Raw genomic sequence first — 72089 nt, 5'->3', positions numbered from 1 at the left:
TAGATCACAGCCCTGTTGGAAACGGTGCTAATATTTCCTCAAAGGACTCGACCTCCAATAAATAACGCTATTGCATTTAATAAGCTATCTCGGTTAAAAATCACAGGCTCCTTAGCTTCTATCCTTTCACCTAATTAATCAGGGGCAGCAGGCGCACAGTTGCTTGTGCACTCTGTCCTGTATTTTGTACCGCAGAAAAAGAAAAAAAAATCCCTGTCTCTAATTAGCTGAGATGATCTATTTTTCCTAATGAGAATTGATGGCTTTTCTTCTGCTCCGCAAAGCACTTTCTCTCTTCCTGCCTCTTTTTCTCCTCTATCCCCGCCCGCTCCTACCAGCCCCCGCCGTGCCACAAGTGCAAATCAGCGTCCGTATATAGAAAAAAGGAACACCAAATGAGGCGGCGTGCATGATTAATGGACTTAATTTCCAGAGGATTTGACTTGACGACGATAGCCCACTTCACCGCCAATGCTTTCTCATGATTACATTTAGACTGTGTCAAAAAGTCATGCAGCTCACCAGCAAGTGGCCCCTGCCTTTTCACTACCCCCACCCCCCACCTGCATTCCATCTCTCCTTATGGCAACCTACCAACTTCACTTATATAAAAAAAATTCTAAGTAACCCCGCACATTAAATACAAAAAGGAACAAGGCGCTTGAACAAAATAGAAATGTTCTCTAAGGGAGGATTACTAGCATGACACTTGGACTTCATTCAATTCAATTCTTTCCATATATCGATGCCAATACACACCAAATCACATAAAAGGTAACACACTTTTACAAATATTTCACTAGGTAGAGGCACTTTGCGTGAACCACTGCACTAAAACGGAGCAGCCTACTACTGCGCCCGCAGAGGATCGCTCACCCTGTACTCTGTCAACACAAAGATGGCTGCTCTCTCTGTGTGGCTTGGCAAGCCCTGGCTAATGCTGTGTAAACACACTGATTCTGCTACTCCCTGCTGCAGATTTAACATGTGTTAATATTACATGAGGCACGGGAGCCCCTTTGATGATGTAAGCACATGCTCAAACCAGGACTTTCCCTTGAGGCACCCTTTGAAAAGCCTACAATGCTGATGGCAAATGACCACTGTTGGTTTCAAATTAATCCGCTGCGACAACTTATTTTGCCCAAAAAATCCTGATATGATGAATATAAAACGACGAGAAATGATTGAGATGATCAAGATGCAGGACAGCTGGTTCATAGCCACGGAGGGCACTGAGTGAAAATCAAAGCCCATCATTAGCCAGTTTCCAATCTAATTGCTATTCAGGTCTTCCTCTCTGGACCACGGAAGGGCGTCTGTGTTTAATAGAAAACCCCTGACCCGCTCATCATCTGGCATTGAGCGAACATGTTAATTTAAAAATAAATAAAATGGTTTGTTTCTGAATAGAGACCATAACGCTTTCATTGATAGTTTTCCTTCCCTGTTCTCTTTCTTTCTGTCTATTCCAGTCTTCCTCCAAGACTGACTACAATATCTGACTACATATGACTATAATTATGGAATCTAATGTTCAAAATTGAGAAGAGTAGTTATCTGGTAAAAAGGAATGTGTTGTCAATATGAGGCTTGCCTGCAGGATAGTGCAGCTACATGCCATCAGGTTAGCTCTCAGCGTTTTCTAAGAATACCTTTTCAGAAAGCCTTCAGGAATGCCTGAAACATCCTGCCACAGCACTTTGTAAAACGAGAAGAATGAGGATGAGGTGGGACTAAAAGACAGGAAAATATACGGGCCAGAAAGAAAGAAAGGTAGAAATTCTGAATTAGAACCCTGAACCCTGCCTACGGGCTGGATAGATGGAGAGATGAGAGAAGGAGGAACGGCAGCCATGTGGAGGGATCTCTACGCTCCTTCTCTCACCTGTGCACTCAAGGCCAATTTTCCCAGCGTCCATCTGGAACCTACCTCCTGTGAGTGTCCGTGGAGAAAGGCCCTTCATTAGTGCCTTCACCAACACATGATAACATCTCAGCTCAGAGCACCACCACAGGGGAGACCTGGGTGATGGAGCGGGAAACTGGCTGCAATCACAAACACACAGTGTACACACACACACACACAAAGATATATATATATGAACTCACACACACACACTTAAATCCGTTTCTAGCTCTAACCTCTTTATTAGGAGGATGTCTCTCCCCCAGCGCCCAGTCAGAAACTAAAAGGTCTCTGTCAGCCTGCTGGACTTCTCAGCTGACTTTGCTATACTGTAGCTGCAGGCTCTCACTGAAGGCTGTTGCTGTGTTTTTAGTGTGTGTGTGTATGTGTGTATGTGTGTGTGCACGCGTGCTTAACGTCAGCTCTGAGGGATGAAGGGTTCAGGTGTGTGCAGGTAAGCATGTACGTGTGCAGGGCAGAGCCCCCGCTCTTGACGGCCGTGTGACAAAAGGCCAGGATGCAGTTTCTTTTACCCCCTAGAAAAGTCATGGATGAACTCTTTATTTCAGTTTATACATTTTTTTCTTTCAAAATACAAATACAAAATTCTATTAAGCTCCAACAATGAACCCATTTCATTTTGATATCACCACTGAAGAGGAAGGTATGCTAATGCCTGGCCTCCAGCATCCATCTTGCCAGCTACAAAGATGGTCAATTATTTTTCACATCTAAAGAACCCTGCTATGCTGCATCTTCATATTATTGTTGTATAGGAGACAATGTCAGCTCTGACCAAGTATTAAGGGATGTCCAGATGGGGCTTCCACCATTGTGGCCTTCTTAGACACTATTTTATTTTAGTCAGTATATTTTAGTCTTCTTCTGTCAGTGCTGTGCTTTTCGAGAGAGAGAGAGAGAGAGAGAGAGAGAGAGAGAGAGAGAGAGAGAGAGAGAGAGAGAGAGAGAGAGAGAGAGAGAGAGAGAGAGAGAGAGAGAGAAAGAGAGAGACAGAGAGAGAGAGAGATATGTCACAATGTGCTGGATCCCTTACTACGAAGGCCTGTATAAGCTTGATGTGTAAAGTGTATGTGTGTCTTTCACCTGTATGCATTTGTGACTGTGTACTGTACAGTATGTGCAGACTGCCACCATGCATGTGCCTACACCCCTGCTGTTTACAGGCCTATGAGCATGCACGTATTTCTGAACGTTTATGGGAATCAATTCCTGTCTGTGTGTCTTTTTGCGTGTGTGTGTGTATGCATGTGTGTGCGATGGACAGAGACTATGCGCTTGTGATAAGACAGAGGGTCCTGATTCCCTTCCATCCTTCAGCGACGCATGATGAAATGGAGATAGACTTTAATTTGAGTTTTATGGCGCGCAGGAGCAGAAGGCGAGGGGGAACAGGCACTTGAGGGCCGCTTGGCCTGATGGGTAATAACTCCAGACGCATTAGAGCCGTGTCTCATATTTACTCCCCTTTCTAGACAAGAAGCTACTACCCACCACCTTCTAATCCTTTGAGTGTGTGTGTCACTTCCGCACTGGGCACCACACAGACAGATAAGGCTTGTAACATGTCATCATCAGATACCGTATGTAGAGGTGCCTCTGCCTCACTACACAAAACAATTTCCTGTGCTAGCAAGACATATTTGTGCAACATTTATCTAATAGCAGGCTGGGTGACATAGACGATGTCCTGACTCGACACTGTCAAGGTGTCTCCGTGCTCGTGTCAAATACAGTATGCTGTGCATTTTGAGGACCGTTTCCACATTTCTGTTACAAGTGTCTGAGAAGGGGGTATGGGCGAACGAACTGTCATGAGCCTTCCTTCAGTCTGAAATCAAGACCTACATCTTTTTTAATAATTCGGGGAGATGAAAAAAAAACATCCTGTTCAAGAAAAGAAAAAAGAATATCAACTCCAAACAGGGTCATTTGTCTCACGACTGACAAGATAAAGGCCAGTGTGTACTCCGAGCACCACCATTACAGGCATAGGAACATATTTAAACATGGCAAATTCAACCATATCCATCCCAGGGACACAGCAAAGACACGTAAATCAGCCCCAGAGAGATGCATGAGACGCACGGCCGTCCGTCTCAGCGCCACATGGGATGAGCCGTCATTCCAAGTACTGTAAGTGGTCGCTGTATTACGTTAGGAGTGAGAGGGTACGGGTTCGAGCCAGACACGTCAAGTCTTATCTCTCCTCCCTCCACTCTTTTGTCATATTTAATCTGGTGTAATCCACTTAGTGTCACATTGGAGGCAGGCACGGGGAAGGGGGGGTGTGTGGAAGGGGGGGGGGTTCTGCAACCCGTTCACCACGCAGCGCAGTCACTCTCCCCGGTGAGGGTGTTTTTGCCTCGACGCTTGGCGTGGTCCTCCTATTGAGCAAGCCATTCATGCTGGTGACTCTCAGCTGTGCGTGTTGCGCCGCAGTCATCTCGTATCATCAACGAGTGGCCGATGCAATCGCCCCCTAGAGGTGCCGTGATGACGATGACTCCAGGACTCACCACTTTGTTTCTGGAGTGGTACATTTGTCAGCTTACTTTGCATCACTCTCTCTGTGTCTTTCTTTCTCTGTCTCTCTCCCTGTCTCTCTCTCTCTCTCTCTCTCTCTCTCTGTGTGTGTACCTCTCTCTCTCTTCCCTCCCTCTCTGCCAGTCTTTTTCTCAAAGATCAGAGGTGTGACTGAAGGAGCCCTCAGAACAGAGCTGTCAGATTGAGGTGATGTGCTGTGCTGATTGTGTCCCTCGGGGCTGTGAATGTGCAGACAGATAGGACCGGTACTAGACAGCCAGCCAGACTGGTGCTAGACAGACAGACTAGTGCTACACAGACTGGTGCTGCACGGACTGCTCTGCAGACGTCCTGACCCACACTCCACTGGCAGAGCTCCTTCACTGCCCCACCTTCCCCTGGCCAGGACAACGACACAACGCCACCATTTCTTTTCTGAGAAGGTCCGTTCAACCAGACCAAATCCTCCAGATCTCGCAAAGCAGACCTGTTTGTCCCGCAGGAGAAGAAGAGGCCAGCTGGGACCTTGTACATAGTCTGTTTTCCAAACAGTGGTGAACACGGATGAAGACAGTTATGTTCCTGATAATGAAGAGTCTCTAATTCAGGGTGGGTGAGCGCCCAAGGCTAAACAAATGCGTGGAAATGCTTTGCACAGTAGCTGCTGAGCTGACATGCGCTGTGTTTCCAGAGAGCTCATAGCCACTGAATAAATCATCAAAGTAAATTGAAACACATCAACCTGAGAAACTGCTGAAGAACTGAAACTAACAATGCAGATGGGACTTCCTCCCAACATGGCCGTCCCCCTTTATACAAGGACAACATTCCCCATGAAAACACCTCCAATACTATCAAAACCTTGACTTAAAACACTGAGCTTCCATTTACCCTTAAAGCACCAGCTATGAGAGACAGATACTGTCCTCCGACAGCCAAATTTGAGTTTAACATCACTATGTTTTTCCTGGTGCAGTAGCAACCAGCTACCCAGCAGTGAGATCCCTTATTGGCGATCACCCGTGGCGGTATTGATCAAATTACTTGGCGTCCCTCTTTTGTCACCTTAAAGCGTCCGTTAATCCTCTGGTGTCACCTGTGACTGCTGAGCTGGGAGGTTTACTGACACTGAGCCCAGAGGAGGGGCTCTACTTTGTCCTTATATCTCATAGTCTCATCCACTCCCTCCACTCCCCCCTCCCTCCTCCCTCCACTCCCCCCTCGGCTCCCTGTGGTCTCCCCTCCCTCCGTCAGATAAACCCAGCAAAGATGGTGAGTCTCTTTGATACATACCCCCTGTCACATGACTTATATCTCTTGGCCAGGAGATCTGACGATAAGTAGGATAGGGGTGACGATATATCTCCTCCGTAACTGCCCTCTACCCCCCTCCTAGCCCTACCTTGCTCCATGTGCTTCTACCATACAGATTTCCTCAGAGGCCCATAACTGTGAGGGTGGGGAGGGTTACGTTGAAAGGAAATTAGGGAAGGTCTGGGTCATCACAAATAGACTCCCAACAGCTCTAACAGCCATCCATCTCCCCTCCTCCCCTTTCCTCTGTCTCTTCCTCCTCATCCCTTCCTTCCTTCCCCTCCCTCCCTTCCTCCCTCCCCTCTCCCTGCCTTCACCCCTCCCTCCGTGGTGTGTCCTGCACAGATCCTGATACGCTGCACCTCCACAGGAATAATATTTACTGCGGCAGTCCGTCTCACAGCGTCAGGCACTGAAGGCCAATTCGGCATTGATTACATTCAACCCCGTATCGATCGTGCATAATCATTGGATTTTTCCCTGACTCCCCTCACTCCCAGACTAAGGTCACAGCAGTAAATCCCACCGACGGGGTTCTAATGAACTGATGCTGCAGAAATTAGCAGGGGGGGTGTTGTACTGAGAAGGGCAGGGACCGTTACCTCTGTTATAGATTATTATTAATAGTTATAGATAAAAGCTAGACCGAGACCGCATGCTCACGAAAAATGTATTAATTCAATTGTATTTCACCCCCCCCCCCCTTAATGAAAATGGTTTTGATATTTGGATAATGCTTGATCAAAGTTTAAAATGTCTTCAGAACTCTCAGGGTACATGATTTAACAAGATAACAGTAAGGATAAATGATGACATATTGGACCACATCACTGCTCACTCCTCCAGCCATCCAAGGGCACTCCCCCTACTGTACATGGGCTCATGTTCATGGTTCATGTTGTTCAATTGTAACTTGTTTAACTACATGCTCTTATGGTTCTTCCCTTTGGGACTTATTTGGTTTTCACAATGTATGCTTCATATTTTGGCTGCTCGCAATGTTCGGGGCTATCTCGGTGTTATGATCAGTGACCTATGCACTTTTGTAAAGCTCTCTCTTGGAAGTCGCTTTGGATAAAAGCGTCTGCTAAATGCATAAATGTAAATGTACCATTTATCATCAATACAACATTGATGTTTACATACAAGTAAATTATGCCAAAGTGGGAGATAACAAAGAACAGTGAAGGACAATTCTGGAATATTCAGATCAACAGAAAGAGAAAAGGACCACAAAAAAGATGAAATGACATCAAGGGATGACATGCAAATACAATGCAGCAAGGCCATTAAGGATTATAACAAACAGACAAGGCAAGGACACTAAGGACACTGTGTAAAAGGTATGTTGGAGAAGGGAGATTCTGGCCCTGAGAGGATAGGGTTGAAAGGTTGTTAGGATGGTGCCACCCATAGGAAATCAAGGGAATCAGTAAGGCCGTGTCCGAGACCTCACTACCATAAATAATTGGAGTGGACATCCGCCATGCTGTAGTTCATTTATAGACATGAGACAACCCTGATAAACAAAGAATAAACTGAAAAGTTGCATGAAAAATACAATAATAACTATAACATGCGCCAGGTCCATGAAGGTGACATTGACGTACAATGGAGAAGAAAGAAAATACAAAAAATCAACAGCCTGACTGGCAAAGGACTGGAGCAGCTGATTGGACGTGAGGAAACCTGGGTTGAGGAGGCCAGGGGCCTCCATCAGCACAAACCGAGGAGAGAGCAGTATCCCTTTCAAACGGGCCGCAACGGAAAAAGGCCCCAAGGATGGTCCATAATGAGCCCTACACTGAAGGTCGTTCAGACGGCGTTGAGCCAAGGTCAGGGACGAGCCGCTGCTCCACATTAGAATGGAGGCGGTGTGTGAAGTCTCTGCCATGTACAATGGTAGCGAATGTAATTTGTTTGGGTGTAAGAAAAAAAACTTTTATTTTTTTTGTTTAAGGTAATTTGATAGCCAGGACTAAATAATGTCCTTCCTCGGTTTCAATTAATGAGAACATGGGTTTTGGCCATCGCTAATAGAATGGGCACTTAATGGGGGGTGGAGGGGGTTGAGAGAGTATCAATTATGATTGAAGATGAATGTGACTGAGCTAGAGAAATGTGTGTTTGAGTGTGTGTGTGACTTTTACTGTTGAATTATTGTTGATGCTTCGATATGTGTGCCCCTTTGTGTGTGTGTGTTTATGTGTGTGTGTGTGTGTGTGTGTGTGTGTGTGAGTGGGTGTTAGGGAGCAGTAAAGCCTGGACCTTTGAAGATCAGCAGGTGCCCGTTCAGAGGCTGCAGGGATGGCGGGTCAGGCTGAGGTCACTTTCATTAGGACCAGCCCTGGGATTTAATGAGACCTGTATAGCCCTGGCCATCAGACCATGAACACAGGGATACCCTCTCACTATCCTACAGCAAGCTCTCTCTCTCCCCCTTCCATCCTCTCTTGCCTCTCATCCTCTCTCACCTGTCCCATCCTCTCTTCCTCTCTCTCTTCCTCTCATCCCCTCATCCTTTCTCTACTGTAACCTTTTCCCCTTTCCTCTCTCTTCCTCTCTATGACTAAGTGCTTCAGATAGTTGAAGTTGGGCCAGAGTGGGGTGAGGTACAATATCATCATTATGAGGAGTGTAAAGCTTGTCAGAAGTCATATATATCACTCCCTTGCATGCCTGGGCACACTGATGGAGCCTGGGACTGGCCTGCCAAAAAATGGTCTCAGCCCCCCACCTAAGGACCTAGAGAGACTGTGTGTGTGTGTGTGTGTGTGTGTGTGTGTGTGTGTGTGTGTCAGTGCACGGTATGTGCATGAAACTTTTTTTGGACTGTGAAGAGGGTGTCCACCTCGAAAGCCCCAATCCCATTTTGGTTAATTAAGGTCAGACCAAACTGGATAATAAACATTTCTCTTTCCGACTCCGGCACAAGGTCTACTGCATTACTCCATCATGCAGCATGCATCAGGCCCCTCCCACTCTTCTCCCAGCCAATCAAATTATCTCGTAGGTAATTAGTGGCTTCCTGGCCCCTGTCAGGGCAGGTGATAATGAGAGTGATGTGATTAGGATGAGGGTTCAGGGTGAACCTGTGTACTCAACAAGGTGAGCAGAGAGAGAGGGAAGGGGAGAGAGAGGGGATGGAGAAAAAAGGAACAATTATACAAAAGAGTGAAGGATAATGTCTGATTAGCGAGACAAAGTGATGTTTATATAATATTGAAATAACATTGAAAATTACAATAAGTGATGGCAATGTGGATGGCGACTATGCCAGCTTTGATGATGAAGCATCACGAGGTTTGGCCTGGATCAAACTGGTGCCCGTCCTAAGAAGTCAAGCTCATTGCCCCCATCCTGACACGCAACCGGTCCCAAGAGGATGATAGAGGATTAGAGTTGTGTGTGTGTGTGCTCGTTCACACGTGTATAATCAAACGTGCATAACCTTCAAAATAACCAGACAGAGATAAAGCTTTGTGTGGTTACAAAACTGCTCCAGCCCTGTGCATGTGCATCCAACAACAAGCCATTCAGGGCTATCAAACCCATCTATATTCATACCTGTATATCCATTAGCAGGGATACTGCAAAGCTGTCCATGCTTTCAACAGGGAGCAGAACACAATATGCATCTGTACACACATGCTGAAGGCAGACTATGTATGGAGACGGGAAAAGATCATTTGCCTTGCTTCCCTGCCATGCATACCATATCGGCAGGCATAGGTACTTTCTGATGCTCTCTGATGCTATAGGACTGTAGCTCTGAATAAAAATGGCCCTAAATCAAAAATGTATGCATGTTGTGAGCTTCCCTATGACTGAACATGACCTCACGTGGGACATGTTGTAAAATGAATGCCTGATTATAAGTTTGCATATAGTATGCATATACAGACAGGCTCAATTGTATTATTACCCTTACAGCTCATTGAAATAATTATTCCTTCCTTCTGAAAAGTGATGTCATTATTAAACGCTATTTGCATCGTGTATACTTGCATGCCTTTGGTATGTCATAGATTGAAGCAAAAGTGTGAAAAGAGATGAATTATTCCTCATTCTACCAATATATTGTAAAATTTCCAGGACAGATTAGTTAGTAGCCCTTAGAAATTATGAATAATTGGATTATCGTGATTTTCCCAAACAAGTAGTTTATCTAATTAGTATCGCACGTCTCCAATCTTGTAATCCGTCATTCAGCCTATTTAAATGTAGGAAAGTGGTTACTTTGTCATTTTGTATCCTTGGTGCACCACACCAACATGGAGCAGAGGGAGCAAAAGAGAGAGTTGTCTGAGGAGATGAGAAAGAAAATAAAAGACCAGCATGGTAAAGTTACAAGACTGTCTCAAAGAAGCTTGATGTTTCTGTGATAAGATGTTGCAAATATTATTAAGAACTGTAGCCAACCTCCCTCGGCACGGACTCAAAAGAAAAATCGACCCCAGACTGAACAGAAGGATAGTGTGAATGGTAAGAAAGTAACCAAGGATAACTGCCAAAAAGATTCAAGCTGAACTCCAAGGTGAAGGTAGACCAGTTGCTGAATGCAACTGAATCACTTTTTGAGTGACAAGGAACAATACTTATGTTCTTTGGACAGATGAGTCAAAACTGGAGCTTTTTGGCAAAGTCACATCAGTTCTATGTTCGCAGATGAAACATTTAAAAAAAAGAACACTTTAAACACAGTGAAACATGGAGGAGGCCCAGTTATGTTTTCAGGCTGCTTTGCTGTGCCTGGCACAGGGTACCTTAAATCTGTGCAGGGCACAATTAAATCTTAAGACTATCAAGGCATTCTGGAGCAAAACATACTGCCCAATGTCAGAAAGCTGTCTCAGTCACAGGCCATAGATCCTCCAGCAGGACAATGCACACAGCTAAGAGCACCCAAGCATGGATAAAAACACAGTTCTGAAGTGGCCTTCTGAGTCCTGATCTGAATCCTATCAAACATCTATGGAAAGAGCTGGAACTTGCAGTCTGGAGAAGACACCCATCAAACCTGAGCCAGCTGGAGCAGGCTGCTCAGTAACACGAGCACAAGTCAGTGAGAACTCCAGAACATGTTGGATTGCAGTGATTGCCACTAAAGGTTGTGCAACTAAATACTAGGTTGAGGGTCCCATAATGTTAGTTTTTGTAATGATTGTTTTACTATTTACAATGTTATGATAGAACAGCAAAGTCTGATATGTTAAATATTGAATAAACAATAGTGGATGCCAATAACTTTTGTCACTTTTCAGTTATTTCAGAAGAAATTCTGCATTCTTAGTTTTTTGGTGGAGGGGTGCCAACACAAATTTGAACAGGTCTGTATATTTCCACTTATACATACAACTTCTGTGTTTGTATGCGTATGTCTGTGCTAAGCTACACTGTCAGCCCTGGCATCTTGCATGAATGTGAAAGGCTAAATGCTTTTATTTTAATACAGCTACCATACTGCAAATCATTTTGTAACCTTTTGCCTGTTTCAGGTTGGACTGAAATAGGCCAATGAATGCAAAGGCTGGGAGTTAATGAGGCTAGAGTATAAACTGTGTGTGTATAGGGGCATGTGTGTCTGCCACTCTGTCTGTTTGACCATCACATGGTTACTCTGGGGTCACTGATACCAGAAACACTTGTATCACTCAAGAAACACATACATGAATCACTGAAACAAGTTACTCAAAGACAATGTCATAACCACATTGTGAAACGGGATGGCGTCCAAATGTCCCTTTCTCCATCAACAGACAGGAGTTGCGGCCACGAGCACTGTGGCGACCCCAGTGCACACTAAACAAAGCTGTTGTCAGGTAGAGAGCAGTCTGAAGGCCTGAGAGATATGAGTGTTGTCACTACGACCCCGGCACTGTCTAGCTCTTTACCCTGCCAGGAAACAACCCACTCCACATCGATCCGGCGCCCAATTACACGTCTGGAGAATGGACATATGTCATTTAGGCTGTTTGCTTTTTATGCCACGTGGTGTTACTTCTAGTGGAGTGGCAGAGCGGGTTTGATCCTTTAATTTCACAGAGAGTGAGTGTGTATGTGTGTGTGTGTGTGTGTAAACAAAAGGTTCAACAGGCCTTTATGTGAATACAATATATGCATTGTTGACGTGCTGGACTACATCAAAGCTAGTGGCCTGTTCTGTATATTGACAATGGAGTAAAGCATTATGGGCTTTTCCAGCAATTACTTTGAGAGCTTTGTCTTTGGACACTGTGAGTATCCACATTCAAGTGCACTAGAAACACATTATGTTGGTGGCGCCCCAAGAATGAAGACACTTTTGTGATGAAAGCTTTGAGCACTCCCTGTAAACCACTAGCGTTCAATGTCAACAGCAAACCTGTGATGGGCGCAAGGCGACTTCCTGTTTATTTGTGCTTTGGCGTGTCATGACGTACCTCCACCAGCTTGTTGGCGTGCTCGCGGAACACCTGGGCGTACTCCTTCACCTCCTTCTCGTTGCCGCTCTTGGCCGCCTCGATGAGCACCAGCAGTGGAACGTTGGTCTCCAGGAAGGAGTCTGAGATGTGGTCCATCACCGCCTTCCTCAGCTGGGGAGGAGGAGAGGGGGGTTAGTGGGACCAAGGTTCATTCAACTTTTTCGCTGTTGTGTCCTTATCCTGACCGTGAGGTGCGTTTGAATGCACCTCACGGTGCGATGTATGAGTGCGTTTGACTTTGTACGTTTTCGACATGGCCGTGGACATATTCTTCCATAATATGGACTCAAACATTGTAAAAGCTAAACTTTTGACTGTGTATGGATGCATACAACCAATAACACCATAACAATTCTAAGAGACTGTTACCACCCATCCTTCAGTTTTTTTACCCCGTTGCCTTTTGGCAGGCGATACCAAAGCATTCGGTCTCGCACACGCAGACTGGAGAATAGTTTCTTTCCAAGGGCCACCAGGCATCTGAATGGACATTGATACATACTCGACACTTTCTAACTAGCCACTTTACACACTGTCACTTTCAGCTACTGGTTGCACAATCAGCAATATTGCACTAATTTGTTACCCCACTTGTCTTTAGGTTAGTATAGGTATATAAGGTTAGTATATATTAGTATGTGTATTAGAGGTTTAGTATACTGTATTGTATATTATTTTGTTTTTAGGAGGTTTATTTTATTATATTTGAGCTTATCATAGGTGTAATCCAGGTTGTGAGTACTTATATGTTATGCCAGGTTGCTTTGCGTTGTGTTGTCCTAAGAATTTTAGTGAACCAGTCTGACCCTGTGTTGTTCTGTGCATCTGACAATTAAAGACTTGAACTTGAACACTGTGTTCATGTGTATGGTCCCCTTTTTGTGTTGAGAGAGAGAAAGAGAAAGGGACAGAGAGGGACAGAAAGGGAGAGAGAGATAAATAGCTACATAGAAAGGAAACATGCATTGAGTCCATGAGGAAAAATTCACAAGCGGCAGTAGGGCCAGAATGGACAGCCGGAGTCATAAAAATGGCCGCCCGAAAGTAGTCATGTTCCCCATGAGGCCTTTATGAGGCCATGGCTACTATATTTGTTTATAGAATCATTTTGTGCTAAACTGGCAGAGGGCAGGCTCTTTTCTCTGCTCAGTGCTAAATGGACACTGATGGTATTCACAGTTTCAGGATACTCAACAGTGAAACAGACTGGAGGGAATTGTGGTAAAAATGACAATAGACAGGTGCTTCATCTTAGAAAGAAAGCCAGTTAGTCTCACAGGGCTCTGGAGAGATCTGCTACTGAGGCAGACAAACACACACGCACCCATGCAGACACAGCCAAACACACACATACACACATACACACACACACACATGCACATGTGTTGTAATCTTTTTAGACTGTACTGTACCTAAACTGTACTGTAAATGTGTCTTCTTGCACAAGTACAAAGAACAACTGCATGGGACTAATTAACAATTTTAAATGAAGCCTTCGGCAGTGGGAATTTAAAGGACTTGAGAGGACATCATTCATAATTAGCTGTAAAGAAAACATTATTGCTGCGTGTTCCTATATAAAACATTTAGAGGGCGGTGGTGGACAGGGAAGGGGTTGGAGCACCAGTGATTGACAAGGGCAGAATACTGCTACCCAGCAATAATTATCAGCGCGTCAAGCAATTAAAAACTTAACTATCAGTGTCCACAGACTTTAATGATAAATTATGGCTTCATGACGTGTCAGTATGGACTACACAACCTGCTTCTTGGAGAACAGCTAGAGGAACATCTGGCCAACACCCAGGACATAATCCAAATACCCCAAACTACCTTTCTCATATTCTTTTTCTGGCAATGACGGGAAAGGGGCAAGAAAATAATGCCCATCTCCAGTATTGAAACTGGACATACCTAGAAGTTAAAAGTTGGCAGTTGAAAGAAAATGATGGCGTGAGAAAGAGAGAGAGATGGAAAGAGAGAGAGATTAGGTACTGTATTTCAATCTTAGGGCTGTGTTCAATAGGCAAGGCACCTGGGCATGAAATTCAGAAAAAGAGGAGGGGATGGAGGGGTGGGGGGCAGTGAGGAGAGTTGATGCAAGGTAGTGATCCCTCTCCCACTGTGCCAATCATCTCATCTATCCCTCTTAATGAACCCTGGCTGCTTTGCTTAATAACCTTTAATAAAGACTTGTCTACTAAATAAGACTATTCTCTCTGCGTTTCTCTGTGCTCCAAGCCAGAGGAAGTGGCGTCTCAACAGAAGGGTTGTCAACTGAGAACGTAACATGGTGCTACAATGCCTTAATCTCTCCAGATCAAATACTGTACAATCAATGGAAATGACCTGGAGTGAACTTGTTGACCGTTCTTGACACAGTTGGTAGATTAATCGGTTGTAAATGCCTCCATGCTTTAGGCACTGTCTGCCTGAAGAGGGGGTAGGAACTGACGATGAGACACCAGACTGGGAGAGGATGACCCTGTTCCTCCATCTCTGCCTGCACCTTCAGCATCCTGGCGCCCACACCACACCCACACATCCAACTTCAGTCTTTCAGACCTCTGTCTCCCTCCCTCTTTCTCTCTTTGGGCCAGCTCTCCCTCATACATCATGTGGACCTCTTGTGTGACGACAGAGACAGACTTCAGGAGTTCAGGAGTACTTTTGACGAGGGGAAGAAGTAGCTTGAAGGGACAGACTCAATTGTAATCCATGCAGACAGTTTGAGTCCACAAGCTCAGAGCGGGTTGCGTGCTGAAGACAAAGCCTTTTTCACAGACCATAAAGTCCTCCAAAGGTTTTTATTTCCTTCCTTCCTCAAGCCCTTCTAGTAACCTTTGAACTGAGCTGATGTCTTTTCGAAACGGTACGACCCAATTACAGGCAATCCCAGAACTCCACTACAGTTGAAAACTCTTAATGTCTCCATTGTCGTCAATGGAATCGCAGTTTCCGTCAAGTAATCTCACTGCTAAATTGGAAAGAAAAAGGGGTCCAACTTGACAAAGAGCATGTCACAGATTTCTTCCTGTCTGCAAAAACAGGGAGAGGAAAATTGGAAATGGTAAGGACAGGGGGAACGAGTGCTTGAACGTAAATTGCTTTCAGCGACTTCCCCCCCAAAAGTTTGATGGCTTGTGAACTACCTGTACTTCACACTACCCTCATTCCTTATCCTCATCCCTCTTTTTCATGTCTTCTCATCTGTGCCATGACTTTGTGGAGGAATACAGAGGTGATGCCGTGATGTCTGCGCAGATAAAATGGTAACAGTTGAAAACAATAAAGATGCAAGATCCATATACTTAACAGCTGCTGGGAGATGGATATCGCCACAGTTCACTGATAAGATGGAGTGTTTGTGATCTTCAAAAATGAGATTAGCAGCTTATTTAGCAAATTTGCTTTTTTTAATGAGAAACTGTGAGGTTCTTATTCTTTGGCGAAGAGAAGGAAAGGGCGGGGGAATTAGGGACCTGTTCATACACAAACACAGATGTCAGAGGGAATTGATCTAAGGGATACTTCATGACAGTCTCTCTCTCTCTCTCTCTGTTTCATAACATGCCACCAAATATTGTACCAGCCGGTGCTAGGCATGGTGCATGTAGACTTCACATCTGAGATGATGGCATTTACACAAACAACACAGATGTTTGTGTAAATGCACACACACAAACACGCACAAACACAGGCCGTTTCAAATGCACACACAAAATGGAAATATATGATAAATAAAAGAGGTACCTATCAGAGAGGTAACAAGGATAATCCAATTATGAAAAGGGACAACAAAAATCATTGCAGGGCTTTTAAAAGTAGCATTAAGGCTGGTATTCCCCACGGCACTCTACTGCGCTGCTCTTGTGATTTAGCCCAGATAGCCTGCGGTGCCTAGGGGTCAGTGTCGGAAAGTTTCTTATTAAAATGTCAAGAGCAATCGCAGGATAAATGGGCGGGTGGGCCGTGGCTGGGAAAACAGCCTGTGCAAATCAAAATTAAGTAATAGCGTTCATATTTGATATTGGCTGTCTGTGTGAGGATGATAGGTGAGGGACCAAGGGAGAAGGGGAGGAGTGGAGGAGAGAGAGAGAGAGAGAGAGAGAGAGAGAGAGAGAGAGAGAGAGAGAGAGAGAGAGAGAGAGAGAGAGAGAGAGAGAGAGAGAGAGAGAGAGAGAGAGAGAGAGAGTGGGATGAGAGATATTGGAGACGTACTGTAAGAGGACTTTGTGTTTGAGATATCAAACACAAACCGTGTGTAGGCACAACCTTGTTGAACCCAGTTGAGAAACCAGTGATGCTACAGCTACAGGACCACATACAGCTACTGAGCCGTGGCTGGGGAAATAGCCTAGCCTAGCCTAGCCTTGGTGTTGGGTAGATACTGTGTGGAAGCGGATAAAATGAGAAGGAAGAAAGATGGATATGCCTCAGCTCTATAATGAGTACCAATGTTATGGATGACTCGATCACCTCTCCCTCTGTCGTCCCTCCATCTCTCCATCTTGTCTATCCCTCATGGCAGTCCCCAGACTGTTATCGAAGAGCTCACAGGATGTGTGTTCATTTCATGTATGTTTGACTGTGAAAGAGATGGCCCGAGAGTGGGCATGTTTGTGTGTCAATGTCTTTGTGTTTATGTAGGCTATGGGTGCACCATTACACGTGTGTGTGTGTCGGTGTGTGTGTGTGTGTGTGTGTGGGGGGGGGGGGGGCTCACTGGAGGGCAAATCCTGCTGACAGCACTGCCATCTGTTTGGTTGACATGCCGTGTCATTTTACAGTGCTGCTTCTTTCTTGTTCAACTTCCTGTTCTGACTGTAAATAAAGATGAAAACACTTATCTTCTTCCTGTTTTCTCTTCCTTATCTTGGTAAATGACACTGCAATATCGCCAACAATTACTTCAAGTACAGTACAGTACTTTTGATGAACATCTTTAATGTATTGTATAGGAGTCAGGTGGCTGAGCGGTGAGGGAATCGGGCTAGTAATCAGAAGGTTGCTGGTTCGATTCCCGGCCGTGCGAAATAAAGTTGTGTCCTTGGGCAAGGCACTTGCCTCGGGGGAATGTCTCTGTACTTACTGTAAGTCGCTCTGGATAAGAGCGTCTGCTAAATGACTAAATGTAAATGTAGCCTATCTAGGCTGATGGCTGTGATTTCTAATTGTTTGTGGAAACAAAGCACAACATTCAGCTCAGCACAGCTGTCCCCAGCCCCTCCCTCTCTCTCCCACACCCCTCGGCACACTACTCCAAACCAATCATCCAACATCTGTAATAATTAACACATCAAGAACAAAATTATAGCAATGGCTTATTGTGTTCCACTTTTTCCTTCTTTTCTCGCTTGATTTTTGTTCATTAAAACTGGTTGTTCATGGTGGGAGGCCCCTGAGAGACCTGACATGACGCAGGTGTTTGTTACAGAGAGCAGGGGCCAGGCTCAGGTCTGTCCTTAGTGATGTTGGGAAGTGGAGTCTGGTTTCTCAGGACGTCCTCCACTTCTTTCTTAACCCCAATTAGTTATTTTCATCACAAGCGAAGAACAGCTGGAATGCTAAATGTACCTCCTGTACACCCCCTGCCTCTTCTTCTCCCGCTCTCTGTTCTTTCTGTCTCCCTCCACTTCCCACTCTCTCCATCACTTTCTTTTCTTTTCTTAGGTCCCCCTCCCCTTCCCCCCTACCTCATACAGTCATTATTTCACTCACATTTTACCCCTCCGGTCTTAAAGGCACTCAGAGCCATCAGAGCAGGGCAGTATGGGGAATCATGATCGCGGGTCTGTCAGAGGGGTCCACTGAACTTCACCTCCTGAGTCTTCGGCTAAAGAGGCCTGACTAATTCGCTGTTGAGCTGTAGATATCAGGATGTGTGTGTGTGTGTGTGTAATGTACGTGTGTGTGCCATGTGCCATTGTCTCTCTTGACTATGAGTTGGATTAACGAGCCACCTCAAATTCTTTAGCTGTCTAAACAAAGAATATGGACTGGCATCCAGAGGCCTCTTGTTAGGTGATGTAATCGTTGGTGTACCTGCTTGACTGTCTGAGTAGAAGTTGGAGTACATGTTCTTTGTCATTTTCTAATTGTTTCACAAGGTTCTACATATTTTTTTGTGTTATATTTTTGTGATATATAGATAGATATGTGAAAAGTACCCTGCAAAAACAGGATCTTAGAAATGGTATTTGCTTACAAAGACCAGCGTAGCCGCTTCTCTCCACCTTGGTCTTCTACTCCCTAACAAAGCTCTGTAGAGTGGCTCACATTCCCCGTCAAACAGCGAGGCCACTGGGCTCTAAATAAGATCCAGACCCCCCCCCCCCCTCTCTTTCTCTCTTCCTTTCTTCATCCCCCGCTACCCCTCGCTCTTCCTCTGTCTCTCTGGAATCAATGGTTCCCTGCTTCCTCATTCCCTGGGCCTGTTAGTCTGTGTGCAGAACACTGTGTCAGACTGCATGGCTGACCTAACCAGTATCCAGGATAAGCTAGCGCAGGCTTGGAGGCCTGCGGGCTGGAGGAGACTCAAAGCTCTGTGTGGCTGGAGACTCACACACCAGTTCCTCAGCCACATGACAGGAGAAGGCACGGAGCAGAACCCATATAGATAACAATAAGGAGGGGAGGGGGATTTCATGGTCTTGTTGTAGGTTTCTTGCTCGTAATGTGAATCCCTGTGATACACCCTTGGTCTGAAAGTCAAGGACGTGTCAGCGGTCGTCCAGCTGGCGAACACGGGCGCTCCGCACTCGGGACAGATCATTGCTGTGAAGTCCGTCCGGGGACTGCAGGTGTCTGCTTTACGCCACATCACCGCTACTCTCTGTATCAGCTGGAAGCATCAGAAGGATTTATTCCCGCACTGGTAACTAAATTCGATGGGCCTGGTTTTCTCATTTCATCAATACTGTGGCGGATCAAAGCTGGCTCCTATTAGTTTTCCCTGTGGCTATAATTTGCAGATGTGGGGCACATATGTCTGGTGACGAGATGGGCGGATCTCATTCAGCTCACATGACAGCTGCTGCTGGTGAGATGAGATGGTAACGTTACCGTGCACCTCCTATCCCTGTAGGGTGTGTGAAAATATCACTAAACATACACTTCCCATATGCTGTATTGTTGCTATATATGCACTTGCACTATCCTTTGTGTACTCTCACACACACGAGAAATGAGTCACTTCTTTCCCCTGAACAGTTAAGAACCTGTAGCTATACACCATTTATGAGTTACACGACATGCATACAAGTTCAGCCAAGTGGGATTACTATTAGAAATCTGTTTGACTATATAACATAAAAACATAATAATTAATTTTTGAACAGCTCTTTTTGGGAGTCACTCATCTCTGTCGAGGCCTCAAGGGGAGGATGAGTCTGGATCCAATGTACTACTGCTCTGCCCTGAGAGCAACATTGTTCCATACACATGCCACCAGACAGAGAGTGGGGTTTATGCAAGAATTAGAAGTGATGGGGGAAATTACAAGGGGGGGGGGGGTAAAATGACTAGGAGGGGGGGGGATGAGGGGGGCAAGTTAAGCGAGTAAATCAGGACTATTAAACACTTTTCATTTCCTTTAAACCACTTTACTGTGCCATAAAAAGCCGCAAAGTCATGCAATAAACATCTCTACCGCTTTAATACAGCGATAGATAATGAAATAAATGTCTTAAGAGGATTAAAAATGGCTGGCCTTGCAAATCTGTAAACAGTTATCCTCCCTCCTTTTGGTGTATTTGTCTGGGAGGTCATGTGTTGGATGTCTACCTGACAACCAGCCTGACTGCAGTCAGGTACACCTGTGCAGTTGGTCCACAGACCTTTGCAATTGCGAAGGTTACCAGCAAACGGAGTAGAGAGGAAATTAAAGAGATTGAAAAAGGAAAGGTGGGACTTTGAATAAAAGTGTCTGCTAAATTTACATTTATGCATTTAGCAGACGCTTTTATCCAAAGCGACTTCCAAGAGAGAGCTTTACAAAAGAGCATAGGTCACTGATCATAACAACGAGATAGCCCCAAACATTGCGAGCAGCCAAAACATGAAGCAACTAACATCAGATCCAGCCAAGCATTCCTAAGTACCGTTGTACTCCTGGAACAAGTGCGTCTCGAGACTTTTCTTGAAGGTGGGGAGACAGTCAGTGTCCCTGATGGAGGTGGGGAGTTGATTCCACCATTGGGGGGCCAGACAGGAGAAGAGCTTGTGTTGGGACCGGGTGCTCTTGAGCGGTGGGACCACCAGACGGTTGTCAGAAGAAGACCGTAGGTGGCGGGGGGGGGGGGGGGGAGGGGGGGGGTGTAAGGCTGGAGGAGAGACTTGATGTAGTCGGGTACAGTCCTGTTCACCGCTCGGAAGGTCAGTACCAGAGTCTTGAATCTGATACGGGTTGTGATGGGAAGCCAAATTAATTAAATGTAAAAATGTGGATGTAATGGAAGGGGGGGCGGAGCAGAGCAGCATCACGTGGGGATTGGTTCGCCGCAAGGCGCACCTTGGCGGCGGAGGCGGTTTTCTCGCGGTGCGGAGGGATCTAAGGGTAATTTATGCCTGAGGCAAACCTCCACCGCACACCCCCCCTCCCTCCCCCCCCTCCCCTCCGCCACTGAGAAAACAAGCGAGCGTTGAGGTAGTAATTCTTGACCTGTCTGGCTCACTTTTTTTTCAAGATTTACTCTGAGGGCCTTTCACTCAAACTTGCAATCTAAACCCCCTGTATATCTTGCCGTGTGAATATGCCGTGTTTTCAGTACTGCTCGGTCAAGCGTTGTAGCTTTGCCATATTGTGTTTTCATGCTCAGCAGTGAGAACGCAATGGTGTGTGTATTTGTGTGAGACAGAGTGTAGCACACATGGTTCATATAAAGCTTAGCTACTGAGACCAAGTTCCATGATGCTTCTGCACAAGTACATTTATAATCTGTGTGTGTGCTTGTGTCTGCGTGTATATGTGTGTACGTGTGTGAATGTGTTAGTGTGAGGGGGGAAGGTGGGGGCTGTTCACAGTGACAGCAGACAGTAGGGTTTGAAAGTCACATGATCAACTCTAAAAGGCCATTCGGTGATCCAGACAGCTAGGCGCTGCAGTGCTTCTCTCTGTACAGTCCTCTCTCTTGACAAGGACGATAGAGGTGTCAATCTGTATGTCTCTCCACTTGCACTGAGGGAAAGTGAACACACACCTACCGCACACACACACACAGCCAAACACAAACTCGGCAGGGAGTCTCTACCACTGTGGAGCAATGTTGTTTATCTGGGTTAAACACCTATTTGGAAGTCCTGGGTAATGGGATTTGAAATTACGTTGTCTTATAGTTCAAGCTGAATGTAGATGCAAATAGTGAGGCTCGGCACAAAATATTTATATGCAGAGATACATGTTGCTCTGATAAGGTCTTCGAAAAGTAGTTCTCATTTTTTAGAGAAACAAATCTATTTTGTACATGCTTTATATAGGCCCACTTCCTTCATTTGTTCATGTTGTTTTTCCATTCTAAGATTTGTAAAAAGTAAACCACCATAGGTAGATAAAGAATACAGAATTTTCTTGAACATTTTGGAAGTGAAAAAGTATAAATTGAACTTTTTATCTCTGTCACTAAACAGAAGTGGGTTAGGGGCCTCCTAGTTTAGCCACAACTGCACAGAAACATTGTAGTTTGGGAGGTAATAGCCCAGCAGCTGATTATGGTGTTAGAAACCAGAGCTCCAGATGGCTGTGATCCATAATACTGAAAGGCAGGAACATTTGGGTTATTTCGGCCGAGAGAGGAGGGAGCTGTGCTGCACAGACTTCTAACTACCGTAGGGAGCTCGGCTGTGGGAGCAGTGTGCTAAAAATACAAACAATTATTTTTTTTAAATTATACAATAAGTGCAAAGCCACTTTTGGAGCCTTCGTGGATGATGGAAGTTTGTGCTCGGAGAGGAGTTTACTCTGTGAGTCTACCTTGAGTAGTCAACAGAATCTCAAATGGAGATGTGACCTTTTGGTATGTTTCTTAAGTCTCAGCATTGGTTGAATCTTACTGAGGGACTTGTTGCACTTGTTGGTTAGTTGTAACTTGTTGGTTAGTTGTAACTGAGTTAACTAGATTATATTATTGTTGCTTGCTTTCCTAGAGGTACACTCTTGCACTTTTGAGGTTCATGTTGTTTATTTTGTAACTTGTAAGTACTTGCATTTATGTTTCTTCCCATTGGCACTTGGTTGCTTATCACAATTTATGCTCATGTTTTGGCTTCCTGCAATGTTTTTTGGGCTATCTCGTTGTTTATGATCATTCACCTATGCACTTTTTGTAAAGCTCTCTCTTGGAAGTCGCTTTGGATAAAAGCGGCAGCTAATGAATACATGTAAATGTAATGAAATAATTATTTAGTCCCAATTTACAATTGATTTGTGCTTGGAGAGTACAAAACGGAATTGATAGGCTCAGACCTAACATGGGGCTTAGGTCCGAGCCAATGGCAGGGCTCTCTGACTCAGTGCTGCTATAGGTTTTTCAGCATTGCACCTACCTGTCTGCGAAGGTCGCGGGTCTTCTTGGTCATCTTGTCGATGGCGGAGTTCAAAGGGTCACCTTTCTCTTTTCTGCCAGTCTGTGTGATAGGAGAAGAGAAGATAGGGTGTTAGTTTAGCTGACTTACTCAGGTAGCACAAACAGATGGAACACATCAACACACACACACTTTACATTGGGAGAACAAAAATAAATGGAACTATTTGTTTTTTCCCTTCAAATGAAAGTGCCATAATGATGAAAGGCATTTCAAATATTTTAGGCTTTACATCCTCTTTACTAAGAGCAGCCCCGAGCAGCACATCTATGGGGCCTTACCACAATAGCAAATTGCTACAGTAACAACCACACTAATAACCAAGCTATGCCAGACTTCTCAGGAATGAAGGGAAATAAACCAGCTGAAACAAAGTTCCTCAAGAACAAAAACATGGCCTTCCAGAGCACTGTGCTAATTGAAAAATGAAGGAACTGGTTTCAACAAACTGCACAGCACGCACTGCAGCGTGCTAAGTAGCTCATGTCAATCTAGCCCCTCTTGTGGAATGTAAGCCCCCCCCTTCATCTAGTCCCCCCATGTCATTCCTGCCTCTGTTCTTATTGCATATCCCTTCAAGTCGTTCTCTGTTTCTGTCAGAATGCTGAAAGAAAGGAAGCTAATGTGGTAACATACTGTTAGCCCCCTAACTTGGAGGAGAACTTGGAGTCTATGTCTTGATTGTGGTTGTTGTCTGGTGTAAATAGTCTGTGTCTTGCTTTGTGTTCTTGTGCTTTTACATTTTTTATCGTCTCTGATTCCCTATGTACAAATGTCCTGCTTGTTTTTCTTCTGTATGTTGTACTGCTGTGGTTGTGTGCCGTTATGCTTTTAACCAGATTTTTATTCCATAGCCCCCTTCCCCTCTCCCTCAAAAAGCTTTTGCTTTTAGCCAGGCCATCTTTGTAAATAAGAATGTGTTCTTAAATGATTCTGCCTGGTTAAATAAAGGTTAAATAAAAAATTAAATTAAACTGAAAGGCGTGAGGGACAGGTCGATGTGTCGCTGGGTTAGCTTAGCTGCCTCACCCGCTCCTACTCCCCTGGGCCTCTTAGCCAGACAGCCCATAGCTGGCTGAGTCAGTGCTCCCTAAATGACAGTTTCACCCCCGCCCCCCCCCCACACACACACACACACACAAACTTGAACGCACACACTTCTGTCCATCTTACTCTCTCACTCTCTCTTTTCAGTGTTCCTGCCGTGGAGTGATGTAAGAGATGGAAGGGTCGGAGTGATGGTGATAGGGAGGCTGAGGTACATGTTGTAGGGAGGCTGAGGTACATGTTGTAGGGAGGCTGAGGTACATGTTGTAGGGAGGCTGAGGTACATGTTGTAGGGAGGTCGAGGTACATGTTGTAGGGAGGTCGAGGTACATGTTGTAGGGAGGTCGAGGTACATGTTGTAGGGAGGTCGAAGTACATGTTGTAGGGAGGTCGAGGTACATGTTGTAGGGAGGTCGAAGTACATGTTGTAGGGAGGCTGAGGTACATGTTGTAGGGAGGCTGAGGTACATGTTGTAGGGAGGTCGAGGTACATGTTGTAGGGAGACTGAGGTACATGTTATAGGGAGGCTGAGGTACATGTTGTAGGGAGGTCGAGGTACATGTTGTAGAGTAGTTGGACACTAGATGAACAGAGAGGAAAAAAGACAGTCTGTTCAGGTGGTCTGGAGCCACAAACTACAGGTTGTGGATCAGAGCTGTGCGTAATTCACCATGGAATGCCTGTAGGGTAAAAACTGTACAGTCTACCGAGAAGGCATCAGAACTGAATTGAATTCCAGTCCATGGTGTTGAGATTTCAAAGCGGTCTCTTAATTGCCCGATAGCTTGCTGTCGTTTCGGTAGCTGACCCCTTGGAGCGAACAGGGTCCCATATGATGAAACAAATTACCTTTTCATCTCATGCAATTTAGAGGAGCTGCTTAGAATGTAGAATGCATGCCTGTGCGTTTGTCCAGAAGTGTGCATATTGTATGAGTGTGTGTGTGGATGTGTGCGTGTGTTTGCGTGGGTGGGCCCTCTGACCAGCCTTGATGAGGGTGATTGAATCGTGTGATCAAATGGATGGCGTCTGCCAAGCCAGGGTAAGTGGTCAAGGGACAGGGGGCACCACCTGTGCTGTCTAACGCCCTTGTGACCCACAATCAGCAATGAGGACAGAAGGAGGGCGAGACGGCGAGGACGGGGAAAAGCAAAGGAGTGATGAAGACAAGAGAACGTTGTCTCCCTCTTGATACATGATACAAGCACAATTGTAAACCGTGGATAATCATATCAACAGACTGCAGTGCAGAGTGCCAGCTGCTTTGGTATGGCGGTGTTCTGTCGAACTCAATTTATCGATGCACAGAATGAAACATGTGGTTGCTTGGCAACCCCCGACCCCCCCCCCCCCCCCACTTACAATCAACCTACCATGTTAACATCATTATCTTATCAAGGGCAGACTTGGTGCTCACCACTACTCTGTTGGCGGGGGTCTAATCGTCTGGTATGTGAGGTCATCTACACATGGGCTGTGAACAGAAGGCATTGTCACAGTGTAAAACTACGGTAGCTCATCCTTATCTGATGAAGAATGAAAAACCTGGTCTGGTCTCCTGCACACACGGACACACACACACCTGAACACACACTCATGCATGTCCTCGTAAGACAGACTGTCGATTATGAAAAGGCACCCTTCCTGTGGTTCCTGCGAGTGTGTGTCATGAGCCAACCACAAACTTTATTTTTTCCCATTAGCCTCGGAACGACCTCCAACCACATGGAGGGGCAAGTTCTGTGTCTTAAGAGTGTTAACACTCATCTTCAACGCCCCCGGCTGTCAAGAGACATCAAATATAACGTCTTGAGGGACTTCTTTGTCCGCAGGGTGCAATCCGCCGGGCCTAGGTGTTGAACTCTGGGTAATGTAGTTGAACTCGCCCAGTTTGTGAAAAAGGAAAAATGTACATTCCTGTACCAGAAGAATGGGGCACACCAAAAAATACAATCCCCAAATAAAATCTCTAAATACCACAAACATTTGGTAACCAAATTCAATAATTAAATAAAGACACACAGTGGCACTTGTTAGGTAGTACAGTGAAAGGCTGGTCGCATATCTAGCCAGTGTGTCACGGTGGCAGCTGTCTACAGCACATAGTACTGCCATTTCCCCAGTCTCACACATGCAGTCAGTACACGAGTGTGCAAGATGTCTACATCCGGTCTTTGGAGTGACAGCTAACCCGCCCTGCTGTCCCTCCGCCTCACACAGAGGCCCTCTGGGCTCCGGGGTGTCGATAAGGGGCCGGACATATGTCTCAATAGAACCTCTCTCCCGTGGGGCCGCGGGTGCGTACACACGTGATGGGGATCGGTGGAGCCGAAGTGACGCTGTACCGGGGGCTGTCGTTACGACGGATCTCAATCCCTGTTCCGGATGAAGCATGGTGGCCGTGCCCTTGGCCAAGGCACCCGACTGCATGGGTTTCCATATAGACGTTATGACATTAGAAATGAATTGTTAGTCTTCCGCCCCCGCGGTCTGGCTGTGTGCGTGTGTGTGTGTGTCGTAACAGTAATAAAGCACTGCATATGTTGGCGCGCAGGGCGATGCACCAAACCGAGCGGAGAGGCGCACAAACGGGACAGATACGCCTGGGCAAGAGGCCCACATTCATCTAGGCAAGCCCAGCCATCACACCAGGCCGGCAGGTGTGTGAGGCTGGTGGGGTGTGTCTGTGTGTGTGCGTGTGTGTGAGACGGAGGTGACAGTAGATTAATCAGTGTTTGCGCTGTACTCCATGCTCGGTCTGAGAGAGAGCGGATCCTCTTGCACCGGGGGGACGAGGGGAGAAGGTGTCCACCGAGGGCTGACACTCACACACACACACACTCACACACTCACACACACACTCACACACACACACACACACACTCACACACTCACACACACACACTCACACACACACACTCACACACTCACACACTCACACACTCACACACACACACACACTCACACACACACCGCAGAGTCTTAACGCCGGACCAGACTACATTAGTCATGGGGCTGCCTGGAGAGCAACATGCTAATGTGTCATTTAAGAGCCAGAGGGAGGGTGCAGGATTAAAGAGGCATCGCCAAAATGAAAAAGCAGACCGAAGGGCTCCTCAGATTCACTACTCTTCTTAAACCGAGAACCACTTCTCAAAATACACAGCCTGACATAGAAAAAGGCCCAGGGTCAAAAAAACACTTTGCCCTTCACTTTTTACACAATGCCGACTAGTATGAGGTCATCCTAATTCCACTGTGTATAAACAGCAAACATCCCATTTGAACATTATTTTATTTAACCAATAATCACATTGGCCTGTATCCCCAAGCTCCCAAATATGTGTTAAGCAGATTGAATTAAGTCTGATTGAGCGGCCTGGATTCTTCAAGGACACAAAAACCCATCTCACCCCCACACCTGGACAATTATTGAAAATTAATAGGATAAAATAAGTACCAGAAAATGAATGAGGTGCATTTCCTTTGTGGCTCAGAGTTAACACTTCTCACCTGCAGACCACCACCCAACGGGTTCAATATTTCTAATTAAATAAAATCTGTACCATCATACTATTTGTATATGTATACAAATGATATAGTGTAGCTACATTGTTTATCGTCATATCTACATTATAAATAGTATTAAATCATAGAAGGCCATTTATTGTGTAGTTATGTCCTTTGCCCCCTCCCCCACATACACGCGCAGGCCTGCAGGAATTAATGTCAGGCTGCTGGTGTTTAAAAGGATAAAAAAAATTATAAATTAAAACTTATGCACGCATGAATGTCCACCCACTCTGTCAACAGTGGGCCCTGACAATGAATCATAGGTTAAAGCCTGTTAGAGTGAGGCCCACATGACAGCCGTGTGTGTGTGTGTCTGTTTACTATATGTCTATGTGTGTGTGTGTGTGTGTGTGTGTGTGTGTGTGAACCTGTAGGCCAATAATAAATGAGTGATTTTTGTTCAACTTTAAAACTTTACTTTGTAAAGTCCAAACTACTGATTTGTGTGGGCCCTCATGAATCCCCTGTCCACACAGCTATTACATAACTCAACAGCACAGTGGGGACACCACATGTCATGATGTGATGATTTGTGGCACAGCATATGGCATAATGGAATACACATGTTGGGCTTTGGGGACACATCCCATTTATCAAATATTACTGTCCATTTCTATTTATTTGTATTTCTTGTGCTGGTTGTAATTCTCTTAAGTCCTAGGGTGTGTGTGTGTGTGTGTGTGTGTGTGTGTGTGTGTGTGTGTGTGTGTGTGTGTGTGTGTGTGTGTGTGAGAGAGAGTTAGAGAGAAAGAGGGAGGTAGGGAGGGAGGGGGGGAGTGAAAGACAAAGACAAAGCAGAGGAGAGCATCAACGCATACCACCCCTCCTCTAAAACTATTCCTTAATAAGGCTTTTGGTTCACTGTCTAAGACTAGATTGCCTAAGTGCATTGTAGGATGTCTGGTCTAATAAGGAGATGAAGGGGGACACGTGGGACAGAGGGAAAAAGGAAGAGAGGGAGAAAGATAGAGGAAGAAAATACATTTTTCCTCACAAAAGTTATTTTTGTATCCCTCTATTGCTCCGTGGCTCACTGTGTTAAATTATATCAATTTAGGCACTTGATTAAGAGGTAACGAGATGCAGAATTACTGTCCTGTTTGGTTAACCTGACTGTCTTAGAGCTGAGGTGGGGAGGGAGAGAGACAAAGAGAGAAAGAGAGAGATAGAGTGAAAGAGATAAACAGAGAAGAGAGAGCAGCCATGTTGGAGACCAGTAGATAATGGATAGCCAATTGTCAGATGCTCATTAAGATAAGTTCAGCTCCCCAAGTAGGAGCAGGAAATGAGACAATCTGACTTGTTCTCATTAAGTGGAAGCTACTAGCTGGTGGAGTCACGGCGACGGCTATCTGCCAGCTTGATTACAGGATAGAGACACAGAAAACACACTGAAAGGAGAGAATGTGACAGAGAGAGAGGTTACGTCGAATGTGCTGATAATGAAAGAGACAATGGTTCCTCGGTGCCGTTGTGTGCGTGTGTGTGTGTGCTCAGCCTTGATGAGGGTGATTAAATAAGGGTCATGGGTCAGGGACCCACTGGACTGCTGCTACTTAGCCTCCTTCACACACATCCTCAGCACTGTAAGCTAACCAAGCAGCCTGTTTAGAAGGGGGGGGGGGGAGGGAGAAGAGGGAGGGGGCAAAGAGAGGAAAAAGGGAAGGTTGAGGAGAAAAGGAAACCATCCTGCAGCAGTAGCTCAGTCTAGCTGGAGCAACGCAGCCTGTAGACTACCTGCACTGAATGGCAAGCAGGGAGGGATAGAGGGAGGCAGGGACAGAGGGAGGGAGGGAGGCAGGGAGAGGTGGGTAGAGAGAGAACAACGTGAGAGGGGTGAGAACATGTACGGGGAGGGATGGATAGAGAAAAATGAAAGAGGGATGGAAGGTTCCTGACACGACTGACACACTCTGTTTTAACTGAAGAGCCAAGAGATATCTATTTATCAAACACAGCAACCGGCTATTTTGAACACTGATACATGCTCTAGTGTGTGTGTGTGTGTGTGTGTGTGTATCCTGGAGAAAGAAAGTGTTACACACACTACTCATGGACACAAAGTGCAGACAAAACAAAAACAAATGGAGGGAAGAATTATATGAAGCACTTAAGAAACAAAATGTGTTCAGTTTTGTTTTGCCTGTGCTTGAAGAACACACACTGGACCTACAAGAGTGTACTAGTGCATGTGGGTATCCATACATGTGTCAGACGCACACACACACACACACACACTGACCAGTCAATAGTAAAAAAAAAAAAAAAAAAAAAAAAAACGTTCTGAACTGGCGGGACGTAATCATATTTCATCATCTCATTCTCTTGCATGTGTTCTTTCATTGCATCCCGTGTGATGGATCAGCAGGAGTATGTGCTGTCTGGAGGCAGTGAGGGATCTCAGCCCGCCATCCCAGGGGCACATGGGAAATATCAGTCCCTGCCGTGCGTCAGACAAATGGTATTCGACTCCTGCCATCAGTCTGTCACCAACACCTGACCCTGCTATAGGCAGGGGGTTAGAAGTCATGACACACACACACACATCTACAGTGTGTGGAAATGTACTGTACTGTATTTAAGTATGGTTTCATTTAGTACAAACTCACACTCTGAACAGAAAGCTTGGTGGTATACATCCATGTCAGCCCTTCTCTGAACCACCATCAGTACAAGGGGTGAGGAGGAACGAGGAGGGGTGTAGGAAAGGAGACAGGGAGACAGCACTGTTATCCTCCAGCTCCAAACCACAGGTCCCCTCTCCCTGCCCCCCCCCCCTTCCACCCCCCTCCTCACCTACCCCCGTCTCCAGGTGTGGCTCTCCCACACCCCAGCCCCCCCACCCCACCCTTGGAGCACACTCCAGTTAACCCCGCTCCCCCCAGCAGAGCTACACGACACTAGTGCTCCTGCAAGATGAAACCTTGACCAGCTGGCAGCCAAGCCCCAGAAGAGAATATAAAAAAATTTCAGCCCCCATCCCAAATTGTCACATATCGTGTGTGTTTGTGTGTGTATAATGTGTACATCGATCTCTCCCATCAACAGAGAGGTTTACGGAAACCCTCTCTCTGCTTGTGAAGTGAGGTGTTTTGCAGAAAACCGCAATTATGCTGCTGAGAAAAATGGCTTTGCACCATCTTCTGGGGGCACACACACACAAGCACACACATTCTTCCTGACAAACAAATTAAACGTTTTGCAACACCCCCACTGGGTGAAGCAAACAGCAGCATAGCATATGACACACTCAAAAGCCCAACCTTGGATTTCCATACAAGTCACTGGGGATTGGCATGACAACCTCAGGCCTCTATTACCAGATTTAAGAAAAATGTAGGGAATGGTGTTTGTGTGTGTGTTTGGGTGAGTGAAGGGGCATCGGGGGGGCATGGAACACGATAAGCGTGTCTTTTTGAAATCCGAGGTACGACTCAACCTGTTGTTTGGGGAGGGTTGATAGCATGTTGGCAGTAGGGGATTAGGATGGCGAACGAGGGAGGGGAGAGGGAGAAGAGAGCGCTGTACTGAGCCTCGGAACACTGTCCAACCAGGGCCAAGCGGACGGCAGGGTATGCTAACCAGAGAGAGACAGACAGAGAGAGGAACAGGAAAACAGAGGAACAGAGAGATAGAGAGACAGAGAGAGGAACAGGAAAACAGAGGAACAGAGAGATAGAGAGACAGACAGACAGGGAGAGGAACAGGAAAACAGAGGAACAGAGAGATAGAGAGACAGACAGACAGGGAGAGGAACAGGAAAACAGAGGAACAGAGAGATAGAGAGACAGAGAGAGGAACAGGAAAACAGAGGAACAGAGAGATAGAGAGACAGAGAGAGGAACAGGAAAACAGAGGAACAGAGAGATAGAGAGACAGACAGACAGGGAGAGGAACAGGAAAACAGAGGAACAGAGAGATAGAGAGACAGACAGACAGGGAGAGGAACAGGAAAACGGAGGAACAGAGAGATAGAGAGACAGAGAGAGGAACAGGAAAACAGAGGAACAGAGAGATAGAGAGACAGAGAGAGGAACAGGGAAACAGAGGAACAGAGAGATAGAGAGACAGAGAGAGGAACAGGAAAACAGAGGAACAGAGAGATAGAGATACAGAGAGAGGAACAGGAAAACAGAGGAACAGAGAGATAGAGAGACAGAGAGAGGAACAGGAAAACAGAGGAACAGAGAGATAGAGAGACAGAGAGAGGAACAGGAAAACAGAGGAACAGAGAGATAGAGAGACAGGGAAAGAAAGGCAGAGATAAAGCAGAGGCACGCTCGTGTCACAACGCTAGCGTGCCGTGGCTTCCGGGCAACAACACAACCTAAACGAACACATACAGTATCTACAGTGGACCAGCCAGCCTACTTCCTGTGCCATCAGTCAGAACCGGTGGGGATTGGGGAGGGGGTGAGGGGGATGCTTAGCCAGACACAGCTGGAACCAGTCCGCTTCCCTTTCATCCTGCTAGGTCCTGCTAGCAGGGGCTGAAACTGCTCCCCCGCCATGGAGATAAATGTGTAATGTTGAGCAGCACGATCCCAGGCACTGCACATTATCTGTACACAATTTCACAATATAGGTTTTCTTCAGCACACTTTATCTAAAGCGACATAAAAATGCATGTGGAAAGTACAGAGGAAGATAGAAGATCAGAACAAATATAAAATTCTGTCTTGGCCCCTGGCATGTCGAATCCCCTTAGCCTGGTGCATTTCAACTAGATCGGAAAAACAACATCTCAAGCAATGCCACATTAGCGAAGGGTGATGAATGGAACAAGGTGTGCTACGTACTCATATGATGTATAAAATGACACGTAAAATGTTCGGTACTCCTGAGTAAGGTCCTAACCATGATCCCTCAACCAGATGTCTGTGTATGCGCACAAAGGAAATAGGAAACAGTTTAGTGATGGATGCTATTAGTACTGCAGCACATACAAATAGGCTTATTTGCCTAGGTTCATCAGGGCGCCATATTAGCTGCCTAACACGTCCGGCTGCCTCTGTCAGCCAAACAGCTGCTCTGCCACTCTCTAACCAGCAGGTAAGGGTCCTCTGGAGAACCCAAGGTGGGGGAGGGGGGTCAGGGGTGGCCCCCCAGCCCGCCAAAGAGCCTGCTTCACTTACTGGGCCTCTGACAGGGTCGTGGCTCCTCTCCGGGAGACACCCGTCTTAATTACCTCGCGAGTCCTCAGGGATGTGCGGAGGCAGGAGAGTCTGAGGCTGGGGCTGATAGAGCTGAACCGTGCGCCTGGAAATGCCCGTAGACATGAGTGATGCCACAGGGTTAATCAAGTCTGCTAATTAGTCGTCTGCTGATGGTGATGCTACTGATAGCGTGAGACCTAAGCCTTGCTCACGTTAAGTCGAAGCAGTGATCAAAACTTAACTAGCTGAATCCGTTACTGTTCAAGAGGTTGATTATTTTGCCAATGTTTATGACTGTAGCCTAGAGGAGGGCCAGCGAAGACCCCAGCAACGATTTGGGGGATATCTGAGGTGTCTAGCACCTGGTCAATAATGCTAATTCCGACAGTTTACTGTCTGAGGAAAAAGCAGAGCGCTAAAGTAGAGAGCAGCTGCAGCCTACTTCAGTCAATGAGAGCAGTCATAATTGACTTTGATTGGCCTCTGAACAAGAGCGAGAAATGGAGTGCATAGTTAATCATTCAAGGAAAGTGTAAGGTGGATCATTGTTTAGCACAGGGAGGGAAGGAGGGATCAGGGGCTGGAGATGGAGACAGAGAGAGAAGATGAAGGAGGGAAAAAGAATGTCTTTTTCTCCCCTCTCTGCAGCTCGTTGGGGAGTGAGCAGGGCTGGGGACTTCTCTGTGCTGTCACAGGATTTAGCTGCTGTCGTCTGCTGCCCAAACAGACAGCCAAGCAGACAAGAGATACACTTCACTTCAACTGTGAAACCACTGGCCTTGGAACCATGGAATACAACAACATAATTCTTCTTTTTTTTGTGTGTGGATGTTCTCAGTTTCACTTTATGGAGTAGAACTTACGTTCTTTTTAAGTCAAAGGAAAGGCGTACAATTTGGTTTTTGGGGGGGGAGCAGCTTTTTTAAGGTGCTGCTTTATTTTGGTTTGTCAGCTGCAATGTTTTGCTGCTTTCATCTCGGAAAATCAATTGGGAGTGATCAAAGTGGCTTTGTTGGATTTTGATTAATTTCTAATTAGGGTTTAGGAAATGCAGAGCTGGGGTGTTTGATAACAGCACCCTCAGTTGTGTCAAAGGGATGCTGTCACTCTCGATAGGCTTGATCGTGCTGGTGGCCAGCGCTCTGCTCTGGCTTTCATTCTGCTTTGGATGAAAGACCTGCCTGGAGGTAACACATGTGGATAGGTGGTCATGAGCACGCACACACACACACACACACATGCACGCACACACACACACACACACACACACGCGCATAACGGGCAGACTAGTTCTGTCCTCACAAGCTTACGTGAACATCCCCGTTATTTATTTTTGACATTTGTACTTGAACACGCACACACACACACTCACGCGAGCACGCACAGGTATCAAGAAACAAACATTTCTGGTGGCAGATGTCTCCTTTTCAAATATCATCTGTTGTCGACGTGTCATTTTAGCAAGTGACTCGCTGAGTTATTAGATCTCTCCTTCCTCAAATGGCAGCCTAGGAGCTGGTGATGCCGTGCAACAGCAGCTGCCACCAACCACTTCCTGCCCCCTCGCTGGGTGTCTGGATTTCTCTGTGACACTACGACACTCGCAAATCAATCAACGGACGCATGCTAGATGCTTCACAAGGAGCGCGTGAGAGCGAAAGCGACGACGGCAAACAAACATGGGATGACTTTCAAAGTCAAACTCAATTCCTGCCGACGACCCTAATTGGCTCTCCTGTTTAGCCGCTTTCGGCTGGCCACTACCTGATGAGCGGCTGGGAAGGTATTAACATTCTGTGCTGCCAACTCCTCAGGCACTGGTCCTCGGTCCTTCCTGATGTTCAGGCTGGAGCGGCTTTCCCCCCAATATTATGATTCCCTCCCTCCCTCCCTCCCTCTTATTCATTTACATTTAGTCATTTAGCAGACGCTCTTATCCAGAGCGACTTACAGTAAGTACAGGGACATCTCCCCGAGGCAAGTAGGGTGAAGTGCCTTGCCCAAGGACACAACGTCAGTTGGCATGACCGGGAATCGAACTGGCAACCTTCGGATTACTAGCCCGATTCCCTCACCACTCAGCCACCTGACTCCCGTGACTCACTTTCTGACTCTGTCTCTCTGTCTCTCTGTCTCTCTGTCTCTCTGTCTCTCTGTCTCTCTCTGTCTCTCTCTGTCTCTCTCTGTCTCTCTCTGTCTCTCTCTGTCTCTCTCTCTCTCTCTCTCTCTCTCTCTCTCTCTCTCTCTCTCTCTCTCTCTCTCTCTCTCTCTCTCTCTCTCTCTCTCTCTCTCTCTCATGTGTCAGGGAGGGCTTCTGTCCAGAGGACACTGTTAGATGGGGTGGTGGTGGTGGTGGTGGGGGGGTTTGGCTGATCTCTGTGGGACGCCTGACTCATGTGACAGCGGAACAAAGTCACCGTAGCCGTGCAACACGCGGCACAAGGACACTGTCGTCCTCTCTGATGTGGCCCCTCTCTGATGTGGCCCCTCTCTGATGTGGCCCCTCTCTGATGTGGCCCCTCTCTGGTGTGGCCCCTCTCTGGTGTGGCCCCTCCCTCTGCCAGGCAGGACGGGAGCAGCAGGGACACACAGCACGCAGACGGGGAACTCACACAATACACACCAAACACAAGCAGAGACAAGAACACGCTTATATAAAAGGCACAACCACACATACAAGTGGGGAGAGCACACCACATGACAGATAAAAGGACAGGACTCCATTGAAGGCCTGCAGAAGAGTCCATTAAGCAGGAATGACATTCATTAGTATCTGCATGCCTCCCTAAGTCAGCTGTGGAAGCACTCAAACCTCAGCTCAGGCTCTTTGATCCCAGCAAGGAATCCTCTCCTGTGAGCACCATGGGTCCTCAAACTTCCCCCAACCAGCCAATCACTGGCTTTTAACTTCTGCAGGCTCCTGAGTGGCCCACCCACACCCCTACATTACCGCCTCTTGCGTCACCGGCGCCTGGGTCTTCTTCTTCGATCCTATTGGTTGACTTGACCAGACTTGACTTGACCAGAGTTAAACAGAGAGGGAATGAAAGTCTTGTTTCACGGCTCTGTTACACCGCCGCTCCTGACTGTGTCATCGCCACAGCTCTTGTCATTTGATATTTTTCATGCCATCTCAGCGGTGTTTTGCGCGTGACTTTCTGCAAAGTTGCTGGGGCAGCTCATGTCGACGTTCAGGGGTACACTGTCAGACTTTTGTTCATGTTGAGTCATCACCGATAATTTGCACTTTGTCAATAAGCTTTAGGCCCCACAGCGCTGATGGCACACACACTTCCAAACCATAACCACACACACACGCACACACAGTTCCAATCCACAACCACAAACACATTTTAAGGTACACCTTCTACTGTAGGTGAAAGAGGGGTATTGATTCGTACATCTTAGCTCGGGCCACTTCTTACTGATCCAGACTCGACCTGCACGCTAAGAACCAGCCGCAGGGAGCTGTTACCGACGGTGACAGGCATGTTCTTGCTGTGACACGCTCCGGTGGATGCTGAGACTGCTGTGTTGTTGTTTTGTTTACCTGGCTTCCTGTCGATACAGAATCACCGGGAGAGTCCGGGAGAGAGAATGAAAGCGAAAGACAGAAAGAGGGACCTGGTTTTAGCCTATGAAGAAGACAATTGCTTATTGGATCTTTAAACTTAGCATTGTGATTCAGACACACATCCTGATAGATTTAGTCCCATTCTGACTTAGAATACTTCGAAAATACTTGGAAATATGGTACGCGTCGATACAAAAACAGGCGCACATTGAACATTTTTTTACATGGACAAAATGACTCCCCTGCCTAGCAGCTGAGACTATGTCTGGAATCGCTGGAACATCAATCTGCTGGAAGCTATCCTTAAGGGCCCTGTCCTACCCTCCAACTCCACCCTGTCACTGGGTAGAGGCAGCCATGCTATCCATTCCCCCCTTTCTCCACACTGCTTCATCCCCGCTGCCTGTCTGCATTATCTCAGCAGAGGCTCAATTAGTTGTGGTCCAGCCCGATTGTGTGGGCCCCCATCACAGTCAGATCCTTCCTCTACATTCATCGGCTCATTTAAATAATGGATGTGTAATTGTGGAGGCTGGTAATTATGAATCTGTGGTGACCTGGTGCCGGGACAGAGCCCTGTCACAGCAGAGAGGGAGAGGGGGATTCTGAGCAAGCTGGAGGGTAGAGAGGGATGAGTCTGAATGCAAAGCCAGTGTCTCGGAGTGTGTGTGTGTGTGTGTGTGCATACGTGCATTTGAGTCCTCAAGGTGCCTCAATTGAATTCAGCGTCAGTCACAACTATCAAATCCTTAACCAAATGTTTGACCTCTTTGATGCTACCGCCAATTACCAAAGGAGTGTAATTGAGGAACGGCATATAATTGGAGGGTGTGGAGCAAAAATAAGTGCTGCTACTTCATGGCACAAGTGTGCTCATTTGAACAAGGAGCAGACATTAAAAGGCCAACAGTGCCATGTGGGTTTCACCCTGGTGAGGAGCGCATTGACCTTCACTGAAGAAGAGCCGCCGTCATTAGACGCTGTCACTCTCCCATGACAGGAGAGTGGGAGCTGGTGTACCTGCTTCATGTCACTGAGTTGACTTGGTCTACTGCCTTTGTACATGCCACACACGTGTACAAAGGCACATGTGCACAGAGGAGAAGCCTTGACATCATAAAGAGGACTTGGTCTGAGGGCTTGGGAAGCAGAAAGTCCACAGCTGCCTGCTTCCTCGTGAAATCAGTCGCTGGAAATGGTCGACTGAGAAACCACAATCGATAGGGCGACACTGCTGCCCACCAGGCAAGGAAGAGAGGGAAAGGAAGAGTTGGGAAGAGGGATGCACAGGAAATAAGATAGTAGAAAATGAAGTGGAGGGAGAGACAGACAGACCGAGACAGACTTAGACGTAGACAACCTTTTTTTCAAAAATACTTTTTTAACCTTTTGAAACTTTATAAAGGTCAAATTAATTTTTGAAACCTTTAGAAACCACAAAACAAGCAAAACAATTGTGTATTCTATTGTGCATGTATTCACATTGAAATTCAAACTTTGATTTGAGCCCCACGACTTTATGGATTAATTAAAAAGTGTTGCAAATAACCTAGTCCCATGTTAGAATGTCAAAATGCAAAAACACAAGAATGTACACTTTGGGACAGGTCAAGTTCAGTTTGGTGACAGTGAATTGTGCACTTCTGGACGCTACTGAGACAGTGAGGAAGAAATTTAGTTGCGAGCCCAGGTGATCTTCCACAGAAACCCTGCTAGAAAACGACTACGAGATTCGAAAGCAAAGTACTCAGATTACAGAGAAGGTGAAAAGGCCAGGTACATTCTTAGAAGTAAACAAAACGAATGGCTGCTCTCTTGCCTAGCAAAAGACAAATTAGCTATGAGAGAGCGATTAACCTGGGCCACTGTTGGATAATTGCCAAAATTCTTTCAGGCACTTATAATTCCAGCACAACAGTGTTGTGAATTGTAGCGCCGTCATGGCCAGGGTATGAGACAGAGCGGATCATTCTCCATATTGCTGTGAAATCAAAAGCCTTCAGGAAAAGACAGAATGATTTGATACTTGCCCATGCGGGGAGGTGGAGCAGCAACAGCTGTAGCCTAACGGCCGGTGCACGTTGGAAAAGGACACAGAGCAACGTGAGATACCGTGGAAATGTAGAACTCGCTTGACCACGTGTGACACAGGCTTTCTCTGTCCAAAAACTGATCACAGTTCCCCAACACCTGATCAGTGCTCTCCCTCCTACTCCACATGGCTACTGTAACAAGCTAGTCACATGTGAAGTACCAGGAGCAAAGTCCATTACATTTAATCATTTATTTGGCCTTTATTCAAACCCGCATCCCATACGACATATTCAACGTACAGTACGCACAGCGCATCACTGCAGGATGGAAGTCTTACTTCCTTAGGCTGAATGGGATCTGAACCACAATGTAGTGAGCACAAGGCACACAGCAGGAATAATGCCTAATCACAGTGAGCCACCAGGAGCTAATATGCGCTGTGCATGTCAGTAAACTGTCATCCAAACCCATTCTAATTGTAACTTTCACCCCTTAGCCGTGAGAGAGAGAGCCATGCACTCCGACCACCTGTCTGGTGACACAATACAGCGACCATATGTAATGGAGATGAACATGCCCTATCAGAACAAGTGGAGAGCACATCAATGGCTGCAGGGTTGATGTTGCAGTCACTTGAGTGTGGAGCCTGAGAGAGAGAGAGAGAGAGAGAGAGAGAGAGAGAGAGAGAGAGAGAGAGAGAGAGAGAGAGAGAGAGAGAGAGAGAGAGAGAGAGAGAGAGAGAGAGAGAGAGAGAGAGAGAGAGAGAGAGAGGTTTGCCAATTAGCCGAGAGTATGGCGGAACACTTCTGACATCCAAGATCTTGGAGTTAAAAACCTAATGTTGCAGAAAAATAAACAACATAATAGGCTATTGATTAGGCATATTAAAAGTAAACAAGAAGGTCTCAAATAATTATGACTCGTTACAAACTTGCTTGCCCGGACTCCCCCCCGCTCTGTGTTGTCATTTATTAGCCAGGCAACGGGCGCTAGCTACCCGCCATTAACTTTGGAGGGAATATTAAGATGAATTTCATGGAAGCCAGAGAGCCATTTCCCTTTTCTTCGCAGAGTGTAGTTGAGCAGAACACTGTGACAAAGACAGGAAGTGCATATTTAGGAGCTCTGCCGTTTGTCAAGAAACATGGCAGTTTTCTTCCCAAAAAGCAGAGTATGTCCTAATGCTGACCCGACCATGGGTAGTCATTGGCTGGGGATGGGAAAAGGGGCTGTCCCTAAGAGATACTCTGGGCCAGGCTGATAGTGGGAAAGTGAGGGACTGATTTGAAGCCATGGGGAGGGAAGGTAGACTGGGGATGCCTGACTTACAGAGAAAGACTCCAAACTTTTAGGAGCAGGCCACATGACCATTTCACTCCATTGGTTTTGATTGGTTCTGCACTGGCGTAATCTCTCCCTGTTCTGAAAGTCTCTCCTTCCTGGTTTTGCATAAAGGCCCAGCTGCAGCAAAATGATTATTTTTTCTTCAAATGTGAATACTGGACAGAAGGAAGGGTACAATATACGGCCCCCTCTGGTCTCTGAGAAGCAGTGATGTGGTCTGAAGGAACAAATGAAGGTTATGGTGTTCACAAGACTTCTACCTACACCCTCCTATGCTGTGGGCTTACAGCCAGTGTGTGTCTGTCTTCCATCTCTCCAGCCCAGCCTCTTCAAAAGGCTGTCAAACCCATGGCCTGGGTCCTCCTGTCTCCTGTATGCTGTGTCAAGTCCTTACAGCATACCAAGTCATTAGCTGATGGTGCAGCCTTCCATTATGGCCAGGCGGGAGTGTGTGTGGGCGATTGTGTGTGTGAGGGTGCGTGGGTGATTGTGTGTGTGAGGGTGCGTGGGTGATTGTGTGTGTGAGGGTGCGTGGGTGATTGTGCGTGTGAGGGTGCGTGGGTGATTGTGCGTGTGAGGGTGCGTGGGTGATTGTGCGTGTGAGGGTGATTGTGTGTGGGTGTTTCAACAGAGCATCCCCATGTTACAACAGAGGAGGAGAGAAGAGAGACACACATATGCCATCATGGACGTTTCTTTCTTCAAACTTTGGCTCGTAATGCATCGTGTCCTTCAACTGAGATAAGAAACAACAAAACAAAACAATATTTGCATGCATGCAAAATATGTAATGTGTATATGTGTATACTGTTTACAATCTTTAACTTCTATATACTAAAATATAAATAATCTTAAACAATATTTATTATAAATTATCTTTGAAATCTTGAACTCTTTACTCCCTGTGTTTGTTTATATACTGTAGGTATCTAATCTGAGAGACAAGTCTCCCCCTTCCTCTAGACCAGGAATGCAATCTTGATGGAGTCTAACCAATTGGAACCAGTTAGCCAATGGTTAATCGATATTTTTGTAATCTAAGCATCTATTTTTTGTCTGTTTTGTAGGACTGCCTTTGGGCAGAGAACTGATATTGCACTGCGGCTGTGAACCTTCTCTCAATGCATGAATAAACTTTGAATGATATTACTATTGCATCCTGTAACTCAAGACCATTATTGGACCCAACAGTATGAACAGTATATAACATAGATGGTCAATTTGCCATTTAGAATGTAGAAAGTGGAATGGATTTCAACAGAACGGTTTCTATTAAGTACAGGACGAAAAGAATGTTGCTGCTATTAAAGGGCCTCATGCCAAAGTCGGTTGCTGAAACCAGAGAAGAGAAACCCCCCCCACAAGTTCCCTCAACCTCGCCGGCCAATTAAGAGCCATTTCACAGGATACTGAGCAGGGCAGGGCACACTAGCCACTCAGATGACGGCACCCCCTGTAAGAGACCGTCCAAACTGAGAAACAAATAAGACAGAGTGAAGAGGAAAACCAGGAGAACAGAGGGAGGGAGAGAGAGAGAGAGAGAGAGAGGAGAGAGAGAGAGGGAGAGAGAGAGAGAGAGAGAGAGAGAGAGAGAGAGAGAGAGAGAGAGAGAGAGAGAGAGGGAAGGAGGGAGGGAGGGTGTGATGGGGCATGTTTAGTGTCGTGTTAGCAACGGTCACAGCTGGCTGTCCTCAGGGCATTAACGAGCAGGAGACGACGGGGCTTAGAGTACAACGTCCCTCGACACAGGAGTCTCAGAGCGTCATGAGGGGAATACCACATCAGCCACCACCTGTGGGCCGGACTGGGACAAACAGTATCTGTATGCAGACTGGACAGTCAGCCTTCAAATGAGCGTAGTAAAGTAAATCAGGGAGGAAGTCTGATCAGATTGCCTGTGAGGACAAATGAAGACTGAAGATGTGTACGTTTACCGAGCGTCAAATGATCAAAAAATCGACGCGGAGGGTTGTTCTAGAGTACAATACCACTCACTGATCACAAGCCATTTTAGACAATGACAAGTGGGTGGGTTGATCCCGGCAATTTAATCTTCCTATAACAGATGGCCAAACTGCGAACATAAGTTTATACATGAGTATAGTAAATACATATATACATGCCGCATGTGTACATGCTGGACTAAATATATTGTATTATTATTATTTATTTGTTTCAAACACAGAATAATAATGGTAGAGCAGCAAATCAAATGATAGGGATGCTGCTTCTGAAGAATGATAATTGCAGCATTCGTTGTGAACACACGAGGCACATGAGTTATGTATCATCCTGTGTTCCAGCCCCCCACCTCCTCCTCCCAAACACACACACACACACACCCTTCTTCTCATGCACCAGCTCTGCTCCAGTTAGTCAGCTGGAGGGATAGTGAGAATCTAGAACACCCCCCCCCCCCCTCCTCCGTCATTACAGGAATATTAATCTGTGGTGCTGAGGGAGCCGGATTCTAACAGCAACAAGGAGAAGAAACGGCAGATAGATGGCTTGTTTCAATTCATTACACAGAAGGAGGGTTGGAGCAAACGGAAGGGGAAAGATTGAGAGTGAGAGCTAGAAAAAGGGAGAGAAAATGAGAGAATGCTAAAAAGAGAAAGAGAGCGAGAGAAAGAAAGAGGGATACTGAGAGAGAGAGAGAGAGAGAAAGAGAGAGAGAGAGAGAGAGCTTCCATTAAAGTCTCTAGTTTAGGCCCACCCCCTTTTGAATATGGAAATGTCTCAGACAAGAAAATGTTGAGAGGGAGGGAGAGAGAGAGAGAGAGAGAGAGAGAGAGAGAGAGAGAGAGAGAGAGAGAGAGAGAGAGAGAGAGAGAGAGAGAGAGAGAGAGAGAGAGAGAGAGAGAGAGAGAGAGAGAAAGAAAGAGAGAGAGAGAGAGAGAGGGAGCAAGCGAGCAAGGCAGAGAGAGAGAGTGCGGGGCTAGTCTGAATTGTGAGTGGCTTACGACACTCAGTGAACAGAAGGTGCTTCTGCACGCTCTGCCAGTGCACTAGTCTGCAGCGAGAGATCGAACGCTCCTCTCCTCCACGAGCTCACCGCCGCCGCCGACCCCCCCTCTCCCTCCACCTCTCACTGCATAGACACCAGACGGATTCCTCAGCGTGGACCAGCGGTGCTACGGAGCACACAGCCCTGGCAGGAGACACCTAGGCACCCGGGACGTGACACCCGTGCACAGGACTGGGACTCATTACCAGAGCCGCGGCAGACACGGAACGAGGGATACTAGGCGAACTGAGAGAAAGAGAAAGAGAGAGGGAGGAGGAGGAGGAGAGATGAAAAGAGAGAGAGAGGGAAGACGCATCCTCTCTTTCAGTGCATATTTTCTTTGAACACTGGTCACTGAGAGATAACGACCTGGGTGACGGGATTTATGCCACGCAGGTCAGCAGCCGTTTCAAGCGACAGCCGTTAGTTTGTGTTGACAGCAATTGTCTTTAACAAGAAAGGGGGGTGAAAAAATATCAGTTTTTTTTCCCCCCTTCTTCCTTTTCCTAGTCCTCTCCTCTGATCATCGCAGCAGCAGACTGTGGAGACTTGCCGTGGAGAGGACGGTACTCATGCATGCAGCCGAGGGAGAAAGCACTTCCTCGCGGCACGCTGAAAGCTACTTGGATTCCTTCTCTTTCTGGCTCTTTCACTCGCGGAGAACTAAGACATTGTAAGGCTGCCAAGGATCTGGTGTCCGCTGAAAAGGGAGAGGGGAGGGGGGAGCGAATTTCTACCACACTGGGGTTTTAGATTCCCACATAATTAGTATTGGGGGGCACAAAGGAAGACGTTGAATAGGGTTGTCAGCCTCTGGATGGCGGGTGAGTAGGAATCCTTTCATATGCGATCGCTGTGTGAAGAAAGCTTTTTTTTTTACCCCCTCTGGTCTCCTCTTGCCCCCTTAGATCTAACATGAGCAAAGTGACTTGCCCTTTATCCTCCTGCGTTTTCTTTTTGACGAGACCGGATTCCGGATTCCATAAGTAAATACCTTTGAAAACCCCGTCCCTGCCCCCCCCCCATCCCTGCCCCCATCACTCAAACGCCTTTCTCAATACAAAACAATCGGAAAAGGCCAAGCGAAACAATTGAGTGTTTCACCCTGGGAGAGTTTACAAATGATCATGTGAAACATGACAAAATAATATCCGGATCTATTCAATGGACATTTTCTCTGCGTCATCACTGGATATTCATGCTAATGGATTTCCTCCTGATTGGTTTGTACTTGAAGTGGCCCCTGAGAAAGCCCCCTGGTTTGATACTGTGCTCTCTGGGGATCTTTCTCAAAATGGCCCCCCTGGTGGAGGGGGTCTGTCCCAGGCTGTGCCGGTGCGACAGCAAGCTGCTCTACTGCGAGGGGCTCAACCTGACGGACATCCCCCGCAACCTGAGCAGCGCCATGGGCCTGTCGATGCGCGAGAACAACCTGACTGAGCTTCGCGAAGGCCAATTTGCTGGCCTGTCGCAGCTCACCTGGCTCTACCTGGATCATAACAACATCGACATCGTGGAGGAGGGCGCCTTCGACCGGCTCAGGCGGGTCAAGGAGCTGGACCTGAGCAACAATCGCATTGAGAGCGTGCCAAATGGTACATTCAGGCCCCTCCCCAACCTGCGCATGCTGGACCTGTCCTACAACAGGCTGCAGGCCCTGGAGCCAGACCTGTTCCATGGCCTGAGAAAGCTCACCAATTTGCAGTTGCGCTACAACGCCCTGAAATTTGTGCCCGTGCGGATCTTTCAGGACTGTCGGAGCCTACAGTTCTTGGACCTGGGGTACAACCAGCTCCAGAGCTTGGCCAGGAACTCCTTCGCCGGGCTCTTCAAGCTGACAGAGCTACATCTGGAGCACAACGAGCTGGTCAAAGTCAACCTGGCCCACTTTCCACGCCTCATCTCCCTGAGGACTCTGTACATGCGCAACAACCGGGCCACCGTCGTGGTCAGCACCCTGGACTGGACCTGGCACTTCCTGGAGAAGATCGACCTGTCGGCCAACGAGATCGAATACATCGAGCCTCACGTTTTCGAGAGCGTGCCCAACCTCAAGACCCTCAACCTGGACTCCAACAAGCTGTCGTCGGTGGACCAGCGCATCCTGGACTCGTGGGCGTCCCTGTCCAGCATCACCCTGGTGGGGAACGAGTGGGAGTGCAGCCGCAACGTGTGCGCCCTGGCCACGTGGCTGAGCACCTTCCGGGGCCAGCGGGACAGCTCGCTGCTGTGCTCCAGCCCGGACATCGCCCAGGGCGAGGACGTGCTCGATGCCGTCTACGCCTTCCAGCTGTGCGAGGACCCGCCGCCGGACGCGACCACGGCCGGCATGTACGCCACCACGAGGGACAGGGCCCGCGGCGGGGGCTCCTCGGTGTTCCTGGGCCTGGCCACGGCCAACCCGTACGACCTGCAGGCCGAGGGCGGCGAGGTGGCGACCGGCTCCTTCACGGTGACGATGAGCCACGACGACTTGGAGAGCACCATGCAGATCCACAAGGTGGTGACGGGCACCATGGCGCTCATCTTCTCCTTCCTCATCGTGGTGCTCATGCTGTACGTGGCCTGGAAGTGCTTTCCGGCCGGGGTGAGGCAGCTCCGCCAGTGCTTCAGCAGCCAGCGCCGTAAGCAGAAGCAGAAGCAGAGCATGCAGCAGATGGCCACCATGTCCACGCCGGAGTACTACGTCGACTACAAGCCCAATCACATCGAGGGCGCCCTGGTCATCATCAATGAATACGGTTCCTGCACCTGCCAGCAGCAGCCGTCGCGCGAGTGCGAGGTGTGATGCGTGACACCCCTCTCCCCCCCCCCCCCCCCTCCCCTCCTATCCCGTCCATCCAGAGTGTGTGTTTACGTGTGCTCCTGTGGATATAGAGCGAGAGCGCCTGTCTTTGGATATATTTGGCAAGGGGAGTTGTTAATGAGACTGTCGGATTGACAAAAGGGATCCTTGAACACTGTTCACGCTGCATCTCACTGTGCTGCTTGCCTCCGCAAAGAAGGAGGGGGAGGAAGAGGAGGGAGGGAGGGGGAAGACTTGAAATGCTGGATTTACTGCTGAATTAAAGGGGCCTGGAGGACTCAACAGGAACCTATCTCTATGGGGACCTAGGTGTATGGGGACTCTTGGACCTGTTGACTTTGTTCAGAAACACCAAGAGGAATATGTTACTATCACGGAGGCTTCTCTCTCACCACCGGTGGATATTTGAGCTTTAATGTGTCTTTCTACTTCAGGCTAATCTGATATTGTTCTACGGAAAGACTATTGTGGACACAATGCGAAAATACACCATTTTTACTGTGGTAAACGACAAAGGTCGAAACAATATTGGGGGGGAAAGAAAAAAATATGATGTTGGATTTAAAACATTTAAAAAGATAATAAGTCTGTGTAAAATATGTTTAAAAAGCAGAAATGCAAGAGTGGAGAAAAAAATAATGCAACATGCTATCCTATTTCTTTTGTAAACTACAAAAAAAACAATGTTTAAATAAATGAATTGCTATTCACAGCTAAGAGCTCTGTGTGTATAAAAGGAAGAAAAAAAGCCCTGGACAGAAATGGAACAGGAAGGTTTGAATTTTTGGTGCCAGTAGAGGAGCAAGCGTTGTCTGCCTGCGTGCCTCCGCAGTGTCTCTCACAAAACGATATATAAAAGGGGTCAGAGGAATATCTTCCCCTCATTAAAGTTAATTCCCCTCCAAACCGTAATTTCAGATCCCTCCCCTCTATTTTGATTGCCATGTATGCTGGGTATTCATTGACTCACTGCGCTGGCTCGTTATGTATGTTGTGGTTGCTTCTCCTCCTGCTCCCCCCTCCCCCAACTCACTCTCCTCCCCTGAGTTCTCTCCCTGAATAGATTCAATTGATCTCATGCTATTTAATAGGATGGCTTCTGTTCACTTGATCAAATCATCATTTGTGTGCCATTCCGAATAAACAATGCAGAGGGTTAAAAGATTGGAAGCCAACCCCAAGCCCCCGCCCCCTCTCCTTCCTCAACCCCCGCTGCTGTCACCAGCCCTTCGGCTGTCACGCAAGACCTCTGCCTCTCTTTTCACCAAGCAACATGTATCCGACATGCCTTAGCCCTGCACATTCGAATCACAAAACTGAACTAGACTGGGTGGAGAATTGATACACAGGCTTTTTCATTCTTAAAGAGACAGCTGCGCGTACGGCTGTTCCCTCACTGTGTTTTTGCGTGTAATGTCTAACCTGATCTTTCAATACAAGGCTATTTTTGGGAAAACACATGCATAGTTCTACTCTGGTTGTTCATTGTGTGTGCTTTCCTGTCCAGATGGTCGTGAGTGTGTGTGTGTCTCCTGCATCGTTCGACTTGTACGCACTGCTGGAGAGAGGGAAACCGAGAGAGAGGGGGGGGGGGGGAGATAGAGGGATAAGCATAGAGGCTGCAGAAAGAAGGTGCAGGGTGCTCTCTAGTGTCTGGAGCAGCAGAGAAAGAGGAGAGAGAGAGAGAGAGAGAGAGAGAGAGAGAGAGAGAGAGAGAGAGAGAGAGAGAGAGAGTGTGTGTGTGAGTTAGAGAGAGACAAACAAGAAGCAAATATGCTAAGCTCAGCCCTCAGGGCAACGTGTGTATGTAGGTGTGGGGTTACATTGTTTTTTAAGATTGTGCGTGTGGGTGTGTGCATGTAAACTATTAGTGCCCTATGTTACTACAAGGAACTAGAAAATAAGCCGTGTGCTCTGGAGCTCTCTAGATGACAGTCTAGGTGTTGTGTAGGAGTAGCACATCCCATCCTGTGCAGTCTTTCTGCTCACCTGGGCAGACTGCTACAGTATCAGCTGCAACCTCAGTGCTCCAGTAATGCAGAATCTTACACGTAGAATTCCACACACACACACACACACACACACACACACACACACACACACACACACACACACACACACACACACACACACACACACACACACACACACACACACAGGCTGGTGGTCACCCTGAGCTCAAAAGAAAGAAAAAAAAATAATAATTTCTCTAAAATGCCTGTTCTGTCTGATCTTGCAATCACTCAACTTGGGAAAAATGCTCTATAATCATATTCACAGAGCTGTTTGCCTAGAGGGGGCTTTTATGGGTGTGTGATGGAGGTCACTCCACACCCCACACCCCCATAGTTCTGTCATGGCGGGGTCCCATCACTCTAATGTGGGGTTCAGGACCCCCACAGCCCCCCACTCTAATTGAACACTCTTTGTGTGAGTGTTTGTCTGGTTACAGGTGTAGAACTGGGACTCTGACTGACTAGAAAAGCCAACTCTTCTTGATGGTGGTAACACGTACATCTAAATACAAAACAAGGACTGCATTACACTGATGATGGGAATCCCCTTTGACAAGAAGCTTGTGGATGCTTAAAAAGTAACCTGAAGGTTACTGAATTTGGGTAAGTTAGTGAGTTTGGACAGGATAAAAAACACACAAGACAAACGTTTCCATATTGAGTAGGAGATGGTTTTGGGCGGGAAAATCCTATCTTATCTGAAACAGCCCAGAGAGCGCAATGGGTGCCACATGGCGGTGCATCACAGAACAAGCAAACAGAGTTGTGGCCACAACGCTGACAGAATATACTGTCATTAGATGTTAGAGGAAGACTTTTCTCAGAGGGGAGAAAACAAATAGAAAACAACAGCCGAGTTAGCCATTTGAGACTTGTTTCATATTCATGATATCTGGAGCGGGCGGGCCCACTTTGAGGGCCTAAGATGACCATGAATCATTGCCCACCATGACATCTGTGTGCAAACCGCCTCTGACGGTACGAATTCCTGCCCTGAGGAAAGGTGGGAGGAGGAGATGGAGAGATACAGTAAAGGGGTAGAGATAGGGAGATTCAGTACATGGGCGGAGTTGGAGGGATTCAGTAGAGGGGTATAGAGGAAAAGATCTAGTACAGGGTTATGGATGGAAATATACAATAAAGGGTTAAAATTGTAGTTGAGGAGTGACGATGGCATAATTTACTTATTCTTTCATCTTCGTTATCCTGCCTTTGCTCAAAATGGGCTGAAATCGTCTTGCCTTCTCCAATGGAGAGACAGGCTGGGGCTTATTTTTAGACGGCCCGGTTTTATTGGTATAAATATTCAATGACTACCGACACGGAAGCTAGCGTTGGCACCGCTATTGATTTTGTTTCATTCTGTTTCGAAGCAAGGGTAGAATAGAGGAAGGGGTGACAGAGGAGTATAGACTATTAGAAAAGTAGGTTGAGTTAGGCCGGAGGGCAAAGACTCAACCATTTTGCCTCCGGCCTAACTCCATCTACTTTCTCTCTTGTCTTCTACTCCTATGTCCACCTCTTCCTCCATCTCCCTGCATAGCAACCCTGACTATGAAAGAAGCCTTAGGTAAGGTCTTTCACCCTCAGTATGTGCCGTCGTCACTGACGGTGTGTGTGGAGACACGTTCTAGCCTACATTAACATGGAGTCATCTATTATGAACACGGTGCTTGAGTGGGGATGGGGAGCGAGGTGTGGGAGGACTTGGGCAGAGTCCTCCGCTGGGTCTTGTATCAGATCAAGAGAGGCTAAAGAGGGAGTCAGACGGCTGAGCGGTGAGGGAATCGGGCTATTAATCAGAAGGTTGCCAGTTCGATTCAGGCCGCGCATATGACGTTGTGTCCTTGGGCAAGGCGCTTCACCCTACTTTCCTCGGGGGAATGTCCCTGTACTTACTGTAAGTTGCTCTGGATAAGAGTCTGCTAAATGACTAAAATGTAAATATAAAGAGGGAGATTACGTTATTTCAAAGTCAGATTGTGCCAGGAAGTGTGTGTGTGTGTGTGTGTGTGTGTGTGCATATGGTCAGGGATCGGGAGGGGGGCACAGATCCATGCAGTATCTTGGTAAATGAATACACTTGTTAGGTTTGATCCTCCTTTTACCGAGCTCTGCATCTGTGTGCGTGTGTGCATGAGTGAGGCACAAACATAGTGAAGGATTGTTTATGTGAAAAATGTAAGACTTAGATTTTAAATAATGACAGCTCGTCAGACTGTAGAGTAAAAGGCACGCATGCACACACTCACAGACATGCACAAGCGCACAGTATTCTAAATGTGTGTGAGTGCTGTTTCTATGCACCGCCATTCCCAGTGGCACAATGTGGGTGACTCGGATGAACAAGGTCAACAAGGGCCAGACTAAAGGTCATAGCGTTGACACTTTCCAGAGGAACAGCAGGTCTGGCTGGACCAGACCAGCAGCACAGCTGAGCACCACAGCTAGCCCGCTAGCTAAACAACATTCCGCAGACCAAAACCTGCTGTGACATGCATATGCAACCCCGTTGAACTGGCTCCACTCCCTCCTCAGTATGAATACCACCCCATCAGCGCTATCCATCCGGATGCAAACCTTTCACGGGCGCAGCTGTGTCGTTTGCGTGCGTGAGTCAGATGACCAGAGATCGAACCCCGATCGAGTGGGCAAGTGACAGAGGAAGTGACACTGACAAGCAACGCCGTGACACCTGTGACACACACACACAGATCCACAGGCTCATGCAGGTAGAGGTAAGAGAGCCCAAGACGGGTCCGTATCGTCGCCACCGGGGCCTCGTCCTGAGGCAGGACTACGCCTCTCAGCTGACCTCGCCGCAAGCCGAGACCGGTTCCTCACCGTGACGAATCCGTCTTCAAAGACGTCGCGAGAAAGGTGTTTAGCGTCCCGTGACAGGGGGGTGAGGGAGGGACGTCGGATGCAGGCGCAGGCCGATGCTTAACAAATTAATTAAGGCAGCTTCCTGTGCGACGTATCGACTGGACGGCCTCGCTGTCCTTCCTTTGGGGGCTGGCGCCGCATAATAAACACCCCCTCATACTGGGATGGGGATCTAAATCACACCATGACAGCGCTTGTGCCTGTGTGTGTGTGCCTGTGTGTGTGTCCTGCTGATGGTGACTTATGACAGCATGTGGGTGTTTGGAAACCAGCTTCGTTTTATATTACAGTGCTTTACGAGGGTCAATATTCTCTTATTCATTCTCCACATCATTGTTTTTTTTTACCCCTCACACACACACACACACGAACACCACTGTCGGTGCCAGAAAGAGTCTTTAATCTAGGCCTACATAGTGTGTGCGCGTGCATACATGCTTGTTCTGTGTACTGGGGGTCACAGTACACGCACAGAGAGGATGGATAGTGTGTATGGGGCAAAACTTAATACATGTCAGAAAATCCACTGGTTGGTTAGTGGCTGGTTTGTTGATAGAGCTTTTCCCATGCTAGTCAGGGGCTTTGGGCTTGATCCCCAGTCTTCATCCAGATGGATAGTGATATGATTGGAGTGTCCTGTCACAAATCCTGTTGTTGCCATATACTGTGCCAGGACTTGGAGAGATACACAAGTGTATCAGTGCTTGTTTGCACAGCGGCATGTTGATATGGAAAAGGAGGGTGAAGAAAGTTGTCCCTTTTCGACATGACCTAGTATGGCTTTGCCAAATTGGATTGAATATACAGCGATCTTACGGCACCTATGTGATTTTCATGTCTTGGAGGAGATTGCATTATTCATATTCGATGTTATCCTTTATTCATTGCCTCTACATGCCTTTCTTGCAGTGTTAATGTGCACGTCAAAATAAGCATTGGCATTTGGTGCTAATTAGGCCCCAAAAGGCATCAATGTCTATTTTTATTCAACTCTCGCGCCCACACAAAATGGAATTGATTCAACATGTACACACAGTTGAGCGAAAACACACACACTCTACGCACGCAGTGCACATGCATACCTATCACAAACTGTTTACTGCGGGACAGTACCCCCATTAAACACTGTGCTCATTGATGCAAGCACTGTCGGAATGTATAGAGAGTATTTGGGGATGAGCTTAGACATACACGCATACCCGCGCACACATACACACACACACACAGACACGCTTGCACACACACTTACTAACAAAGCTTTTACCAGTTCCTCAAATCACATTTTAGCAAGCTAGGATAAAGCAAATAAAGGATCATGGCAGTATGTCTTTTCTAGATGTTTGCCCTAACACAGTACCAAACCTCATGAACCTTTGAGTTAAACACACATATTGGCAGAAGCTTTTCCAAAAGCAGTCTGGCAAGGTGGTAGTGCGTGTGTGTGGGGTGGGTGGTGGGCCAAAGGGCTGCATCAGTGTAAAATGTCAGTGAGGAGCGCTGACCTGTGAAGGTGTGAATGAGGCTGATGGTGGGCTTTGTGTGCGTGTGTTAGTCTGTGAGCGTGTGTGAGAGGTTTACAGTGAGAAACTCTGGTTCCTGTATGGTTAATGCACCATAGCATGCTAACCCAGCCGATGACCACCCTCTGGGTCCAGCTCATCATGTCTTGGTGTGTTTATACAGCAGCTACAAGACTGTCGGTGGATGTGGAGGATGGACGAGTAACAGCTTTCTACAACTGCTCTGATTTAGCTGCAAGCTGATGCCACAGGCTGACCCACGGTACAGTAGGAGACCACAAATAAATAAGCTAGGGGCACGTGGCACGTCATGAGAAATGATTCCAACACGTGCATGCTCAGACGCACGCGCACACACACAGACTTGCGAAGGTGGGTGTACAAACGGAAAGGAATAGGAGCACATTTGTAATGAGGGCCAGGTTCCAACATCTTCTTTTTATATACAGGACCGAGCATCGGAACACAAGTTGGCTTTAAGGCGGTAAAAAATAAGACAGCGTTTATCAGTCTCTCGATATCAGATCAGCGTCAGGATGAATAAATACTAGTCGACCCACTCTCCCTCCTGGCGACTCCTTCGTTCATCCCTCTCTCTATCCCAACGTTCATCCCTTTCTCTATCCCTTTCTACGAGCGGGACAGATTGGGATCGTTCCAGAGGGCCAATGTGATTGTGGACATAAATGGAATAGCGCCATTCTCCCTGTGTCAGATACGTTAGGGCATAACATCTCTTCCTTTGGCAGGGCTTTGTGAGGACTGGTGGCAGAGGATAGGCGCACGCACGCACGCACGCACGCACGCACACACACACACACAAAATCCCACACAGAGTGCTCAAAAGAAGAACTCACCTGTTGAGGAGAATTGATAAGTATCACAGGACCAGATGAAACATCATCAAGGAGACATGTAAGAGAGACAGGCAAGAGAGAGAACTGGTTAGAACAGGCTTTTGTGTTTTGATCTTGTTGTTGAGACAGATCCAACCTGATAAAGCCCTGGGAGTCTCATGGGACTCAGCTTGTGTGTCTATATTTAATGGAGTATCTCAGCGGTAAAGCATTTGACTGTAGATCAAGAGGTTTCAGGTTCAAATGTGCGTTGCTTTGGTGGATAAAAGGACCTTCTAAATTCATACATGTATATTATTTTTATTGTATAATTTAACCTTCAGGGTTATTACAAAACTGTCGGAGATAAATAACGCAAATAATGTATTTGTTTCTTCCAAAGAAACCTACGGGAGGATTCTAACCTGGGACATCTTGATCTGCAGTCAAACCCTCTCCCACCGAGCTATACCCATCCCCAACACAGAGAGCAGGAAAGAGGGGACATAGAGAAACAGAGGAAGTAAGAGAAAAGGGAGGTAGGGAGGGAGAGAGAGAGAGGAAGAGAGAGAGACTCACAGATTGCTTTAAGTTCAGACGCCTCACAGAGCGTGCCAATGTGTGTCCGTCTGTGTGTGTGTGTGTGTGTGTGTGTGCGCGTGCGAGTTGAAGAGAGAGCAGCAGAGACCATGGCCTGCAGCGTTGTCGTTTAACAGATGGTGCATTCTATGGCGAACCTCTGACTGCCATCACAGCCAACAGCACAGGGAGGAAGGGAAACAGGAGAGGATGAGAGAGAGAGATGGGAACAAGGGAGGAGGAGGAGAGAGGACCAGGGGCCTCTTGTTGGAGGGCAGGGCTGTCAGAAAGCAGGCATGGATGTAGGGATGCTGGCATCAGTGGTGCTGTTGGCACAACACACAATAGGCCTGTCTGGGGTTCTTAATATCACCATTTGTCTCTGCAAATGAAAAGGCAGAAGATGAAGAGTGGGGGATGAAGGAGGGAACATGAGGGGGGAAGAGGAGGAGGACATTCTGGAAGGGAAACATGGTTTGAAAACTACAGAGGCCGGCGCTCTGTCGTTTTATTCGCCCGCCAACGGGAACACTATAAACATGGCCACTTCTTTACACAAACCAGAGAGAAGCTTTGACTGGCAACAATGAGATGTCTGCTAAAGAGGGAATGACACAGTAAAAAGAAACATTAACTATTTACAGGAAATATTCTAAATGTTTGCTTCGCACCAGCTAAAAGAGAGCGGTTAAGTTTCGAGGGCTTTGGGGTTTTGAATGGGGAGTCGGGTCTCTTCATCTCTCTCTTTCTTTCTCTCTCTTTCCTGTTCTCTCCCTCGGTCTTCTCCTGTGACTACAGAGTTGCAGAGGGGTGTGTTGACACGTGAGATGAAGTGTTGTGCCAGCATGTGTCCTCTGCGAGGCTCCTGATTACATTCACCGGGGCCTGGGTAAAGAAGAGATGAATGAGCACGGCTCAGCTAGAAGTGGAGCCATGCCTAGCGCTGAATAATGAGAGGCCACAATTTTTTTTCCTCCAATTTCTTGCCTTTCCACGCACAAGGGGGAGGGAGTGGGGAATATGAGCAATTCACTCCTGGAAGATTATCCAAGCCGCCCGACAACTGAATGTTGATTTTAATCAATGAAAGAAACGTTTTTTTTTTATCTGAACAAGAGGAGATAGGTTTGGAGGGAGGTATTGATGTGTTGCACGTTCTGGCTTAAATATGTCGCCTTTTTAGATGTATAACACTCCCATACAAATATATCCACTCACTTGTGATAGAGATAAACGGAGAGAAATAAAGAGAGAGAGAGAGAGAGAGAGAGAAGGAGAGAGAAGAAGAAAGAAAGAAGGGTGACAAAGGGGAGCGCGTTCAACATTTTTCCTAAATGTGGTGGGATTTTCCTGCTCAGAGACGAGTGTGACTGTAGCAGACCTTTAGCAGAGACATAGTTCAGCAGAAGGGGAGCACCAAAAACCCTGTGGTGTCGATTTCAAGTCTGACAGCAGAGAAGGACTCTGAGATATATTATGGTCTGTGGTTGCCTGAGGTGGGTCCGTGAGCCAACAACCAGGGAGAGAAAAGAGCACACGGTTGCTTAACAATCTTCTCTGACATTTAGAAAGCTAAGGCCCAGTCACTGATGGTGACAAATGCACTCAGTAACAAAACACACACACACTGTGACAACTGCTGAGACTCGTACAATTCAGGGGGTCTGAGAGAGAAAAACGACTCATTGCACTAGCGTGCGTATTCATTAAAAAAACACACAGGTAGGCCGTCTCAGACCAGCAAATGCCGCACACTTTAAGGAATCAGACTCAAGTGTTTGTGCCAATGTCCGATTCTCAGCCTCGCTTCCTCTCCAGGCTTCTCCCTCTGCCTTGAGGCTCTGCCTTCCTCTCGAGGCCTCGCCCCTTCTGAGCCCTGCAGGCTCCGCTTTTGTGGAGCGGGGTGCTGGTCAGCGGACGAGCCGCAGCCGTGCGGCTCAGCGGGTGAGGAGGGAATGGGAAACAGTTTAAAGTAGCCAGCCACGACCCAGCTGGAGTCGCTGGTGCTGGGAGGGCTGGGAAGACTGAGTCTGTGGGGATGTTCGAACACACACACACTCACGCTTACACAAGGACCCACACACACACGTGCCATGTGCTATCAAAGAGCTCCATATAGCACAAAGCGACTGTGTCAAGCTACCACATCACAATGTACCGTAAAGAGGACTTCAACCTTTTTACCCACAAACGCAGTCATCCCTCTGACACCTATTTGATTGTCTGTCAGGCCACTATACCCCGGGAATTAGCCTTGTGACATTTCAAACAACAACCACAGTTCCATATCGATCTTGCGAAAGCTATCGATCATATTAAATCAATAGTGTCTTTATGCGGCCATTGTGTGAACCACAATCGTACCTCAGTCTACGAGGCATTGGATAGGGAGGACTGAGGGGGTTCGCTTTGAAGCGACTCTCGTAAGAACGCTGACCACAAAGGACGGGCCCTCTGGGGAGCGAGGTACGCTCGACCAATGACAACCATCACACTCACTCACTGTGCCAAGGACCTTCCAGCTCGTTTGTTCATGAATCTAAGAAAACTGGTGTTGGAACGGTGTGGGACAGGCTTGGCCTTGCTCCTCGTGGAGAACAGGCTGATCTTGTGCATGAGCTCCCATGCAGCCTCCCCCTCCTCCCCCCCCTCCTCCCCCTCCTCCCCCTCCTCCCCCTCCTCCTCCCCCTCCTCCCCCTCCTCCCCCTCCTCCTCCCCCTCCTCCCCCTCCTCCCCCTCCTCCCCCTCCTCCTCCTCCTCCTCCTCCTCATAACGTGGAGCCTCCTGCACACGGTCTGCATGCGCCAAGGACACACAGCGCTGAGGTCAGTTGGAGATGGTGGCGGAATACTGAACGCCCTGCATCTTCCCCCGGAGGAGGAAGGAGATGAACGAGGGAGGGGAGGAGGAGGAGGAGGAGGAGAGGGCAGAGAGGTGGGGAGGAGAAGAGAGCATCAGGGAGGTGGGAGGGGAGGAGGAGGAAGGAGAGGATGGGAGGGAGGGAGGGAGGGAGGGAGGGAGGGAGGAGGATAGGAATAGGGAAGAGAGGAGGGAAGGAAAAAGGGAGGAGAGGTGCAGGGAGGTGCAGGGAGGAGGAGGGGACTCGATGGCTGTAGTACTGGAGTACTAGAACTGGAGTACTGGAGGTGGCTGGACATGGTCTTAGCTGACCAGTTAGGGCTACAATTTAGTGAGAGTTTATTCAGTAAGAAAAAACAACGCTGGCTCTTAACCTATGCAAGCCTTTTGGCAAGGACTTGAGATGGTTAGTTTCCTACCGCAAATTCTGTCAATATGTTTTGTTGTGTTGATCTGAAGTGTTTACTGTATGAACTGTGTGTGGGAGTGTGCAGTCTGCCTGGATTCAACATGCTGCTAACTTCTAATGAGTATGCGCTTGAATTCCATTGTGTAGGTGTGTGTGAGAGTGTACCCACAGAAGTCCTACCCAATACATCACAGATTTCAATCTTGCATCCAGCCCACACTAGATCACACATCCAACAACACACACACCCACACACACACACTCACACACACAAAGGAGACCCCAGGGAGGGTTAGGGCCCATTTAGATGGAAGGAAAACTTGAGAGGTGGTTTACATTGTCAGGTCTGTCAGAGTCTGTGACAAATGATGATAAATCCTCCACACTGCCCTCCCTAAGATGGTCCGGAGGACTTAGAGGCCATTCCACCATTACTCCCCTGACTCATGGCAGGAACTGAGGACAGGGAGGAGGAGAGCAGGAGGAAGAAGATAAAGAAAGGAAGAAAGAGAGAGAGAGAGAGAGAGAAAGGGGGGGAGAAAGAGTGGGACAGGGAGAGAGCAAGAGGGAGACAGAGAGAAAAAGAGAGGGAGGGGGAGAGATAGAGGGAGACTCATAAAGACGGCGAGAGAGTGAGAGACAGCGAGAGAGAAAGGGTAAAGAGAGAAAAGAGAGGATGAACAAGGCAAAATCGAGTGGAACCAGATGGTGCCCGGAACAAGTAACGCCTGAGGTGCCTGCCTCCTCACTCCTCCTCTGCCACACACACACACACACACACACACTCTCACACTCCTCCCCATTAAGCCAAGCACATTCACAAACAAAAAAACACATCATCCAACACTAGGCATGAGCAAATTGAAGGAGTTTGCTTTCATCGCTCAGTGTGCTCTAAGTGTCTGCTCTGACTTTGTGTGTGTGTGTGTGTACGCTGTGTGTGACGTGTGTGTTTGTGTTTTGGTGGGGGCAGGCAGGGGGGTAGGGCCAGTTGCTTTATAGAGCAAAAAGAACAGTGGCATTCAGAAGACAGGCACCAGACAGAGGAGAGGAAGGAGAAAAAGAAAGTTTACAAAGATGAATTATGTTTTATTTATGAGGACATAACCTCATCAACATGAGTCGGTGTCTCAAATTCAGACAATTAATGTCATGCCTTTTGCGGTTAATCTGAGCTTTGCTCTATCACTGTCTGACAGAGAAATGTAATTATTATAGTGAGGTTGAAATCAATATCTCACAGCCACTTTGTAATTCTTTGTAATTCTTCATTACATTTTCAAATATCAACCATTGATTCAGTGACATTTTAAAACCAGACTTAAATCCACTCTAAGAACGTGAGGGGAGAGAAAGAAACTAAGGTCAACACTATCAGTGTGAGTGAGGTCAGGGCTGCTAAAGTGATGTATAAATATCCAGAACACATCATACAATTTCCTTGGGTGGAGCAAGCTAACCACAAAGCAATCATGAAGCCGCCCCCTCCTACCTCGCCTGCACACGTGCGTGCGAACACACACGCACCTCTACTGATGGGCTAGTTATTGGCCACCATCAGAGAGAAAACGTATCAATCTTTCAAACACTTAATGGCCAGGCCATCTACATCTACTCCACTCCCGCGCACACACACACATTCAGTCAGACACACTAGGATACATGTACACACAGGCGACAAAATTAAATCATAAAAAGCCATTTAATTAAATTGAACTGTAATTCAATAGCTGTAATAATTCCAAAAATGAAAATGGAATAATAATAAAAAATATCTCATACAGATAGTCTCTCTGTTCCAAGAGTCCAATCACTGTGGACTTATAAGAGCTAACTGGCCAATCCTTGTCAAAGACGCGACAAACCTCACCAGCCACATCCTGTATATACCCATATTTGGTCATTAAGGATGTTAATGATGGAGGAGTTTTATAAATGTTGACCCTACTCTGGCAATCAGAAGTGCCGAAGACATCATAAAACATAAACAGTTGAAACAGGCAAAGACAACAGCATGTCAGAGAGTGTTTATTACTGGGATGTTTACTATAGAGGCTGAGAGCACACTGGTTCAACTGCATGCTCTTATGGTTCTTCCCATTGGCACTTATTTGCTTTTCACAATGTATGCTTCATGTTTTGGCTACCAACAATGTTTTTGGGGCTATCTCGTTGTTTATGATCATTGACCTATGCACTTTTGTAAAGCTCTCTCTTGGAAGTCGCTTTGGACAAAAGTGTCTGCTAAATTAATAAATGTAAATGTAGGACAAGGACACTGTCCAACAAGTAGTGTAGCTTGCCTCCATGTGAGGGTGTATATGTGTTCAGGTCTGTGTGTGTGTGTGTGTAGACTTGCTCTCTGTACAGGCCCATGACTTGGTATGAACCTATAGTACTGTATGTGAATGATGAGCTAGGTGACTGTTAGATGACTGCTAGATACTTGTTCTGGTGCTGGTACTGTTTCTGGAACTGTGTTCCTTGTTTGGGGGTGAACCATATGGCTGGACCAGAGGAGGGGGGGGGGGGGTTCTCTGGTCTCAGTATTTGTTGTTTGTGAGGGGATCCTCGGGTAATCCTGCTGTCTGTCTGGTCGGGCACTTCTGGTGAGATTGAGGTCAAAGTTGGGGGGATTTTTGCTGTTCTGGAGGTCACACTACCCCCCCCCCCCCCCCCCCCCCCCCCAAAATAAAAAAATCCATAAACAAAGAGATGCCGTACTGGTGCGCCGTAGCTGGGAGGAGGTTATGGTGTTTATATTCACATGTCTACACAAGACCCTCTTCCTCTGAAAACCCTCATAATACTTGGCTGCTTGGCTAAAACATGACACCCTCTCCAAGCCATCCTTAGCCAATTTCCTCTCTCTCTCGCTTCTTCTCCTCACCCTCTCTTCTTCTTCTCTCTCTCTCCCTCCCTTTCCACTACAGGAAGCCACTCAGGGTCGGCTGCAGAGCAATATCCTGTTCTCCTCAGCTGGAATGAAAACAGCCAGTGCCTCCGGGACAGAGATAAAGAGAGGAGGAGGAAAGGAGAAAACACTGGAAAGAGGGTGCAGAAAAATAGGGAGCCTGTTTTGCAAAGGCGGGAGGGGGGTTGGGGCGATGGCTGGTGTGTTCGAATGATGATGTAAATGTTGAGTTAATCTCTCGATAATGAGAGGCTGACCCTTTTTCACCAGGGTGTGTGTGTGTGTGTGTGTGCATGTTAATTTTGTGTGTGTGCATGTTGGATAAGGGGGACTTCCAAGCCAAGTCACTCGAAAGCTTCCGAGCTTAAACAGCTGAATAAAAACTGAATAAAAACATAAACATGTGTGTGTGTGTGATGTGTTGATACCCAGAGAGGACAGGTTGTTGTAAGCTGAAAGGACGCTAGAGAGAGGGGAAAGAAAAGGTTCAGGAAACGTGTCTGTGCTTTGTCTCCTTACAGCTTTTATCTCTCTCTCTCTCTCTCTCTATCTCTCTCTCTCTCTCTCTCTCTCTCTCTCTCTCTCTCTCTCTCTCTCTCTCTCTCTCTCTCTCTCTCTCTCTCTTCTGGTCATCTTATATAACCTGCAATTTAACAAACAAAATCCCACGCTCAGATTTCCTGAGCGTCCTTGTGGTGAACTCTCACTGACCTGTTCTACCAGTTGCCTCTGCCTTAACATCGTAGGGGTGTGTTGGTCCTCTCATCGGTGTGACAGAGCGATCGCAGCAGAAGTTGCTGCAGCATTTTTCACAAGACAATATAGTAAGCTCAGTGGACGGTATTTACACCACATTCCCAAGAATATGGGAAAACATAAAAACATTGACCATCATTCATCAAACAGCCCAAATAGCATTTGGAACAAGGACTTGGAAAGCTGGAAAAATGCTCAGATTGAGGAACCAAAAGCGACAGTGAATAGGGAGATTCAATAGCTCTATTCATTGATGGTGATGGCCTGGCGGTACATGGGGGCTTAACGCCCGGGGCGCTTCCCAGCCAGCCCTGCTGAGGTGGAGACGTCATGACCTCCAAGAGATGGAGACCCAGAGGGCTGCTGTGAACAAAGACCACTCCCGTTCTCCTTCCCGCTCTCTCCACCACGTCTCATACATCACTGGGCACTATCTAATAGGCCCCGGATCGGCGTGACAGTGGGCTACTGTGTGTGTGTTTGTGTGTAAGTATGTTAGAGTGAGGGGCACTAACGGGTGACATCGGTCACGGTTAAAAGAGCACAATAGTTTCGGCTTGTGCTCCCACAATGCTGAGGGGCCCAGGGGTCAGGGGTCAAGGGTTGGCGAATGACCAAAAATAAAACCCAAAGGCTTCCAGCTTGTACGTTCAACATGTTACTGTGTGTGTGGTGGGTGTGTGTGTGGTGGTGTGTGTCCTGCACTGGTTGTGTGTCTGCATACCATGCTACATGTCTCACTTCTCATTTCCTGAGCAACCACAATCTGAATGGGGGAAGGTACGTTTCAGAGGCAGCCTTATCTGTTCGCTACGCTCTCCCGTCTACAAACTGGAAACCATGAAATTGATTCTTGGAGTCATGGGAGTACACATGTTTATCACATGGATCTTTACACGTGCAAACTGGTGGATATGGAGAAGGCATGTCTGGCAACAGTGATTTCATTAACAACTGCCTTTTATACACAGTTGGAACTCAGACAGGGGCATCGACTCAACCCCATAGCAGCAGCAGCAGAGCTGCAGTGATGGGAAATACTCAAACACACACAAAAAGCACAAATACATTCACACACACACGGGTCCCTCCAGGTTCTCACGAGGAGGAGGTAGTGGTGACCGAACCTGTTTGCTCCGCGTGAACCCCACATCAAACTTTCATGAGGACACTTTCTGTGAGAGGTAACTCTGGCTGACAGTGCCTCCCACTCCACTCCACAGGGACTGTGTGTGTGTGTGTACCTGTGTGTGTGTACCTGTGTGTGAGTGTTGGAGCCAAACGCAGGTGTGAGACCCCAGGACTGCTTATTGCCACACAGGCCCTGTGTTTACAGAGAGGAGAGGAGCCTGCAGATATTGAAAGTGTGCAATGTACATGTGAGAGAATGAAGAATGGTGTGTGTGTGCGTGTGGGGGGTGGGGGGTGGGGGGGGGGGGGGGGGCGACAAAAGAGAGAGAAAAGGAGAGACAAAAAATAAAGAGATACATCCTGAGAGAGACAGAAATATAGACAGAGCAGCGAGGGTAAACAAAAAAATATGATTTTGAGAACAGAAACAAACAGATCACTCTCAGACTGTTGAGGACAGGCAGTGTATATCCAGTGTTGAGATATGCGTCATTGTCAAGAACAGTACAGGACACATAAATACAAACAGAGTCTCTGTCTGGGCTTGCATGGGAGTGTGCGTGTGTGTGTTTGTGAGCGTAGGGGGCTCTTTGGAGGTCAGGCTTATTCCTGGTGCCCCCCAACACTGGGCTACTACCTGCCATGGCAGCTTGACATGTCCGGGTGGAGGGAGGTGAGTTGTGAATGGGAAAGACGGGGGGGGGGGGGGGATCATGTGACACAAGAAGTCATGTGGACAGGTTCTGCTATTACTGGCCATTAGCGTGTGTGTTTGTGCATACAGTTTGATTATGTTTGCTAGAACCAGACAGCCGTGTTCATCTATGAAGAATAACACTGGTCAAGAAGAGAGAGACTAAACACCTTAGTGTCGCACGCTCTTTCCAAATGCAGACAGTGAAGACGCTGAAGCCTTTAGCAACAAGTCAAAAAATAAGCAACGTTGACTGTGGTTTGTGTATCATAAAGTCTCATATCATAAAGTCTGCTCGAAAGGGTACAATTATTGCCGTGAACCGGCGTTGGAATTCCTAACGGGGGTATCCGGCACTTGCGAGGACGCCAATATTGACACTGTGGCACTGCGAGGGCCATTATTGATTGAATTTGTAATCTCATTTACAAAAATGGCTAAGCTCTGGGAAAGCAATTACTATCTGTAAATCATTTTTTGACGATCCTCGGCTTCAATATCTCTAAATAGAGAGGAGAAGCAAGGCCGTTTTCTGTTCAACACAAACAGCAGAGGGGAGAGGTCTGTGTTGCAGCGGTCCAACTCTTCAATCAGTGCTGACTTGTTTCTTTTATAGAAGCCTGTGTCAGATTCCAGACATACTGTTACTTTCTTGTCAGGTCTACTATGACATGGTGTCCTTGCTTAAGTTACACCCACAAAACACATTTTCAAAATAAAATATAACAATTGTAATTAAACTTTTTAAAGGTGAAGAACACAAACTGCCCCGTACTTGAGGGTGACGATATCCGATCCAAACAAAAAATCAGCAGTAAAAAATAAATGCCTGTGAGTCATACAACAGGAAGGTCTTTCAAGACTGCATCCAACAATGGGAAGCAGAATCTGTTCTTTTTCTGTTCTTTTTTGAAAGAAGAAGAACACAAACCACAACAAAAGTAAGAGCTTTGGGCTCCCTCAGAGCTTATTGTTGGTGACATTAACAGATCACTGCAACAAAAAACAACAAAAAAAACATATTTATAGTTCCTTTTGTGTTCCAAACAAGGGAAATATATGGGATGTATACCCATAGAAAAGTGCCCCTGTGGCAAAGTGTAGCCCGGAGCTACACGCCGTGGCAGTGAGTGAAAGTGACAGTTGGCTCCCGTTAGCCAGTTTCTTCTGCTCCTCGGCAGGGCTGCAGCTATGCTTGGTGACACTTTAATAGCCAGGAACCAGCACGTCTTGAACCTTTCAAACTCAATCACAGGTCCCCGTTAGCTTGAACTGAGTTAGCGTGGTGACAGACGAGAAATGTATATGGACCTGGAGCTGAGGATGGACTTCAGGCTGGACTGTGCATGTTGGGCTGCAGGTCTGAAGTTAGCTGGTGGTGGATTAGTGACTGCTACCCTAACATAGGCTGGAGGACAGGGAGAGGGCTTTCACAGCAACATGCACTGCATGAGTTCTGTACGTGTAATCCATTTCACAAACACAAAAACAGAGAACATCTTATCTGATGTTTTGGGAAAAGGTACTTACCAACAGCTCTGCTTTTATATCTCATACATTATCATCCTGGGGATTTACAGAATGTATGTGTAGATTTGCAAAGGAGTAAGGAAATACTGTTTTGATGACCAGAATTAGGCCAGAAAATAGAAGACCTCGGTGCTAATCCACTGTTACCCATTAAGAGCAAATAAGCTTTAAATGGAGAAGCGTTGCTGGGCCAATACATCACTGGCCCCCAAGGGATGATGGAAAGACAGGTCAGCACTCCCCCCCCTGACCCCTGATCCGTATTGATCCTCGGGGGAGCCATTGATCAGGTGACTGGCAAGCGTCTCATTTCCAAACGCTCCTCACATGAGTGAGGAGGTGCGCGTCAAGGTCGGCCTCTGCTGGGTTTGCCTTTCCAATTACTGACAAGCACGTCTGACACTTGTGGTTTGCAAGTGGAATTAAGTGCTGGTGAGCTGTTGTTTGTTAGTAGGCAGCTCAATAACAACAGGCCCTGTCCCCATACAAACAAAACAAGCTTCATGAAGTCACTCCAGGCGTTGTCCTGTCAGGCAGGGCCCGGTTCACACTTAGCCATAAAACACATCTGTCCAAAAACCCAAACAGCTCAGAGAGAGAGGAGAGATAGAGCGAGAGAGAGAGAGAGCGAGAGCGAGAGCGAGAGGGAGATAGAGAGAGAGAGCGAGAGAGAGAATGCACTAACAAACGTGTGACAAACAAAGGATAATCACAGCATTGCTAGCCCTTTGAGGGCTGTTGACGAGCCGTCGAGCGGTCACGACCAGAAGGAGCTCTGTGCTAGAAAACCTAAAGACCAAACGGCCATCAGTCTGAGGCTTGATGTTTCCACCCAGACTTGGATAAGGCCCTGTCATGCTAATGTTAGCACATGTCGCTAGCAGCATCTTCGGCGAGGAGTCCCCATGAGTTTTGTGCTGTTAGAGGCTGTCAAAACAAACCAGTGGAGTGGACAGAGGAGGGGGAGAGAAGGGAGCTGGTGTTTAAAGGACTGCCTGTGGTGTGAAGGGTCTGAGAGGGGTTGCACCCGCATTGCATATGCACACGCACGCGCGCACGCACGCAAGCACATGCACTCTCACATGTCTTAGGAGACGTACAGCGTCACAGACACCTCAAGGGGGCGGCAGGAGGAGGAGCATGCACCCCTTCACATCAACAAATCCAAAGTGGAAAAGGTCAGCTGCTTCAGGTTCCTCGGGGTGAACATCAGCAATGACCTCACCTGGGGCCTCATGTATAAAGGATTGCGCAGCTTTCATACCAGAAGATGGCGTACGGCCAAAACTCGAAAAGTACCTACGCACAGAAATATTCACATGTATAAAAACGGTCGTACGCCAGGTCCTGCGCTCCTTTCCTTTATAAATCACAATCAACGTGAGATTGACCGCACGTGAACGAGCCACTGACCCCGCCTTGCTTGCTCCTCCCATAAATGAATATGCAGATGGCCTATAAATGCGCTCCTGAGGTCATTTCTTTGTCTGAATTACCGTATTTCTTCGAATAAACGCAGCCCTTGAATAAACACTGCATCAAAAATGAACATTATTTAATAAACACCGCTGCGTTTATTTGAAGAAATACGGTGACTGTGAGATCGAGGTTCTGACAACAGAGGTGGAGGCGAGAAATTGTGTCCTGTTTGTCGGCCTGTCATGGACTGTCAGGTATTAGCGACGAAAGAAGGTCACTATTTGCGCCCTTTCTTGTTTTTAACCTGTAGCACTTTGAGATTTAGCTAAATGTAAAGTGCATTACAAATAAAATCATTATTATTATAGAGGGCCATAAATGATGTGGGTTCAGAGAACCGGACCATGGCATAAATTAAGAAGAAATGGTCCGATGTAAAACTTTAAATGAAGAAACGAGTGGTGGCGCATCGTAACAGCATGGCAGCTATAGTATTAGCGTGACATGCATTTCCTGAGTGATTTTGTCGTTCGTTTGACACCCTCAAGTTTAACATGTTATTAAGTGGTGGCGGATTAAACAGAAGGCTATATAGCATTTCCCGTTTCGGCATTTTGATGGGATCATCCACATTAATGATCAAACTTTTATTTTTATGTTTTTTGAATAGTCAATGTCATAAACGTAGTAGTGGAAACTTTCTTTTGAAATGTTTGGTGAGTTTCGGCACTTTTCAGTTAGAATTCGCCACGTTACAGAGCCAGACAAGACTTTGCGGACGGTCCGCACATTCTCACGTCTGCTCAAAAGTTTCCGTGACGGCCCGCACATTCTCACGTCAAGTAAATCTTTATACATCACAAAGTGTGCGTGAAAACCAGCGTACGCAAGCTTTTTGTGCGTACGCAACGTTTATACATGAGGCACCTGGTCTGCTCACACGGACAAGGTGGTCAAAGCGGCCCGGAAACGCCTCTTCTTCTTGAGGAGACTGAAGAAGTTTGGCATGGACTCAGTCATCCTCATGAACTTCTACAGATGCACTATAGAGAGCATTCTGACTGGTTGCATCACAGTGTGGTATGGGAGCTGCACAGACAGGGACCGCAAGGCCCTACGAAGTGTGGTCCGTTCTGCTGAGTTCATCATCGGCAGGAAGCCACCAGCCCTACAGGACACCTACTACACACGTTGCCTCAGGAAAGCTGGCAGGATTCTAAGAGACTGTTCCCACCCATCCTTCAGTCTCTTTATCCCGTTGCCTTCTGGCAGGCGTTACCGTAGCATTCGGTCTTGCACTAGCAGACTGGACAATAGTTTCTATCCAAGGGTAATCAGGCTTCTAAATGGACACTGATATGGACATTGATACATTTCTCAATGGTCACTTTACATTGATACATTTCTCAATGGTCACTTTACATTGATACATTTCTCAATGGTCACTTTACATTGATACATTTCTCAATGGTCACTTTACATTGATACATTTCTCACTAGAAACTGAAACACAGTTTCAGTTCATTATTGCACTATTGCACTAACTTACCCCTCTTGTCTTAGGTTCGTATAGGTCTTGTCTTAGGTTAGTTATGTCATTATGTGTATTAGAAGTCTAGTATATTGTATTGTATATTGCATACAATTTTGTATATTTAGGAGGTTTATTATAGTTTTATTTCTATTTTATTTTTACTTATCATAGATGTTATTCACCAGCGACCTCTGAATGAAAACTTAAACCCCCAGACTAACCTACACACACGCCGGGCGGCAAATTTTATCGCTCTTTGTGCCATGAAATGAACAAGGCCTTTCTGTGAATCCGATAATACAATGGATGAGGTCAGGGGTCATCCTGTGCAAATCAGGCCAACAAAAACCGTTCCCACACAGAAGAAAGACAGAGATCAGCCTTGAGTCCAGAGAGTCTGCCATCCACCTCTAATGGAAAACTGCTCAATGTGGAACACTGCTCAATGTGCTCTGTTAAAAGTCTATTCATTTGAACATACTAATTTAGTCCTTTTAATTTGGCATGTGACACCCAGGACAAAGCCTTTAGGAACAGTGAAGAAAACGCTGGAATGGAACACCGGTCTGCCAAATGCACGGAAGAGTAGGACGTCTTGGCAATACGAAAGTTTGTATAAAGCTTGCAGATCTTGCCAGGACTTTGTGATATGTGCCGGTGGTGCCAGTGGCCGGGCAAACACTTGCTTAGTTTAGAAACGTCAACGTGGCTCCTCAAATCTGACACGACAGTGTCTCTAAGGAAGAGGACCATGCTGGCAACGTTCAGATGCTACAGTTCCTTGCATTCCTTTCCGACACTGCCAAGGAAGTGTGTGTGTGGGAGAGATAGAAAGAGAGGAGAAAAAAGAGCTAGTTCCTGGCATGGCTCTCTGGGTTGGCTAATGAGTCTCTATAAGTGCATAAATAAATGCAGATGGGGAGTGTTAGTATCAGAGTCTGGGCCGGCCTCAGCTCTCTAAGTCAGTCTTGATGCAGCTGCCAGAGTTGCTCTCTCTCTGATTGGCCTGGCCTGGTCACATGACCTACGGGGTGGCCCCCGTTCATGTTTGGTCTGTGTGAAGTGCGTTAGCACTGCCGGGGTGAGGATTCATAGTGAGTTGAAGTCAAGACCAGAGTAGCAGGGTCCCTGTGTAGTATCCCAGCCATCTCCATGTTCTACTTCTGCTGAGGGATCTCTATGACAGGGTGTGGGTGTGTTTGTGGGTGTGTGTGTGGGTGGTGGTGGGGGGGGGGGGGTTCCATGGATAATTAGCTCGTTAAACTATATGAGGCTTCGCTCCCCCGTTGAGAGGTGCTAACCAGCCACCACAGAGTAACACGTAAGACTCCATAAACTTTTATAGGTTCCCAACCGTTGGCATTAATTGTTGGGAGAGGGGGAGAGGGTGGACTGGGGGAAGGGGGGGTGTTCATTAGTATACATGAATATAGATATGATTTAACCTTGTTCTGAGAATAAACGGAGAAACAAACAAAAACGCTCTCTTGGGGTAGAGACAAGCCAGCCCATTCACAACGTCGGTTGGGATATTGGATAGCTTGTGAAAGTAATCTGTTCATCATTGATGTGGTGGCAGGGAGGGGGAGAGGGGTTCAACCACAAGGTTTACGATGTTATTGTGATTGATTGAGACTAATAATGAACTCATATGAGTGCATTTGATTTTGTTTGATTTTTATTGCCTTGGGATTTTAGTCTTTAAGTCTGGGAAATGTAGTAGCATGCGTTGGCTATTGTCAGGTAATGAAGGACTTATGTGGCTCCATGTTCTGAAACTATGCATAGAAGAAACAAGCCATGCAATAGGAAATCTATACATACGTGCGTGAGGTCCATTGTATATTAAATGTGCTATATTGTAAAATCAATGGGGCTGAATATTTAAACATGCATTTGTAGTCCGGCCATTCGATCCTTCTGATCTTTCAACTCACACACACATACTCACACGAGTACACTGTTACGAACACAATGCCCAGGGCCACGGTGAATTGCATCTTTTTACCAACCAAACCCAGCACAAGTCAATAAAACTGTTTGCCAATGGATACTACATTTAGCATTAAATCAATCCCACTACTGAGTAATATGAACTGAGAAACAGGCTTGATTGTAATTCATTTCATTTCCGAAAACCTTTCCTTCACGTGAGGTTGAGAACACTTTCCATCCCATCTTAGTTGTCTTCCAGTCTCCCATCCTCCTCAATTCAAACAACAAATAAGACTGTGACCCCTTAAAATCTGTTATTGACGGCACTTATCTAAATTTGAGGCCGAGCCGGGACAGAGGGGGGGGACCGTGGCTGGTTTGTTCCCCACACGGTGATTTAAGAGAGGTGAGCCCCATATTGAATCCCAGCTGTTTTGATCTTTACTCCCCCGCTTTGGCACAAGGTGATTTGTGTCTCCAGTGAATCCATCATCCACATCCTCCTCTGATGGATACTGATGTCCTCCATGCTGGGACTGGGCTGACGGGAGATGGACAGAAAGACACTCTGGCCACATGGCGGATGCTATGCTTCTGAATCCTGCATACACACAGCGCGCACATACAGACACACACACACCCAGACCCACCACACAAGGTCAAAGCAGGGGGGTCTCTGGACCTTAACAATGAAAACTAGTTATGACCAAATTGGCAACACGATGTGGCTGCAGAGAGGAGTGAGTCAGTTATCAGATCTCGGGTCACTGGCCACTCTCCTCCTCTCCCCTCCTCTCCCCTCCTCGCCCCCCTCCTCCTCTCCCCTCCTCTCCCCGCCCCCCCTCCTCTCCCCTCCTCTCCCCTCCGCCCCCCTCCCCTCCCTCCCCTCCCCTCCCCTCCCTCCCTCCTCTCCTCTCCCCTCCTCTCCATGGACATGGTAAGCAGATCAGCTGAAGGTTGAGAGCAGGAGGCAGAGCATCGGCTAGCCTGATCAGATTTCACACACATTAGATGGGTAACGAGAGGACTTTCGTTCAAATACTGGTGGCGGGGGGAGGAGAAGAGATGAGAGAAGCAGAGAGACGGAGGAAGAGAGACAGAGGAAGATAGAGAAACAGAGAACTGTGGAGACATGAGAGACAGAGATGGAAAGAGAGATATGTAGATATAAATAGACAAATGAAAGAGCCACATGAGTTGGGGGTAGAATGAGGAGAAAGAGAATGAGAGAGGAGAAAAAGAGAGAGGGGAAGAGAGGAGAGAGCGAGAGCGAGCGAGAGAGAGAGACAGAGAGAGAGAGAGAATGTGCTATTATATTAACAGGGTAGGGGTCACAGCAGACAGCAGCAGCTGAGTGATCACAGCACGGCAGGTCGCCAGGCCCAACAAAGTAGACAGAATGTCCGAGTAGAGGGAAGGACGAGCCCTAGCAGCAGGCAGACACACACACACACACACACACACACACACAGAAACAATGCCATGCCTGTTAGATGTGGAGCATTCAGAGTCCAGTTAGACATGCTCTGTGTTGACTGGGTCCTGTTTAGCGTCCGTGTCCTCCATCCGAGGCTGAAGGCTGTCACAACCCCACCGCCCGATGCCCCGTCGTTTATCACGGCCCCATTAGCCCCGCCACGGCGGTTCCACCGGCAACAGTGACTGGCGGCGACAATGGGCACAGGGAAAGAATGGGGAGGTGGAGGCGCATGGAGGGACAGGTGAGGAGAGAAAGAGACGGAGAGAGCAAAGTAGAGAGAGGAGGCATGGAGGGGCGGATGAGTGGGAAATAAATGCTGCTAAGTGCTGTGAAGAGGAGGGGTGTGCAGTCAAAGCTGACTCATTCTCTCTGCCTTCATCCATCTCCTGCATTCATCCATCCATCCATCTCCTGCATTCATCCATCCATCCATCTCCTGCATTCATCCATCCATCCATCTCCTGCATTCATCCATCTCCAAGATTCTATGTTTCTGTATCTGTGATGTGGTCAGTTTTTCCCCAAACCAACTGTCAGAGAGAGAGAGAGAGAGAGAGAGAGAGAGAGAGAGAGAGAGAGAGAGAGAGAGAGAGAGAGAGAGAGAGAGAGAGAGAGAGAGAGAGAGAGCGAGAGAGAGAGAGAGAGAGAGAGAGAGAGAGAGAGAGAGAGAGAGAGAGAGAGAGAGAGAGAGAGAGAGAGAGAGAGAGAGAGAGAGAGAGAGAGAGAGAGTGGTGGAAGTCAGAAACAGATAGTCAGACGAGACTCAGAGCAGAGCAGTCTGTTACTGTGGTGACGGAGATCTAGCCCTAGTTACTCCCGGTGATTCCAAACCCAGTCACGTTCACCTGCCCTCATTCATAGCATCCTGAGTGGACTCGCACAGGGGAAGGAGCAGCCCTGTGAGCCAGATGTTAACGCCACATGACGTGTGAGGCCGGGTAACCTGAGACCCTGTCCATTATCACTGCCGCAAAATCCAGACATTTTGGATTCAGACCTGAGCGGATGACACTACCACCTTCCTCAGCAGTATATCTGCCGTCCACCTGGAAGGGGTCTCTGGGTGGAGACAGCATGGTGAACGAGGGCCTGTTCAGTCTGGCCAGGGCTCAGGAGGAGAAAAAGCCTCCACCAGAAACAGCTCATTGCCATGGCTGACATCCCAGGTGTCACGTAGCCTAGATTAGCTTCCAGCCCCCTATTATTTATCTATGGGATGTGCATCAACAAGGCTGCCAAATGCTAACCAGTGCAATGTTTAGGGAGGCTCAGTAGCATTTGATTAGTCTGGTCTAACTGATTCTGTTCTGTGAAGTGACTGAAGGATCATATGGGAAGGCTAATTGCCCAGTCCCTTGTTCGAGAAGCCTGCCTACGTAGGAATGTGAGTGTGTCAGTGTGGGTTTGTGAATGTGAGTGTGAGGTATGGGTTAGTGTGTGTTTGTGAGTGTGTGGTATGGGTTAGTGTGTGTTTGTGAGTGTGTGGTATGGGTTAGTGTGTGTTTGTGAGTGTGTGGTATGGGTTAGTGTGTGTTTGTGAGTGTGTGGTATGGGTTAGTGTGTGCCTGTGAACGTGTGGTTGTGAGTGGTGGCATCGGGCACCACTGGCCTTGGCAGGCAGAGGCTCCTGAGGCCCAGAGTGCTGCCGGGCCAGCGGCTGGCAGGGGAGGGTGATAGATGGCACAGTGCCAGAGAAGCATCACTCTTCCTCCTCTGCTTCCTCCCTGACTGGGCTAACTACCAACTACCCCCCCCCCCTCCCATCCCCTCCCTCCTTCCGACCATCTAGTCCCCTCTGTCTCCTCTCCACTGTCGCTGGGGAAGAGATGGCGTGTGTCCCTCCCTCCCTTCTGTATCTACACGATTGGAAGGGAGGAGCCTGTTCTTCATCTGGTATCAGTGTGCCTCTCCTGCCGTCTCCACAGAAACACACACACACACACCTCATCCTGCCGTCTCCACAGAAACACACAACCCTGCCGTCTCCACAGAAACACTACTTCACCACTACTTCCTGTTCCTGTCCTTGTGTGGACCTACTGTTAAGAGGCCTCCACTGCTTACCCCCCCCTCTTACTCTCTCTGTAACTGCAATGCCCCCCCCCGCCCCACACACACACACTCACCTCCCTGTCAGGGGGATCTTCCCACTAAAGCCCAGTGCCCCTACCCCTCCTCGCACCCCGCCAACCATCAAATCAGATAAAGAGCATTGATCGAAACAGCGCACCGCGGCAG

The 72089-nt window shown here is 47.2% G+C and overlaps 2 protein-coding genes across 2 annotated transcripts in view; one reads left to right on the top strand and one right to left on the bottom strand.

Moving 5' to 3' along the window:
* LOC134033241 (catenin alpha-2) overlaps nt 1–22848 on the bottom strand; it is a 61859-nt gene extending 39011 nt beyond the window's left edge. Inside the window, exons 1-2 of the mRNA XM_062477338.1 lie at nt 22774–22848; nt 12190–12342 (exon numbers count right to left, since the gene is read on the bottom strand). Of these exons, the coding sequence (XP_062333322.1) occupies nt 12190–12342; nt 22774–22806 (186 nt within the window). The 5' untranslated portion in view covers nt 22807–22848. The remainder of the gene's footprint in view (nt 1–12189; nt 12343–22773) is intronic.
* Nucleotides 22849–42495: 19647 nt separating this feature from the next.
* lrrtm1 (leucine rich repeat transmembrane neuronal 1) lies at nt 42496–46812 on the top strand. Its single transcript, XM_062477339.1, has one exon. The coding sequence runs from the start codon at nt 43747–43749 to the stop codon at nt 45334–45336; it is 1590 nt and encodes a 529-aa protein (XP_062333323.1). The 5' UTR covers nt 42496–43746; the 3' UTR covers nt 45337–46812.
* The last annotated feature ends 25277 nt before the right edge of the window (nt 46813–72089 follow it).

Source organism: Osmerus eperlanus, chromosome 14 (genome assembly GCF_963692335.1).
Source record: "Osmerus eperlanus chromosome 14, fOsmEpe2.1, whole genome shotgun sequence".
Classification (NCBI taxonomy): Eukaryota; Metazoa; Chordata; class Actinopteri; order Osmeriformes; family Osmeridae; genus Osmerus; species Osmerus eperlanus.
Note: the sequence above shows the minus strand (reverse complement) of the source record. Positions and strands in the feature narration are given on the sequence as shown.

Bases quoted from the DNA above. Each gene is read 5' to 3' on its own strand.
- lrrtm1 (XM_062477339.1), top strand. From the start codon at position 43,747: ATGCTAATGGATTTCCTCCTGATTGGTTTGTACTTGAAGTGGCCCCTG.